This window comes from Lagopus muta, unplaced genomic scaffold, assembly GCF_023343835.1.
Source record: "Lagopus muta isolate bLagMut1 unplaced genomic scaffold, bLagMut1 primary scaffold_151, whole genome shotgun sequence".
Classification (NCBI taxonomy): Eukaryota; Metazoa; Chordata; class Aves; order Galliformes; family Phasianidae; genus Lagopus; species Lagopus muta.
Window position 1 is genome coordinate 1 of NW_026040202.1, and position 55,061 is coordinate 55,061.

Consider the following 55,061-nt stretch of genomic DNA (forward strand, 5'->3'; position numbering starts at 1 on the left):
GGTTTATGGGGTCACACATATGGGGTTTATGGGGTCACACACACATATGGGGTTTATTGGGGTCACACACACATATGGGGTTTATGGGGTCACACACACATATGGGGTTTATGGGGTCACACAGTGGGGTTTATGGGGTCACACAGTGGGGTTTATGGGGTCACACAATGGGGTTTATGGGGTCACACAATGGGGGTTTATGGGGTTTATGGGGTTTATGGGGTTTATGGGGTTTATGGGGTTTTTGGGGTCCCCTCCCCTCCCCCCCCCCAGGGTCGCCCCCCCCCCCCCAAATTTTGGGGCTCTTTTTGGGGTCACAGTGGGGGGGGGGGGGGGGGGGGCGCCGCTATGGCTTCCATGCGGGGTCTCAGCGCCTGTGGGAAAAGGGGGGGGGGGGGGTCAGTGCTCCCAGTATGGACCAGTATGAACCAGTATGGCATCCCAGCACCCCAGTATGGCCCCCTGCCCCCACCAGTGCCTCCCAGTATGGACCAGTGCCCCCAGTATGGCCCAGTGCCCCCCCAGTATCTCCCAGTATGGCCCAGTTCCCCCCAGTACCTCCCAGTATGGCCCAGTATGGACCAGTGCCCCCCAGTGGCTCCCAGTATGGCCCAGTGCCTCCCAGTATGGCCCAGTGGCCCCCAGTATGGCCCAGTGCCTCCCCAGTACCCACCAGTGCCCCCAGTATGGCCTCCCAGTATGGCCCAGTATGGCCCCCCCCAGTACCTCCCAGTATGGCCCAGTGCCTCCCAGTATGGCCCAGTGCCCCCCAGTCCCCACCAGTGCCCCCAGTATGGCCTCCCAGTATGGCCCAGTATGGCCCCCCCCAGTACCTCCCAGTATGGCCCAGTGCCCTCCCAGTTCCCCCCAGTATCTCCCAGTATGGCCCAGTGCTCCCCCAGTGCCCCCCAGTATGGCCCAGTGCCCCCCCAGTCCCCCCCCAGTACCTCCCAGTATGGCCCAGTGCCTCCCAGTATGACCCAGTGCCCCCCCAGTTCCTTCCCAGTATGGCCCAGTGCCCCCCCCAGTTTCCTCCCAGTGCCTCCCAGTATGGCCCAGTGCTCCCTCCCTGTGCCCCCCAGTATAGCCCAGTACCCCCCCTTCTCCTCCCAGTGCCCCCAGTATGGCCCAGTGCACCCCCAGTTTCCCCCAGTGCCTCCCAGTATGGCCCCCCAGTATGGCCCAGTGCTCCCCCAGTGCCCCCCAGTATGGCCCAGTGCCCCCCCAGTCCCCACCAGTGCCCCCAGTATGGCCTCCCAGTATGGCCCAGTATGGCCCCCCCCAGTACCTCCCAGTATGGCCCAGTGCCTCCCAGTATGGCCCAGTGCCCCTCAGTGGCCCCCAGTGTGGCCCAGTACCCCCCCCAGTCCCCACCAGTGCCCCCAGTATGGCCCCCCAGTATGGCCCAGTGCCTCCCAGTATGGCCCCCCAGTATGGCCCAGTGTCTCCCAGTATGGCCCAGTGTCCCCAGTATGCCACAGTGCCACCCCATCCCTCCCAGTATGGCCCAGTGCCTCCCAGTATGGCCCCCAGTATGACCCAGTGGCTCCCAGTATGGCCCAGTGCCCCCCCAGTGCCCCCCAGTACCTCCCAGTATGGCCCAGTGCCTCCCAGTATGACCCAGTGGCTCCCAGTATGGTCCCCCAGTACGGCCCAGTGCCTCCCAGTATGGCATCCCAGTATGGCCCTGTGCCCCCCAGTATGGCCCAGTACCCCCCCTTCTCCTCCCCAGTGCCCCCAGTATGGCCCAGTGCCCCCCCAGTCCCCACCAGTGCCCCCAGTATGGCCTCCCAGTATGGCCCAGTGCCCCCTTAGTACCTCCCAGTATGGCCCAGTGCCTCCCAGTATGGCCCCCCCGTATGGCCCAGTGTCTCCCAGTATGGCCCTGTTCCCCCCCAGTGCCTCCCAGTATGGCCCAGTTTCTCCCAGTATGGCCCAGTGCCCCCCAGTGCCTCCCAGTATGGCCCAGTGCCCCCCTCCAGCGCCTCCCAGTATGGCCCAGTACCCCCCCTTCTCTCCCCCAGTAACCCATTATGGCCCCCCAGTCTGGCCCAGTGCCCCCCCCAGCCCCCGCCCCACTCCCCACCCAGTACAAACCAGTGCTCCCAGTATGGCCCAGTGCTCCCAGTATGGCCCAGTGCCCCCCCAGGGCCTCCCAGTATGGCCCAATACCCCCCCAGTGCCCCCTAGTATGGCCCAGTTCCTCCCAGTATGGCCCAGTGCCCCCCAGTGCCAACCAGTATGGCCCAGTGCCCCCCCAGTGCCCCCCAGTACCTCCCAGTATGGCCCAGTGCCCCCCAGTGGGCCCAGTATTGCCCAGTGCCCCCCCAGTGCCCCCCAGGGCCTCCCAGTATGGCCCAGTACCCCCCCTTCTCCCCCCCAGTACCTCCCAGTATGGCCCCCCAGTATGGCCCAGTGCCCCCCCGGTGCCTCCCAGTATGGCCCAGTGCCCCCCCAGTGCCTCCCAGTATGGCCCAGTGCCCCCCCCAGTATCTCCCAGTATGGCCCAGTGCCTCCCAGTATGGCCCAGTGCCCCCCCAGTGCCCCATTATGGCCCCCCAGTCTGGCCCAGTGCCCCCCCCCAGTGCCCCCCAGTACAAACCAGTGCTCCCAGTATGGCTCAGTGATTTTCCCCCCCGACGCCTTTTTCCCGCGCCGTCGCTTTGGGCAGCGCCAGAGCTTTCTCCTGTGGGGTCACCAAGGGGTCACGGGGTCACCAAGGGGTCACCAAGGGGTCACCAAGGGGTCACAGAGTGTAGGGTCATGGTAAGGTCACGGGGTCATGGTGGGGTCACTGTGGGGTCATTGCAAGGTCATGGGGTCAATGTGGGGTCACGGGGTCATTGTGGGGTCACGTTGGGTCATTGTAAGGTCACAGGGTCATCATGGGGTCACTGCAAGGTCACAGTGGGGTCATTGTGGGGTCACAGAGTGTAAGGTCATGGTAAGGTCACAGGGTCACCGTGGGGTCACGGTGGGGTCATTGCAAGGTCATGGGTCACCAGGGGGTCACGGTGGGGTCAGAGAGTGTAAGGTCACGGTAAGGTCACGGGGTCATTGTGGGGTCACGGTGGGGTCATTGGAAGGTCATGGGGTCATTGTGGGGTCACAGTGGGGTCATTGTAAGGTTACAGGGTCATCATGGGGTCACTGCAGGGTCACAGTGGGGTCATTGTGGGGTCAGAGAGTGTAGGGTCATGGTAAGGTCACGGGGTAATTGTGGGGTCACCGTGGGGTCATTGGAAGGTCATGGGTCATCAGGGGGTCACGGTGGGGTCATTGCGGGGTCACAGAGTGTAGGGTCACGGTAAGGTCACGGGGTCATTGTGGGGTCACTGTGGGGTCATTGGAAGGTCATGGGGTCAATGTGGGGTCACAGTGGGGTCATTGTAAGGTCACAGGGTCATCATGGGGTCACTGCAAGGTCACAGTGGGGTCATTGTGGGGTCAGAAAGTGTAGGGACACGGTAAGGTCACGGGGTCACACTGGGGTCATGGTGGGGTCATTGGAAGGTCATTGGAAGGTCATGGGTCATCAGGGGGTCACGGTGGGGTCATTGTGGGGTCACAGAGTGTAGGGACACGGTAAGGTCATGGGGTCACAGTGGGGTCACAGTGGGGTCATTGGAAGGTCACGGGGTCATCTCAGGGTCACGGGTCATGGTGGGGTCACGGGGTCATTGTGAGGTCATGGGGTAACCCCAGGGTCACAGTGGGGTCATTGGAAGGTCACGGGGTCATCGCAGGGTCACGGGGTCACGGGGTCACAGTGGGGTCATTGCAAGGTCACAGGGTCACCAAGGGGTCACAGGGAGGTTCATGGTAAGGTCACGGGGTCATTGGGTTTCTATGGGAGGATATGGGGTCCCTATGGGGTCTCTATGGGGTCCTTTTGGTTTCTATGGGGTTTCTATGGCATCCCTATGGGGTTTCGATAGGATCTCTATGGGGTCTCTGTGGGGTTTCTATGGGGTTTCTTTGGGGTCCCTATGGGGTTTCTATAGGATCTCTATGGGGTCCCTATGGGGTTGCTATAGGATCCCTATGGTGTCTCTATAGGATCTCTATGGGGTCTCTATGGGGTCTGTATGGAGTTTCTATGGGGTCCCTATGGGGTCTCCATGGGGTCTCTATGGGGTTTCTTTGGGATCTCTATAGGATCTCTACGGGGTTTCTATGGGGTTTCTATGGGGTCTCTTTGGGGTCCCTATGGGGTCTCTATGGGGTTTCTATGGGGTCCTTTTGGTCTCTATGGGGTTTCTATGGGATCTCTATGGGGTCTCTATGGGGTTTCTATAGGATCTCTATGGGGTCCCTATGGGGTCTCTATGGGGTTTCTATGGGGTCCTTTTGGTTTCTAAGGGGTTTCTATGGCATCGCTATGGGGTTTCTATGGCATCTCTATAGGATCTCTATGGGGTTTCTATAGGATCCCTATGGGGACTCTTTGGGGTCCCTATGGGGTCCCTATGGGGTCTATACGGGGTCCCTATGGGGTCCCTATGGGGTTTCTATAGGATCCCTATGGTGTCTCTATAGGATCTCTATGGGGTCTCTATGGTGTCTCTATGGGATCTCTATAGGATCTCTATGGGGTTTCTATAGGATCTCTATGGGGTCTCTGTAGGATCTCTATTGGGTCCCTATGAGGTTTCTATAGGATCTCTATGGGGTTTCTATGGGGTTTCTATAGGATCAATATGGGGTTTCTATAGGATCTCTATGGGGTCCCTATAGGGGTCTCTATGGGGTTTCTATAGGATCCCTATGGGGTCTCTATGGGATCCCTATGGCATCTCTACAGGATCTCTATGGGGTCTCTATGGGGTTTCTATGGAATCCCTATAGGGTCTCTATGGGGTCTCTGTAGGATCTCTTTGGGGTTCCTATGGGGTCTCTATAGGGTCTCTATAGGATCCCTATGGTGTCTCTATAGGATCTCTATGGGATCTCTATGGGGTCTGTTTGGGGTCCCTATGGGGTCCCAATGGGGTTTCTTTGGGGTCCCTATGGGATCTCTATGGGGTCTCTATGGGGTTTCTATAGGATCCCTATGGTGTCTCTATAGGATCTCTATGGGGTCTCTATGGGGTCCCTATGGGGTTTCTATGGGAAGTCAATAGGATCTCTATGGGGTCTCTATGGGGTCTCTATGGTGTCTCTATAGGATCTCTATGGGATCCCTATGGCATCTCTATGGGGTTCCTATGGGATCCCTATGGGGTCTCTATAGGATCTCTATGGGGTTTCTATAGGATCTCTTTGGGGTCCCTATGGGGTCTCTATGGGGTTTCTATGGGGTCCTTTTGGTTTCTAAGGGGTTTCTACGGCATCTCTATAGGATCTCCATGGGGTTTCTATAGGATCCCTATGGGGTCTCTATAGGGTTTCTATGGCATCTCTACGGGGTCCCTATGGGGTCTCTTTGGGGTCCCTATGGGGTGGCTGTGGGGCTGCTGACCTCGACCAGGACGTGCCACTGCTCGATGGGGGTCCGTGGGTTGGCCAGCATCTCGGCCCAGTGCTCGCGGCCGGGGCCCTCAGCGTCGCTGCCCCACGCGGCACAGCCCGATCACCCTCGTTGTGTCCTATGCTGCCCCATAGCGAGACCCATAGCGGGACCCATAGCGCCCCATAGCGCCCCATAGCGGGACCCATAGCGGGACCCACATCCCACACACAGCCCGATCACCTCGTTGTGTCCTATGCTGCCCCATAGCGAGACCCATAGCGGGACCCATAGCGCCCCATAGCGCCCCATAGCGGGACCATAGCGGGACCCACATCCCACACACAGCCCGATCACCTCGTTGTGTCCTATGCTGCCCCATAGCGAGACCCATAGCGCCCCATAGCGGGACCCATAGCGGGACCCATAGCGGGACCCACATCCCACACACAGCCCGATCACCTCGTTGTGTCCTATGCTGCCCCATAGCGAGACCCATAGCGCCCCATAGCGGGACCCATAGCGGGACCCATAGCACCCCATTGCGGGACCCACAGAGCCCCATAGCGCCCCATAGCGGGACCCACATCCCACACACAGCCCGATCACCTCGTTGTGTCCTATGCTGCCCCATAGCGGGACCCATAGCGGGACCCATAGCGGGACCCACAGCGCCCCATAGCGGGACCCACATCCCACACACAGCCCGATCACCTCGTTGTGTCCTATGCTGCCCCATAGCGAGACCCATAGCGGGGACCCATAGCGGGACCCATAGCGCCCCATTGCGGGACCCACAGAGCCCCATAGCGCCCCATAGCGGGACCCATAGCGGGACCCATAGCAGGACCCACATCCCACACACAGCCCGATCACCTCGTTGTGTCCTATGCTGCCCCATAGCGAGACCCATAGCGGGACCCATAGCGCCCCATAGCGCCCCATAGCGGGACCCATAGCGGGACCCACATCCCACACACAGCCCGATCACCTCGTTGTGTCCTATGCTGCCCCATAGCGAGACCCATAGCGCCCCATAGCGGGACCCATAGCGGGACCCATAGCGGGACCCACATCCCACACACAGCCCGATCACCTCGTTGTGTCCTATGCTGCCCCATAGCGAGACCCATAGCGCCCCATAGCGGGACCCACATCCCACACAAACCCCACGCCATACCACCCCATATCCACCCCATACCCCCCCATATTCCTATAACCACCCCATATCACCCCATAGCGCCCCATATCACCCCATACCCAACCCACATCACCCCATAGCGCCCCACATCCATCCCATAATAGTCACCCACCAGTTGTAGTCCGTGACGGCGATGGTGATGCTGAGGTGCTGCACATCCCATAGCCACCCCATATCCACCCCATACCCCCCCATATCCCCATAGCACCCCATAGCACCCCATACCCACCCATATCCACCCCATAGCCACCCCATACCCACCCCATATCCCTATAACCACCCCATATCCCCATACCCACCCCATAGCGCCCCATAGCGCCCCACATCCATCCCATATCCACTCCATACCCACCCCATACCCACCCCATATCTGCCCCATACCACCCCATATGACCCCATAGCCACCCCATATCCACCCCATATCCACCCCATACCCACCCCATAGCCACCCCATATCCACCCCATATCCACCCCATATCACCCCATACCACCCCATATCCACCCCATATCCACCCCATATCCACCCCATATCCCCATATCACCCCATACCCACCCCATAGCCACCCCATATCCACCCCATACCCCCCCATATCCCCACATCACCCCATATCACCCCATACCCCATCCCATAATACCCACCAATCATAGTCCATGACGGCGATGGTGATGCTGAGGTGCTGCACGTCCCATAGCCACCCCATATCCACCCCATATCCACCCCATATCCCCCCATATCCACCCCATATCCACCCCATATCCACCCCATAGCACCCCATACCCACTCCATATCCCCACAGCGCCCCATAGCGCCCCATATCCATCCCATAATAGTCACCCACCAGTCGTAGTCCATGACGGCGATGGTGATGCTGAGGTGCTGCACGTCCCATAGCCACCCCATATCCACCCCATATCCACCCCATATCCACCCCATATCCCCATACCCACCCCACATCACCCCATAGCGCCCCACATCCATCCCATATCCACCCCATACCCCCCCATATCACCCATACCCCCCCATACCCACACCATATCCACCCCATATCCCCATACCCACCCCATAGCGCCCCATATCCACCCCATAGCCCCCCATATCCACCCCATACCCACCCCATACCCACCCCATATCCCTATAACCACCCCACAGCACCCCATAGAGCCCCATATCCATCCCATACCTGCCCCATACCCCCCCATATCCACCCCATAGCACCCCATATCCACCCCACACCCACCCATATCCACCCCATAGCACCCCATACCCACCCCATACCCCCCCATATCCCCATATCCCCCCACATCACCCCATATCACCCCACCTCCATCCCATAATAGTCACCCACCAATCATAGTCCATGACGGCGATGGTGATGCTGAGGTGCTGCACGTCTCATAGCCACCCCATAGCCACCCCATAGCCCCCCATATCCCCATAGCGCCCCATAGCGCCCCATATCACCCCATATCCATCCCATAATACCCACCAATCATAGTCCATGACGGCGATGGTGATGCTGAGGTGCTGCACGTCCCATAGCCACCCCATATCCACCCCATATCCACCCCATAGCCACCCCATACCCCCCCCATAGCACCCCATAGAGCCCCATATCCACCCCATATCCACCCCATACCCACCCCATATCCCCCATATCCACCCCATAGCACCCCATATCCACCCCATATCCACCCCATAGCACCCCATAGCACCCCATAGTGCCCCATATCCATCCCATACCCACCCCATATCTGCCCCATACCCACCCCATATGACCCCATAGCCACCCCATATCCACCCCATATCCACCCCATAGCACCCCATACCCACCCCATATCCCCATAGCACCCCATAGCGCCCCATATCCCTATATCCACCCCATATCACCCCATAGCGCCCCATATCCACCCCATAGCCACCCCATATCCCCTTACCCACCCCATATCCACCCCATATCCACCCCATACCCACCCCATATCACCCCATACCACCCCATATCCACCCCATACCCACCCCATATCACCCCATACCACCCCATACCCACCCATATCCACCCCCATATCCACCCCATATCCACCCCATATCCACCCCATACCCACCCCATATCACCCCATACCACCCATACCCACCCCATATCACCCCATACCACCCCATATCCACCCCATATCCACCCCATATCCACCCCATACCCACCCCATAGCACCCCGTATCCCCATAGCCCCCCATACCACCCCATACCACCCATACCCCCCCATAGCCACCCCATATGCACCCCATATCCACCCCATATCCCCATATCCCCCTATATCCCCCCATATCACCCCACATCCATCCCATAATACTCACCAGTCATAGTCCATGACGGCGATGGTGATGCTGAGGTGCTGCACGCTGTCGTGCGGGACGTCGAAGACGAGCGCCTCGTTGTAGCTGGGGTTCAAGGTGTTTTTCTTGATGGACGTCTTGCGCTTCTTCAGCCGCCGCCCCTCCGCCATCAGCGACGCCTTCACGTATGGGTCTGACCCACAGCGCCGCGTCAGGGCCCATAGGGGGACGGCCTGCCCCATAGAGCCCATAGGGGGACAGCAGGGCCCATAGGGGGACAGCAGGGCCCATAGAACCCATAGGGGGACAGCAGGGCCCATAGAACCCATAGGGGGACAACAGGCCCCATAGAACCCATAGGGGGACAGCAGGGCCCATAGAACCCATAGGGGGACAGCAGGCCCCATAGAACCCATAGGGGGACAGCAGGCCCCATAGGGGGATATCAGACCCCATAGAACCCATAGGGGGACAGCAGGCCCCATAGGGGGATATCAGACCCCATAGAACCCATAGGGGGACAGCAGGCCCCATAGGGGGATATCAGACCCCATAGAACCCATAGGGGGACAGCAGGCCCCATAGGGGGACAACAGGCCCCATAGAGCCCATAGGGGGACAGCAGGCCCCATAGAGTGACATCAGACCCCATAGAACCCATAGAGTGACATCAGACCCCATAGAGCCCATAGGGGGACAGCAGGGCCCATAGAACTCATAGGGGGACGTCAGACCCCATAGAGCCCATAGGGGGACAGCAGGCCCCATAGAACCCATAGGGGGACAGCAGACCCTATAGGGGGACAGCAGGCCCCATAGAGCCCATGGGGGGACAGCAGGGCCCATAGAACCCATAGGGGGACATCAGACCCCATAAGGGGACAGCAGGGCCCATAGGGGGATGCCAGACCCCATAGAACCCATAGGGGGACAGCGGGCCCCATAGGGGGACAGCAGGCCCCATAGAGCCCATAGGGGGAGAGCAGGGCCCATAGAACCCATAGGGGGACAGCAGGCCCCATAGAGCCCATAGGGGGACAGCAGGCCCCATAGGGGGACAGCAGGCCCCATAGAGTGACATCAGACCCCATAGAACCCATAGGGGGACAGCAGGCCCCATAGAGCCCATAGGGGGACAGCAGGGCCCATAGAACCCATAGGGGGACAGCAGGCCCCATAGAGCCCATAGGGGGACAGCAGGCCCCATAGGGGGACAGCAGGCCCCATAGAGCCCATAGGGGGACAGCAGACCCCATAGAACCCATAGGGGGACAGCAGGGCCCATAGAGCCCATAGGGGGAGAGCAGGGCCCATAGAACCCATAGGGGGACAACAGGCCCCATAGGGGGACAGCAGGCCCCATAGAACCCATAAGGGGACAGCAGGCCCCATAGAGCCCATAGGGGGACAGCAGACCCCATAGAACCCATAAGGGGACAGCAGGCCCCATAGAGCCCATAGGGGGGACATCAGGGCCCATAAGGGGACAGCAGGGCCCATAGGGGGACATCAGACCCCATAGGGGGTCAGCAGGCCCCATAGGGGGACATCAGACCCCATAGGGGGACAGCAGGCCCCATAGAGCCCATAGGGGGACATCAGACCCCATAACGGGACATCAGATCCCATAGGAGGACATCAGGGCCCATAGGGGGACAGCAGGCCCCATAAGGGGATGTCAGACCCCATAGAGCCCATAGGGGGACAACAGACCCCATAGAGCCCATAGGGGGACAGCAGGGCCCATAGAACCCATAGGGGGACAGCAGGGCCCATAGAGCCCATAGGGGGACATCAGACCCCATTGAACCCATAGGGGGACAGCAGGCCCCATAGAGTGACATCAGACCCCATAGAGCCCATAGGGGGACAGCGGGCCCCATAGGGGGACAGCAGGCCCCATAGAGCCCATAGGGGGACAGCAGGGCCCATAGGGGGACAGCAGGGCCCATAGGGGGACATCAGGCCCCATAGGGGGATGCCAGACCCCATAGAGCCCATAGAGGGACAGCAGGCCCCACAGCGCCACATCAGGGCCCATAGGGACCACAGGGGGACAGCAGGCCCCATAGAGCCCACAGGGGGGCATCAGACCCCATAGAACCCATAGGGGACAGCAGGGCCCATTGCCCCCATTGCCCCCAATGCCCCCATTGCCCCCAATGCCCCCAATGCCCCCAATGCCCCCAATGCCCCCATTGCCCCCAATGCCCCCATTGCCCCCATTGCCCCCAATGCCCCCATTGCCCCCAATGCCCCCATTGCCCCCATTGCCCCCAATGCCCCCATTGCCCCCATTGCCCCCAATGCCCCCATTGCCCCCAATGCCCCCATTGCCCCCATTCCCCCCATTGCCCCCAATGCCCCCAATGCCCCCATTGCCCCCATTGCCCCCAATGCCCCCATTGCCCCCATTGCCCCCATTGCCCCCATTGCCCCCAATGCCCCCATTGCCCCCAATGTCCCCCCCATCCCCCCATACCTGAGTACCCAGTGAGGTCCATGGCCCTGAGGTTGGCTGCGCGGATCACAGTGACGGTGAGGCGGCCGGCGGTGGGGAGGTAACACAGCGAGAAGTTCACCTCCCCCAGCTCCGCCTTCTCCTGGGGGTCAAAGGTCACAGGTCACCGGAGGGGTCACCGGGGGTCACGGGGTCAGCCCCCATCCCTGTGCCCCCACAGTGTCCATATAGCATCCCCGCAAAGACCCCCCTGCCTGCAGTGTCCCCACGTCCCCCTGCTCCCAATGGGGTCCCAATGGGGTCACCAGGGGTCAGAGGGGGTCACCAAGGGGTCACCAAGGGGTCACCGGGGGTCATGGGGTCACAGGGGGGTCCTCATGTCCCCGCAGTGTCCCCACTGAGTCCCCATAGAGACCCCCTGCCCCCTGTGTCCCTCTGTTCCCAATGAGGTCATGTGGGGTCAAGGGGGGGTCACCTGGGGTCACCAAGGGGTCATGGGGTCAGCGGGGGTCATGAGGTCACCAGGGGGGTCCCCCCTGTCCCCTCAGTGTCCCCACTGAGTCCCCACAGAGACCCCCTGCCCTCAGTGTCCCCATAGTGTCCCTGCTCCCAATGGGGTCCCAATGGGGTCACAGGGGGTCACCAAGGGGTCACGGGGTCATGGGGTCACCAAGGGTCACAGCGGGGCCCACCAACCCCCCCTCCCCTGGCACAAGTGACCCCCTCCCCTTGTCCCACTCTGGTCACTAAGGGGTCACCGGAGTCACCAAGGGGTCACAGGGTCACCAAGGGGTCACTGAGGTCACCAAGGGGTCACAGGGTCACCAAGGGGTCACCGGGGTCACCAAGGGGTCACGGGGTCACCAAGGGTCACAGTGAGGCCTCCCCTCGCACCAACACCCCCCCCCCCCTCACACAAGAGACCCCCTTTCCCCGTCCCCCCCCCCTCCCCTTACACAAGTAGCCCCCTCCCCTTGCACCAAGCCCCCCCCCCCCCTCCAAGTGTCCCCCTCCCCTTGCCCTATGCCCCCTCCCCTTGAACCAACCCCCCTCCCATTACACAACAGATCCCCTCCCCTCACAACACCCCCCTCCCCTTGTCCCACGCCCCTCCCCTCACACCACCCTCCCCTCCCATTACACAAGTGACCCCCTCCTCACACACCAACACCCCCCACCCCTCACACAAGCGCCCCCCCTCCCCTTGTCCCACCCCCCTCCCCTTCTACCAAACCCCCTCCCCTTGCACAAGTGCCCCCCTCCCATTACACAAGCGCCCCCCTCCCCTTGCACAAGTGACCCCCTTTCCTTGTCCCACCCCCCCCTCCCCTTGCCCTATGCCCCCTCCCCTTGCACCAACCCCCCCCTCTTACAAGCACCCCCCTCCCCTCGTCCCCCCCCCCCTCCCCTGGCACCAACACCCCCTCACCCCCTTCAACCCCCCTCCCATTACACAACAGACCCCCTCCCCTGGCACCAACACCCCCCACCCCTCACACAAGTGACCCCATCCCTCTCCTTGTCCCACCCCCCCTCCTCTTGCCCTATGCCCCCTCCCCTGGCACCAACCCCCCCTCTTACAAGCACCCCCCTCCCCTTGTCCCACCCCCCTCCCCTCACACCATCCTCCCCTCCCATTACACAAGTGACCCCCTCCCCTTGTCCCACCCCCCTCCCCTTCTACCAACCCCCCTCCCATTACACAAGCGCCCCCCTCCCCTGGCACCAACACCCCCCTCCCCTCGCACAACTGACACCCTTTCCTTGTCCCACCCCCCCTCCCCTTGTCCCACCCCCCTCCCCTCACACCATCCTCCCCTCCCCCCTCACACAAGTGCCCCCCCTCCCCTTGTTCCACCCCCCTCCCCTCCTACCAACCCCCCTCCCCTTGCACCAACCCCCCCCTACACAAGTGACCCCCCTGCCCCTGTCCCACCCCCCTCCCATTACACAAGTGACCCCCTCCCCTCGTCCCACCCCCCTCCCCTTGCCCTATGCCCCCTCCCCTTGCACCAACCCCCCTCCCATTACACAAGCGCCCCCCTCCCCTGGCACCAACACCCCCCACCCCTCACTCAAGCGCCCCCCTCCCCTTGTCCCACCCCCTCCCCTTCTACCAACCCCCCTCCCCTGGCACCAACACCCCCCTCCCCTTGCACAACTGACCCCATCCCTCCCCTTGTCCCTCCCCCCCCTCCTCTTGCCCTATGCCCCCTCCCCTGGCACCAACCCCCCCTCTTACAAGCGCCCCCCTCCCCTTGTTCCACCCCCCTCCCCTCCTACCAACCCCCCTCCCATTACACAAGCGCCCCCCTCCCCTGGCACCAACACCCCCCCTCCCCTCGCACAACTGACACCCTTTCCTTGTCCCATCCCCCTCCCCTTCTCCCACCCCCCTCCTCTCACACCATCCTCCCCTCCCCCCTTGCACAAGTGTCCCCCTCCCCTTGTATCACCCCCCTCCCCTTCTACCAACCCCCCTCCCCTTGCACAAGTGACCCCATCCCTCCCCTTGTCCCACCTCCCCTCCCCTTGCCCTGCGCCCCCTCCCCTTGCACCAACCCCCCCTCATACAAGTGTCCCCCTCCCCTTGTCCCACCCTGGTCACTAAGGGGTCACCGGGGTCACCAAGGGGTCACGGGGTCACCAAGGGTCACAGTGGGGCCTCCCCTCGCACCAGCACCCCCCACCCCTCGCACAACTGACCCCCTCCCCTTGTCCCACCCCCCTCCCCTTCCATCAACCCCCCCCTCGTACAAGCGCCCCCCTCCCCTTGTCCCACCCCCCTCCCCCTTCTCCACTCCCATCCCATTACACAAGAGACCCCCTCCCCTCACACCAACCCCCCCCACCCCTCACACAAGTGACCCCCTTTCACTGTCCCCCCCCCTCCCCTTGTCCCACCCCCCTCCCCTCACACCACCCTCCCCTCCCATTACACAAGTGACCCCCTCCTCACACACCAACACCCCCCACCCCTCACACAAGCGCCCCCCCTCCCCTTGTCCCACCCCCTCCCCCTTCTACCAAACCCCCTCCCCTTGCACAAGTGCCCCCCTCCCATTACACAAGCGCCCCCCTCCCCTTGCACAAGTGCCCCCCTCCCCTTGCACAAGTGACCCCATCCCTCCCCTTGTCCCTCCCCCCCCCTCCTCTTGCCCTATGCCCCCTCCCCTGGCACCAACCCCCCCCTCTTACAAGCGCCCCCCTCCCCTTGTTCCACCCCCCTCCCCTTGCACCAACCCCCCTCCCATTACACAAGCGCCCCCCTCCCCTCGCACCAACACCCCCCTCCCCTCGCACAACTGACACCCTTTCCTTGTCCCATCCCCCTCCCCTTCTCCCACCCCCCTCCTCTCACACCATCCTCCCCTCCCCCCTCACACAAGTGCCCCCCTCCCCTTGTTCCACCCCCCTCCCCTCCTACCAACCCCCTCCCCTTGCACCAACACCCCCCTCACACAAGTGACCCCCCTGCCCCTGTCCCACCCCCCTCCCATTACACAAGTGACCCCCTCCCCTCGTCCCACCCCCCCTCCCCTTGCCCTATGCCCCCTCCCCTTGCACCAACCCCCCTCCCATTACACAACAGACCCCCTCCCCTCGCACCAACACCCCCCCACCCCCTTCAACCCCCCTCCCATTACACAAGTGACCCCCTCCTCACACACCAACACCCCCCACCCCTCACTCAAGCACCCCCCTCCCCTTGTCCCACCCCCTCCCCCTTCTACCAAACCCCCTCCCCTTGCACAAGTGCCCCCCTCCCATTACACAAGCGCCCCCCTCCCCTTGCACAAGTGACCCCCTTTCCTTGTCCCACCCCCCCTCCTCTTGCCCTATGCCCCCTCCCCTGGCACCAACCCCCCCTCTTACAAGCACCCCCCTCCCCTTGTCCCACCCCCTCCCCTTCTACCAACCCCCCTCCCCTGGCACCAACACCCCCCACCCCTCGCACAAGTCACCCCATGCCTCCCCTTGTCCCACCCCCCCTCCCCTTGCCCTATGCCCCCTCCCCTGGCACCAACCCCCCTCCCATTACACAAGCGCCCCCCTCCCCTCGCACCAACACCCCCCTCCCCTCGCACAACTGACACCCTTTTCCTTGTCCCACCCCCCTCCCCTTGTCCCACCCCCCTCCTCTCACACCATCCTCCCCTCCCCCCTTGCACAAGTGTCCCCCTCCCCTTGTCCCACCCCCCTCCCCTTCTACCAACCCCCCTCCCCTTGCACAAGTGACCCCATCCCTCCCCTTGTCCCACCTCCCCTCCCCTTGCCCTGCGCCCCCTCCCCTTGCACCAACCCCCCCTCATACAAGTGTCCCCCTCCCCTTGTCCCACCCTGGTCACTAAGGGGTCACTGGGGTCACCAAGGGGTCATGGGGTCACCAAGGGTCACAGTGGGGCCTCCCCTCACACCAACACCCCCCACCCCTCACACAAGTGACCCCCTCCCCTTGTTCCACCCTCCTCCCCTGGCACCAACCCCCCCACCCCCTTGCACAACTGACCCCCCTCCTCTCACACCATCCTCCCCTCCCCCCTCACACAAGTGCCCCCCTCCCCTTGTCCCACCCCCCTCCCCCTTCTACCAACCCCCCTCCCCTCACACCAACACCCCCCACCCCTTGCACAAGTGACCCCATCCCTCCCCTTGTCCCACCCCCCCTCCCCTTGCCCCGCGCCCCCTCCCCTGGCACCAACACCCCCCCCACCCCCTTCAACCCCCCCCCCCCTCACACAAGTAACCCCCTCCCTTCCCCTCGCACCAACACCCCCCACCCCACACACAAGTGACCCCCTTTCCCTGTCCCCCCCCCTCCCCTTGCACCAAGACCCCCCCTCGCACAAGCGCCCCCCTCCCCTTCTACCAACCCCCCTCCCCTGGCACCAACACCCCCCACCCCTTGCACAAGTGACCCCATCCCTCTCCTTGTCCCACCCCCCCTCCCCTTGCCCTATGCCCCCTCCCCTGGCACCAACCCCCCCTCTTACAAGCGCCCCCCTCCCCTTGTCCCACCCCCCTCCTCTCACACCATCCTCCCCTCCCCCCTCACACAAGTGCCCCCCTCCCCTTGTCCCACCCCCCTCCCCTTGCACCAACCCCCCTCCCCTCGCACAAGCGCCCCCCTCCCCTTGCACCAACCCCCCCACACACAAGTGACCCCCCTGCCCCTGTCCCACCCCCCTCCCCTTCTACCAATCCCCCTCCCCTTGCACAAGCGCCCCCCTTCCCTTGCACCAACCCCCCCCCACACAAGTGACCCCCCTCCCCTTGTTCCACCCCCTGCCCCTCCTACCAACCCCCCTCCCCTTGCACAAGCGCCCCCCTCCCCTTGCACCAACCCCCCCCCTTCACCCAATCGCCCCCCGCTCCCCGTACCGCGGCCCCCTGCACGATGTCCCTCCAGATGGGCCTCTCGGTGCCCCTCTCGGCAGCCTCCAGCAGGTTGTCCAGCACCACCTGCCCGATGAGGCCGTGCCTGGAGAAACGCTCGAAGTCGTAGACGCTGAAATGCAGCCGGCGGGACGGCAGCTCCGCAAACGGCACCGCGAAGCTGAACGTCTCCTCAAAGTCCGGGTTCTGCGTCCGCCGGCGCACCTGGGGGGCAGCAATGTGTCAAGGGGGGGGCGTGGGATCCGCTGCAGACATCAATGGGGGGTGTGGGATCCAGCACAGCCATCAATGGGGGGCGTGGGAACCAACGTGGCCATCAATGGGGGCGTGGGAATCACCACAGGCATCAATGGGGGGCGTGGGAACCACTGCAGACATCAATGGGGGGAGTGGGATCCACTGCAGACATCAATGGGGGGCGTGGGAATCAGCACAGGCATCAATGGGGGGTGTGGGAACCACAACAGGTATCAATGGGGGATGTGGGATCCACTGCAGACACCAATGGGGGGCGTGGGAACCACTACAAACATGAATGGGGGCGTGGGAACCACCACAGCCAGCAATGGGGGGCGTGGGATTCACTGCAGACATCAGTGGGGGGCGTGGGAATCACCACAGGCATCAATGGGGGGCGTGGGAACCAACGCAGCCATCAATGGAGGGCATGGGAGTCACCACAGCCATCAATGGGGGGTGTGGGAACCAACGTGGCCATCAATGGGGGCGTGGGAATCACCACAGGCATCAATGTGGGGCATGGGATCCACTGCAGACATCAATGGGGGGCGTGGGAATCAGCACAGGCATCAATGGGGGGTGTGGGAACCACAACAGGCATCAATGGGGGGCATGGAATCCACTGCAGACATCAATGGGGGGTGTGGGAAAAAATGCAGACATCAATGGAGGGCATGGGAGTCACCACAGCCATCAATGGGGGGCGTGGGAGCCAAAGTGGCCATCAATGGGGAGTGTGGGAACCACCACAGCCATCAATGGGGGCATGGGAACCAATGCAGCCATCAATGGGGGCGTGGGAACCAACGCGGCCATCAATGGGGAGCGTGGGATCCACCACAGGCATCAATGGGGAGCGTGGGAACCAAAGTGGCCATCAATGGGGGGCGTGGGAAACAATGCGGAGGTCAATGGGGAGCGTGGGAATCAACGCAGCCATCAATGGGTTGTGTGGGAAACAACACAACGTCAATGGGGGGGCGTGGGAAACATTGCGGCCATCAATGGGAGCCCTGGGAAACAACGCAGCCATCAATGGGGAGCGTGGGAACCAAGCTTCCAGCAGCGCCCATTCACCACAGTGGCCGCCAATGGCCCCATTGATACAAATCCCATTCATCCCAAAGTGCCCCATTGACCCCAATGTCCCCATTGACCCCAAAGTCCCCACTGACCCCAAAGTCCCCATTGACCCCATTGACCCCAATGTCCCCATTCACCCCAATGTCCCCATTCACCCCATTGATCCCACTGGACCCACCGACCCCATTCACCCCAAAGTCCCCAGTGACCCCAATGACCCCAATGTCCCCACTGACCCCAAAGTCCCCACTGACCCCAATGTCCCCACTGACCCCATTGACCCCATTGACCCCATTGACCCCAATGTCCCCATTGACCCCATTGATCCCACTGGACCCACTGACCCCATTCACCCCAAAGTCCCCAGTGACCCCAATGACCCCAATGTCCCCATTCACCTCACTGTCCCCACACTGACCCCAATGTCCCCACTGACCCCATTACCCCCAAAGACCCCATTGACCCCAATGTCCCCATTGACCCCAATGTCCCCATTCACCCCATTGATCCCACTGGACCCACCGACCCCATTCACCCCAAAGTCCCCAGTGACCCCAATGTCCCCATTCACCCCACTGTCCCCACACTGACCCCAATGTCCCCATTGACCCCATTACCCCCAAAGACCCCATTGACCCCAACGTTCCCAATGTTGACCCCATCGCTCCCAAGGACCCCGCTGACCCCAAAGCCCCCAATGTCCCCACTGACCCCCAAGTCTTCATTCACCTCAATGTCCCCCACTGACCCCAATGTCCCCCACTGACCCCAATGTCCCCATTCACCCCAATGTCCCCCACTGACCCCAATGTCCCCATTCACCCCAATGCCCCCCACTGACCCCACTGACCCCAATGTCCCCCCACTGACCCCTATGTCCCCCACTGACCCCAATGTCCCCCCACTGACCCCTATGTCCCCCACTGACCCCAATGTCCCCCCACTGACCCCATTCACCCCAATGTCCCCCACTGACCCCAAAGTCCCCATTCACCTCAATGTCCCCCTACTGACCCCAATGTCCCCACTGACCCCTATGGGGCTGGTGGGGTTCCTATGGGGCTGATGGGGTTTCTATGGGGCAGAGCGGATTTCTATAGGACACAGTGGGTATCTATGGGGCTGATGGGGTTCCTATGGGGCTGATGGGGTTCCTATGGGGCTGATGGGGTTCCTATAGGACACAGTGAGTATCTATGGGGCTGATGGGGTTCCTATGGGGCTGATGGGGTTCCTATAGGACACAGTGAGTATCTATGGGGCTGATGGGGTTCCTATGGGGCAGAGGACGTATCTATGGGGCAGAGGACGTATCTATGGGGCAGAGGTTTATCTATGGGGCCGCACCTTGGTCTGGAACTTCTTCTTGCGGTCGGGCAGCAGGTAGGTCTTGATGTATGGGGCTGATGGGGTTCCTATGGGGCTGATGGGGTTTCTATGGGGCTGATGAGGTTTCTATGGGGCAGAGGCATATCTATGGGGCTGATGGGGTTTCTATGGGGCAGAGCAGATTTCTATAGGACACAGTGGGTATCTATGGGGCTGATGGGGTTCCTATGGGGCTGATGGGGTTTCTATAGCACACAGTGAGTATCTATGGGGCTGATGGGGTTCCTATGGGGCAGAGAACGTATCTATGGGGCAGAGGTTTATCTATGGGGCCGCACCTTGGTCTGGAACTTCTTCTTGCGGTTGGGCAGCAGGAAGGTCTTGATGTATGGGGCTGATGGGGTTTCTATGGGGCTGATGGAGTTTCTATAGCACACAGTGAGTATCTATGGGGCTGATGGGGTTTCTATGGGGCAGAGCAGATTTCTATAGGACATAGTGGGTATCTATGGGGCTGATGGGGTTCCTATGGGGCTGATGGGGTTTCCATAGCACACAGTGAGTATCTATGGGGCTGATGGGGTTTCTATGGGGCAGAGGACGTATCTATGGGGCTGATGGGGTTTCTATGGGGCCGATGGGGTTCCTATGGGGCTGATGGAGTTTCTATAGCACACAGTGAGTATCTATGGGGCTGATGGGGTTCCTATGGGGCAGAGCAGATTTCTATAGGACACAGTGAGTATCTATGGAGCTGATGGGGTTCCTATGGGGCTGATGGGGTTTCTATGGGGCAGAGGACGTATCTATGGGGCAGAGGACATATCTATGGGGCAGAGGTTTATCTATGGGGCCGCACCTTGGTCTGGAACTTCTTGCGGTCGGGCAGCAGGTAGGTCTTGATGTATGGGGCTGATGGGGTTCCTATGGGGCTGATGGGGTTTCTATGGGGCTGATGGGGTTTCTATGGGGCAGAGGACATATCTATGGGGCAGAGGAGTTTCTATGGGGCAGAGCAGATTTCTATAGGACACAGGGGGCTTCTATGGGGCTGGTTGGGTTTCTATGGTTCGGATGAGATTTCTATAGGACTCAGTGAGTATCTATGGGGCTGATGGGGTTCCTATGGGGCAGAGGACTTATCCATGGGGCAGAGGCGTATCTATGGGGCTGATGGGGTTTCTATGGGTCGGATGGAGTTTCTATGGGTCGGATGGAGTTTCTATAGGACACAGTGAGTATCTATGGAGCTGATGGGGTTCCTATGGGGCAGAGGACGTATCTATGGGGCAGAGGACGTATCTATGGGGCAGAGGGGCTGGTATGGGGCCGCACCTTGGTCTGGAACTTCTTCTTGCGGTCAGGCAGCAGGTAGGTCTTGACGTAGGGGTCGCTGAGCCCCCCGTCGGGGTCCCTGTGGGGCAGGTCGCGGGCCCGCAGCACGCGCACCAGCAGCTGCTCGCTGCCGTAGGAGTAGCGCAGCGCCACGCTCAGGCGGCCGCAGGAAGCGCCGCCGGGGGGGGGGGGGCTGCCGGGGGTCCGTCATCGTCGTCACCCCCCCCCCCCCCGGGGCCTCCGGCGCCCCCTGCGCCCCCCCCCCCCCGGGGGGTACAACTCCGGCTGGATTTGACCCAAGGACGTCGCCGGCTCCGAACGTTCATCTGTCGGCGGGGGGGGGGTTGTGGGGGGGGTCCGGGCTGCTCGAAGGGAGGGGTCTGGGGGGGGGAGAAACCCCATAAGAGCCCATAATGCTCCGTAAAGACAGCGGGAGACCCCATAAAGCTCAGTAAGACCCCACAAGAGCCCATAAAGCCCCACAAACCCCACAAAACCCCACAAAACCCCATAACAACCCCATAGAACCCCACAAAGTCCCCATAGAACCCCACAGAACCCCATAGGACCCCACAGGACCCCAGAAGATGTCATAAGACACCATAAAACCCCAAAAAACCCCATAAGACACCATAAGACCCCACAAGACCCCACAAACCCCACAAAACCCCATAACAACCCCATAGAACCCCACAAAGACCCCATAGAACCCCACAGAACCCCATAGAACCCCACAGGACCCCATAGGACCCCACAGGACCCCATAAAACCCCACAAACCCCACAAAACCCCAAAACAACCCCATAACAACCCCATAAAACCCCACAGAACCCCATAGGACCCCACAGGACCCCAGAAGATGTCATAAGACACCATAAGACCCCATAAGACACCATAAGACTCCATAAAGACTCCATGAGACCCCATAAAACTCCGTAAGACCCCACAAGAGCCCATAAAACCCCACAAACCCCACAAAACCCCACAAAACCCCATAACAACCCCATAGAACCCCACAAAGACCCCATAGAACCCCACAGAACCCCATAGGACCCCACAGGACCCCAGAAGATGTCATAAGACACCATAAAACCCCATAAAACCCCATAAAGCACCATAAGACCCCAAAAAAACCCCATAAGACACCATAAGACCCCCAAAAAACCCATAAAGCACCATAAGACCCCACAAGACCCCACAAACCCCACAAAACCCCATAACAACCCCATAAGACACCATAAGACCCCACAAACCCCACAAAACCCCAAAACAACCCCATAACAACCCCATAAAACCCCACAGAACCCCATAGGACCCCACAGGACCCCAGAAGATGTCATAAGACACCATAAGACCCCAAAAAACCCCATAAGACACCATAAGACCCCAAAAAAACCCATAAAGCACCATAAGACCCCACAAGACCCCACAAACCCCACAAAACCCCATAACAACCCCATAGAACCCCACAAAGACCCCATAGAACCCCACAGAACCCCATAGGACCCCACAGGACCCCAGAAGATGTCATAAGACACCATAAAACCCCATAAGACACCATAAGACACCATAAGACCCCAAAAAACCCCATAAAGCACCATAAGACCCCACAAGACGCCACAAACCCCACAAAACCCCATAACAACCCCATAGAACCCCACAAAGACTCCATAGAACCCCACAGAACCCCATAGGACCCCACAGGACCCCAGAAGATGTCATAAGACACCATAAGACCCCAAAAAACCCCATAAAGCACCATAAGACCCCACAAGACCCCACAAACCCCACAAAATCCCACAAAACCCCATAACAACCCCATAGAACCCCACAAAACCCCATAGGGCCCCACAGGACCCCAGAAGATGTCATAAGACACCATAAAACCCCATAAAACCCCATAAGACACCATAAGACCCCAAAAAACCCCATAAAGCACCATAAGACCCCACAAGACCCCACAAACCCCACAAAACCCCATAACAACCCCATAGAACCCCACAAAGACTCCATAGAACCCCACAGAACCCCATAGGACCCTACAGGACCCCATAAAACCCCACAAACCCCACAAAACCCCAAAACAACCCCATAACAACCCCATAGGACCCCACAGAACCCCATAGGACCCCACAGGACCCCAGAAGATGTCATAAGACACCATAAGACCCCATAAGACACCATAAGACCCCCAAAAAACCCATAAAGCACCATAAGACCCCACAAGAGCCCATAAAACCCCACAAAACCCCATAACAACCCCATAGAACCCCACAAAGACCCCATAGAACCCCACAGGACCCCACAGGACCCCAGAAGATGTCATAAGACCCCATAAGACACCATAAGACCCCATAAGACACCATAAGACACCATAAGACCCCATAAAGACTCCATGAGACCCCATAAAACTCAGTAAGACCCCACAAGAGCCCATAAAGCCCCACAAACCCCACAAAGCCCCATAACAATCCCATAGAACCCCATAGAACCCCACAAAGACCCCATAGAACCACACAGACCCCATAGGACCCCACAGGACCCCAGAAGATGTCATAAGACACCATAAGACCCCAAAAAACCCCATAAGACACCATAAGACCCCAAAAAAACCCATAAAGCACCATAAGACCCCACAAGACCCCACAAACCCCACAAAACCCCATAACAACCCCATAGAACCCCACAAAGACCCCATAGAACCACACAGACCCCATAGGACCCCACAGGACCCCAGAAGATGTCATAAGACACCATAAGACCCGAAAAAAAACCCATAAGACACCATAAGACCCCAAAAAAACCCATAAAGCACCATAAGACCCCACAAGACCCCACAAACCCCACAAAATCCCACAAAACCCCATAACAACCCCATAGAACCCCACAAAGACCCCATAGAACCCCACAGAACCCCATAGGACCCCACAGGACCCCAGAAGATGTCATAAGACACCATAAAACCCCATAAAACCCCATAAGACCCCATAAAACCACATAACAACCCCATAGGACACCACAGAACCCCATAGAACCCCACAGGACCCCAGAAGATGTCATAAGACACCATAAGACCCCATAAGACACCATAAGACTCCATAAAGACTCCATGAGACCCCATAAAACTCCGTAAGACCCCACAAGAGCCCATAAAACCCCACAAACCCCACAAAACCCCACAAAACCCCATAACAACCCCATAGAAACCCATAGGACCCCACAGGACCCCAGAAGATGTCATAAGACACCATAAGACCCCATAACAACCCCATAGGACCCCACAGAACCCCATAGAACCCCACAGGACCCCAGAAGATGTCATAAGACACCATAAGACACCATAAAGACTCCATGAGACCCCATAAAACTCAGTAAGACCCCACAAGAGCCCATAAAGCCCCACAAACCCCACAAAGCCCCATAACAATCCCATAGAACCCCATAGAACCCCACAAAGTCCCCATAGAACCCCACAGAACCCCATAGGACCCCACAGGACCCCAGAAGATGTCGTAAGACACCATAAAACCCCATAAAACCCCATAAGACACCATAAGACCCCATAAAATCCCATAACAACCCCATAGAACCCCACGAAGCCCCATAGAACTCCACAGGACCCCAGAAGATGTCATAAGACACCATAAGACCCCAAAAAACCCCATAAAGCACCATAAGACCCCACAAGAGCCCACAAAACCCCATAGGACCCCAGAAGATGTCATAAGACCCCACAAAACCCCATAAAAACCCCACAAAGCCCCACATGGCCCGCAGGGCCTCACTAGGCCCCACTAGGCCTCACTAGCCCACACAAGGCCCACAAGGCCCCACTAGGATCCACAAGGCCCCACTAGGATCCACAAGGCTCCACTAGACCCCACAAGGCCCCACAAGGCCCCACAAGGCTCCACTAGGCCACACTATGCCCCACTAGGATCCACAAGGCCCCACAAGGCCCCACTAGGCCACACTAGGCCCCACAAGGATCCACAAGGCTCCACTAGACCCCACAAGGCCCCCAAGGCCCCACAAGGCTCCACTAGACCCCACAAGGCCCCACAAGGCCCCACTAGGCCACACTAGGCCCCACTAGGATCCACAAGGCCCCACAAGGCCCCACTATGCCCCACTAGGCTGCACTAGGCCCTAAAAGGCCCCACAAGGCCCACAAGGTCCCACAAGGCCCCACAAGGCACCACTAGGCCGCACTAGGCCCCACTAGGATCCACAAGGCCCACAGGGCCCCACAAGGCCTCACAAGGCACCACTAGGTTCCACTAGGCCCCACTAGGCCCCACTAGGCCGCACTTGACCTCACAAGGCACCACTAGGTTCCACTAGGCCCCACTAGGCCCCACTAGGCCGCACTTGACCTCACTAGGCCGCACTAGGCCCCACAAGGCCACACAAGGCCACACAAGGCCCACTAGACCGCACAAGGCCCCACATGGCCCCACAAGGCTCCACTAGGCCCCACAAGGCCTCACTGGGCCCCACTAGGCCGCACTAGGCCCCACAATGCCCACAAGGCCCCACAAGGCCCCATATGACCCCATAAAACTCCATAAATGGCACCTGATGGCACTGTTGGCCGCGGGCCTCAGAACAACCCCACAAAACCCCACAGAAACCCCCCACAAACCCCATAAAGCCCCATAGAACCCCACACAAACCCCATAGAACCCATAGAACCCCACACAAACCCCATAAAGCCCCATAGAACCCCATAGAACCCCCCACAAACCCCCCACAAACCCCATAGGACCCCCCACAAACCCCATAGAATCCCATAGAACACCCCACAAACCCCCTAAAACCCCACACAAACCCCATAAAACCCCATAGAACCCTACACAAACCCCCCACAATCCCCATAGAACCCCATAGAACCCCACACAAATCCCATAAAACCCCATAGAACCCCACACAAACCCCATAGAATCCCATAGAACCCCCCACAATCCCCATATAACACCCCACAAACCCCATAGAACCCCACAGAACCCCCCACAAACCCCATAAAACCCCATAGAACCCCACACAAAGCCCATAAAACCCCATAAAACCCCCCACAAACCCCATAAAACCCCATAGAACCCCACACAAACCCCCCACAATCCCCATAGAACCCCCCACAATCCCCATATAACACCCCACAAACCCCATAGAAACCCCACAGAACCCCCCACAAACCCCATAAAAACCCATAGAACACCCCACAAACCCCATAGAACCCCACAGAACCCCCCACAAACCCCATAGAATCCCATAGAACACCTCACAAACCCCCTAAAACCCCACACAAACCCCATAAAACCCCATAGAACCCCACATGAAACCCCATAGAACCCCACACAAACTCCATAAAACCCCAAAGAACCCTACACAAACCCCCCACAATCCCCATAGAACCCCATAGAAACCCACACAAACCCCATAAAGCCCCATAGAACCCCACACAAACCCCCTCACAAACCCCATAGAACCCCATTACAACCCCATGAAACCCCATAGAACCCCACACAAACCCAATAGAACCCCATAGAACACCCCACAAACCCCATAGAACCCCACACAAACCCCATACAACCCCATAGAACCCCCCACAAACCCCCCACAATCCCCATATAACACCACACAAACCCCATAGAAACCCCACAGAACCCCCCACAAACCCCAGAAAACCCCATAAAACCCCCCACAAACCCCATAGAACCCCACAGAACCCCCCACAAACCCCATAGAACCCCACACAAACCCCATAGAACCCCATAGAACCCCACACAAACCCCATAGAATCCCATAGAACCCCCCACAATCCCCATATAACACCCCACAAACCCCATAGAACCCCATAGAACCCCCCACAAACCCCATAGAACCCCATAAAACCCCACACAAACCCCATAAAACCCCATAGAACCCCACACAAACCCCACAAACCCCATAAAACCCCCCACAACCCCATAAAACCCCATAGAACCCCATAGAACCCCCCACAAACCCCATAGAACCCCATAGAACCCCACACAAACCCCATAAAACCCCATAGAACCCCACACAAACCCCATAGAATCCCATAGAACCCCCCACAATCCCCATATAACACCCCACAAACCCCATAGAACCCCACAGAACCCCCCACAAACCCCATAAAACCCCATAGAACACCCCACAAACCCCATAGAACCCCATAGAACCCTACACAAACCCCATAGAACCCCATAGAACACCCCACAAACCCCATAGAACCCCACACAAACCCCATAAAACCCCATAGAACCCCCCACAAACCCCATAAAACTCCATAGAACCCTACACAAACCCCCCACAATCCCCATAGAACCCCATAGAACCCCACAAAAACCCCATAAAGCCGCATAGAACCCCCCACAAACCCCATAGAACCCCATAGAACCCCCCACAAACCCCATAAAGCCCCATAGAACCCCATAGAACCCCCCACAAACCCCATAAAACCCCATAGAACCCCCCACAATCCCCATAGAACCCCATAGAACCCCACAAAAACCCCATAAAGCCGCATAGAACCCCACACAAACCCCACAAACCCCATAGAACCCCACACAAACCCCATAGAACCCCACACAAACCCCATAGAACCCCATAGAACCCCACACAAACCCCATGAAACCCCATAGAACCCCACACAAACCCCATGAAACCCCATAGAACCCCCCACAATCCCCATATAACACCCCACAAACCCCATAGAACCCCACAGAACCCCCCACAAACCCCATAAAACCCCATAGAACCCCACACAAACCCCATAGAATCCCATAGAACACCCCACAAACCCCATAGAACCCCACAGAACCCCCCACAAACCCCATAAAACCCCATAGAACACCCCACAAACCCCATAGAACCCCACACAAACCCCATAGAACCCCATCACAACCCCATAAAAGCCCATAGAACCCCACACAAACCCAATAAAACCCCATAGAACACCCCACAAACCCCATAAAACCCCATAGAACCCCCCACAAACCCCATAGAATCCCATAGAACACCCCACAATCCCCATATAACACCCCACAAACCCCATAGAACCCCACAGAACCCCCCACAAACCCCATAAAACCCCATAGAACACTCCACAAACCCCATAGAACCCCACACAAAGCCCATAAAACCCCATAGAACCCCCCACAAACCCCATAGAACCCCCTATAATCCCCATAGAACCCCATAGAACCCCCTACAATCCCCATAGAACCCCATAGTAGCCCCCACAATCCCCATAGAACCCCCCACAAACCCCATAGAACCCCCCACAAACCCCCCACAAACCCCATAGAACCTCACAGAAACCCCATAGAACCCCACGCAAACCCCATAGAACCCCCCACAAACCCAATAAAATCCCATAGAACACCCCACAAACCCCATAAAACCCCCCACAAACCCCATAGAACCCCACACAAACCCCCCACAATCCCCATAGAACCCCACACAAACCCCATAGAACCCCATAGAACCCCCCACAAACCCCATAGAACCCCATAGAACCCCATAGAACACCCCACAAACCCCATAGAACCCCACACAAACCCCATAAGACCCCATAGAACCCCCCACAAACCCCATAGAACCCCATAGAACCCCACACAAACCCCATGAAACCCCATAGAACCCCACACAAATCCCATAGAACCCCATAGAACCCCACACAAACCCCATAGAACCCCATAGAACCCCACACAAACCCCATAGAATCCCATAGAACCCCCCACAATCCCCATATAACACCCCACAAACCCCATAGAACCCCACAGAACCCCCCACAAACCCCATAAAACCCCATAGAACCCCCCACAAACCCCATAGAACCCCATAGAACCCCCCACAAACCCCATAGAACCCCACACAAAGCCCATAAAACCCCATAAAACCCCCCACAAACCCCATAAAACCCCATAGAACCCCACACAAACCCCCCACAATCCCCATAGAACCCCCCACAAACCCCATAGAACACCCCACAAACCCCATAGAATCCCATAGAACCCCACACAAACCCCATAGAAACCCCACAAACCCCATAGAACCCCATAGAACCCTACACAAACCCCCCACAATCCCCATAGAACCCCATAGAACCCCCCACAAACCCCATAAAGCCCCATAGAACCCCACACAAACCCCATAGAACCCCCCACAAACCCCATAAAGCCCCATAGAACCCCACACAAACCCCATAGAACCCCATAGAACCCCCCACAAACCCCATAGAACCCCCTAGAACCCTACACAAACCCCATAGAATCCATAGAACCCCACACAAACCCCCCACAAACCCCATAGGACCCCACACAAACCCCATAGAACACCCCACAAACCCCATAGAATCCCATAGAACCCCCCACAAACCCCTAGAACCCTACACAAACCCCCCACAATCCCCATAGAACCCCATAGAACCCCATAGAACCCCACAAACCCCATAGAACCCCATAAAACCCCCCACAAACCCCATAGAACCCCCCACAAACCCCATTAAACCCCATAGAACCCCCCACAAACCCCATAGAACCTGCCACAAACCCCATAAAACCCTATATAACCCCCCACAAACCCCATAGAACCCCACACAAACCCCATAAAACCCCATAGAACCCCCCACAAACCCCATAGAACCCCATAGGAGCCCCCAGCGCCCCGGCACCTGGCCCCGTCGCGCTCCACAGGCAGCTCTGGCGCGGTGTGGCTGGGCCTGACGCCGCCGTCGGCCGCGGGCCCCAGGTCCATGTAGGATCTCTCGTGCGGCGGTTCGGGCCCCGCTTCCCCCCTTTCCGGCTCCCCGTGTTGGAGCCCCGCAGGCCTGGGTTCCTTGCGGCCTCCGCCGCCGCCGCCGCCGCCTTTGTGCCGCCATGGCAGCCAGCAGAGCTTCCATGAGACGAAGAGCGAAACGCCCAGCAGCACCAGGCCGCAGAACGTCACGATCACCGACAGCAGGCTGACCGAGATCTCTAAGGGCAGAGACCCCATAAGGACCCCATACGGACCCCATAGGGACCCCATAAGGACCCCATAAGGACCCTACAACTCCATAAGGATCCTATAAGGACCCTACAACCCCATAAGGATCCTATAAGGACCCTACAACCCCATAAGGAACCCATAAGGACCCCATAAGGACCCTACAACCCCATAAGGACCCCATAAGGACCCTATAAGGACCCCATAAGGACCCCATAAGGACCCTACAACCCCATAAGGACCCCATAAGGACCCCATAAGGACCCTACAACCCCATAAGGACCCCATAAGGACCCTATAAGGACCCTATAAGTACCACATAAGGACCCCATAAGGACCCTACAACCCCATAAGGACCCTATAAGGACCCCATAAGGACCCCATAAGGATCCTATAAGGACCCCATAAGGACCCTACAACCCCATAAGGACCCCATAAGGACCCCATAAGGACCCTACATCCCCATAAGGACCCCATAAGGACCCTATAAGGAACCTACAACCCCATAAGGACCCTATAAGGACCCCACAGGGACCCCATAAGGATCCTATAAGGACCCCATAAGGACCCTACAACCCCATAAGGACCCCATAAGGACCCCATAAGGACCCTACAACCCCATAAGGACCCCATAAGGATCCTATAGGGTCACGTCACCCCATCACCCATCCCATATGGGCCCCATAACCCCATAGGGATCCCACAACCCCATAAAGATCCCATAAACCTACAACGACCCCTTTAATCCCATAGGGACCCCATCACCCATCATCCCATATGGGCCCCATGACAGCAGGCTGACCGAGATCTCTGGGGGCAAAGACCCCATAAGGACCCTATACGGACCCCATAAGGACCCTATAAGGACCCTACAACCCCATAAGGACCCCATAAGGATCCTATAAGGACCCTACAACCCCATAAGGACCCCATAAGGACCCCACAGGGACCCCATAAGGATCCTATAAGGACCCCATAAGGACCCCATAAGGACCCCATAAGGACCCTACAACCCCATAAGGATCCTATAAGGCTCCTACAACCCCATAAGGACCCCATAAGGATCCTATAGGGTCACGTCACCCCATCACCCATCCCATATGGGCCCCATAACAGCAGGCTGACCGAGATCTCTGCGGGCAAAGACCCCATAAGGACCCCATACGGACCCCATAAGGACCCTATAAGGACCCTACAACCCCATAAGGACCCCATAAGGATCCTATAAGGACCCTACAACCCCATAAGGACCCCATAAGGATCCTATAAGGAACCTACAACCCCATAAGGACCCCATAAGGACCCCATAAGGACCCCACAGGGACCCCATAAGGACCCTATAAGGACCCCATAAGGACCCCATAAGGACCCCATAAGGCTCCTACAACCCCATAAGGATCCTATAGGGTCACATCACTCCATAGGGACCCCAAAAGCCATCCCTTATGGGCCCCATAACAGCAGGCTGACCGAGATCTCTGCGGGGTGCAAAGATCCCGTAAGGACCCCATAAGGACCCCATAAGGACCCCATAAGGACCCTACAACCCCATAAGGATCCTATAAGGCTCCTACAACCCCATAAGGATCCTATAGGGTCACATCACCCCATCTCCCATCCCATATGGGCCCCATAACCCCATAGGGGCCCCATGACCCCATAGGGATCCCACAACCCCATAAAGATCCCATAACCCCATAACGACCCCATTAATCCCATAGGGACCCCATAACCCATCATCCCATATGGGCCCCATAGCAGCAGGGTGACCGAGATCTCTGGGGGCAAAGACCCCACAGGGACCCCATAAGGACCCCATAAGGACCCTATAAGGGTCCTACAACCCCGTAAGGATCCTATAGGGTCACGTCACCCCATAGGGACCCCATCACCCATCCCATATGCGCCCCATCACCCCAAAGGGAACCCATAACCCCATAGGGACTGAAGAAGGACCCTATAAGGACCCCATAAGGACCCCACAAGGACCCTATAAGGATCCTGTAAGGCTCCTACAACCCCATAAGGATCCTATAGGGTCACATCACCCCATAGGGACCCCAAAAGCCGTCCCATATGGGCCCCCATTGACCCCATAGGGACCCCATAACCCCATGTGGATCCTATTGACCCCATAGGGATTCTAATGACCCCATAAGGTTCCTACTGACCCCATAGGGATCCTATTGACCCCATAAGTTTCCTATTGACCCCATAAGGTTCCTATTGACCCCATAGTGATCCCATTGACCCCATAGGGATCCCATTGACACCATAAGGTTCCTATTGACATCATATGTATCCCATTGACCACATAAGGTTTCTCTTGACCCCATAGGGATCCTATTGACCCCATAAGGTTCCCATTGACCCCATAGGGATTCTATTGACAACATAGGGATCCTATTGACCCCATAAGGTTCCTATTAACCCCATAGGGATCCTATTGACCCCATAGGGATCCTATTGACCCCATAAGGTTCCTATTAACCCCATAGGGATCCTATTGACCCCATAGGGATCCCATTGACCCCATAAGGTTCCTATTGACCCCATTGGAATCCTACTGACCCCATAAGGTTCCTATTGACCCCATAGGGATTCTATTGAACCCATAAGGTTCCTATTGACCCCATAGGGATTCTATTGAACCCATAGGGATCCTATTGAACCCATGGGGATCCTATTGAACCCATAGGGATCCTATAGACCACACTGGGATCCTATTGACCCCATAAGGTTCCTGTTGGCCCCAAAGAGATCCCATTGACCCCATAAGGTTCTCATTGACCTCATAGGGATCCCATTGACCCCATAAGGTTCCTATTTAAACCATAAGGTTCCCACTTGATCCCATAGGGATCCTATTGACCCCATAAGGTTCCTATTGACCCCATAGGCATCCTATAGGGATCCCATAGGCATCCTATAGGGATCCCATAGGGTTCCTATTGACCTCATAAGGATTTTCTAACCCCATAAAGTTCCTATTGATCCCATACGGATCCTATTGACCCCATAGGAATCCCACTGACCCCATAGGAATCCCACTGACCCCATAGGGATCCTATTGACCCCATAGGGATCCCATTGACCCCATAGGCATCCCACTGACCCCATAGGTATCCTAGTGACCCCATAAGGTTCTCATTGACCCCATAAGGTTCCTATTGACCCCATAGGGATCCTATTGACCCCATAGGTTTCCCGCTGACCCTATAGCGCCCCCCCCTCCCCTTTGGGGCTGTTTATGGGGCTGTTTCTGGGGTGCTTTGTGGGGTTTGGGGCCGTACCGCTGTTGGAGTGCCTGGGGTGGCCGCGGTGGCGCAGGAGTTCCTATGGACCCCATAGGGATCCTATGGACCCTAAAGGGATCCTATTGACCCCATAGGGACCCTATTGACCCCAAAGGGATCCCATTGACCCCATAGGGATCCTATTGACCCCATAGGGATCCTACTGACCCCATAAGGTTCCTGTTGACCCCATAGAGATCCCATTGACCCCATAAGGTTCCTATTTAACCCATAAGGTTCCCACTGACCCCATAAGGTTCCTATTGACCCCATAGGGATCCTATTGACCCCATAAGGTTCCTATTGACCCCATAGGGATCCTATTGACCCCATAAGGTTCCTATTGACCCCATAGGGATCCTATTGACCCCATAGGGATCTTGTTGACCCCATAAGGTTCCTAATGACCCCATATAGATCCCATTGACCCCATAAGGTTCCTATTGACCCCATAAGGTAGCTATTGACCCCATAGGGATCCCATTGACCCCATAGGTATCCCATTGACCCCATAAGGTTCCTATTGACCACATAGGGATCCCATTGACCCCATAAGGTTCCTATTGACCCCATACAGATCCTATTGACCCCATAGGGATCCTATTGACCCCATAAGGTTCCTATTGACCCCATAAGGTTCCTATTGACCCCATAAGGTTCTCATTGACCCCATAGGCATCCTATTGACCCCACTGGGATCCTATTGACCCCATAAGGTTCCTGTTGACCCCATAGAGATCCCATTGACCCTATAGGGATCCTATTGACCCCTTGGGGTCCTATTGACCCCATAGGGATCCTATTGACCCCATAAGGTTCCTATTGACCCCATAGGGATCCTATTGACCCCATAAGGTTCCTATTGACCCCATAGGGATCCTATTGACCCCATAGGGATCTTGTTGACCCCATAAGGTTCCTAATGACCCCATATAGATCCCATTGACCCCATAAGGTTCCTATTGACCCCATAAGGTAGCTATTGACCCCATAGGGATCCCATTGACCCCATAGGTATCCCATTGACCCCATAAGGTTCCTATTGACCACATAGGGATCCCATTGACCCCATAAGGTTCCTATTGACCCCATACAGATCCTATTGACCCCATAGGGATCCTATTGACCCCATAAGGTTCCTATTGACCCCATAAGGTTCCTATTGACCCCATAAGGTTCTCATTGACCCCATAGGCATCCTATTGACCCCACTGGGATCCTATTGACCCCATAAGGTTCCTGTTGACCCCATAGAGATCCCATTGACCCTATAGGGATCCTATTGACCCCTTGGGGTCCTATTGACCCCATAGGGATCCTATTGACCCCATAAGGTTCCTATTGACCCCATAGGGATCCTATTGACCCCATAAGGTTCCTATTGACCCCATAGGGATCCTATTGACCCCATAGGGATCTTGTTGACCCCATAAGGTTCCTAATGACCCCATATAGATCCCATTGACCCCATAAGGTTCCTATTGACCCCATAAGGTAGCTATTGACCCCATAGGGATCCCATTGACCCCATAGGTATCCCATTGACCCCATAAGGTTCCTATTGACCACATAGGGATCCCATTGACCCCATAAGGTTCCTATTGACCCCATACAGATCCTATTGACCCCATAGGGATCCTATTGACCCCATAAGGTTCCTATTGACCCCATAAGGTTCCTATTGACCCCATAAGGTTCTCATTGACCCCATAGGCATCCTATTGACCCCACTGGGATCCTATTGACCCCATAAGGTTCCTGTTGACCCCATAGAGATCCCATTGACCCTATAGGGATCCTATTGACCCCTTGGGGTCCTATTGACCCCATAGGGATCCTATTGACCCCATAAGGTTCCTATTGACCCCATAGGGATCCTATTGACCCCATAAGGTTCCTATTGACCCCATAGGGATCCTATTGACCCCATAGGGATCTTGTTGACCCCATAAGGTTCCTAATGACCCCATATAGATCCCATTGACCCCATAAGGTTCCTATTGACCCCATAAGGTAGCTATTGACCCCATAGGGATCCCATTGACCCCATAGGTATCCCATTGACCCCATAAGGTTCCTATTGACCACATAGGGATCCCATTGACCCCATAAGGTTCCTATTGACCCCATACAGATCCTATTGACCCCATAGGGATCCTATTGACCCCATAAGGTTCCTATTGACCCCATAAGGTTCCTATTGACCCCATAAGGTTCTCATTGACCCCATAGGCATCCTATTGACCCCACTGGGATCCTATTGACCCCATAAGGTTCCTGTTGACCCCATAGAGATCCCATTGACCCTATAGGGATCCTATTGACCCCTTGGGGTCCTATTGACCCCCATAGGGATCCTATTGACCCCATAAGGTTCCTTTTGACCCCATAGGGATCCTATTGACCCCATAAGGTTCCTATTGACCCCATAGGGATCCTATTGACCCCATAGGGATCTTGTTGACCCCATAAGGTTCCTAATGACCCCATATAGATCCCATTGACCCCATAAGGTTCCTATTGACCATATAGGGATCCTATTGACCCCATAAGGTTCCCATTGACCCCATAGGGATCCTAATGACCCCATAAGGTTCCTATTGACCCCAAAGGGATCCCATTGAGCCCATAGGGATCCTATTGACCCCATAAGGTTCCTATTGACCCCATAAGGTTCCTATTGACCCCATAGGGATCCTATTGACCCCATAGGGATCCCATTGACCCCATAGGGATCCCATTGTCCCTATAGGCATCCTATTGACCCCATAAGGTTCCCATTGACCCCATAGGGATCCTATTGACCCCATAGAGATCCCATTGACCCTATAGGGATCCTATTGACCCCTTGGGGTCCTATTGACCCCATAGGGATCCTATTGACCCCATAAGGTTCCTTTTGACCCCATAGGGATCCTATTGACCCCATAAGGTTGCCTAATGACCCATAGGGATCCTATTGACCCCATAGGGATCTTGTTGACCCCATAAGGTTCCTAATGACCCCATATAGATCCCATTGACCCCATAAGGTTCCTATTGACCATATAGGGATCCTATTGACCCCATAAGGTTCCTATTGAATCCATAGGGATCCTACTCACCCCATAAGGTTCTTATTGACCCCCATAGGGATCCCACTGACCCCATAAGGTTCCTGTTAGACCCCGTAGCGCCCCCCCCTCCCCTTTGGGGCTGTTTATGGGCTGTTTCTGGGGGTGCTTTGTGGGGTTTGGGGCCGTACCGCTGTCGGAGGTGCCTGGGTGTGGCCGCGGTGGCGCAGGAGTTCCTATGGACCCCAAAGGGATCCTATTGACCCCATAGGGATCCTATTGACCCCATAGGGATCCCATTGACCCCATAGGGATCCCATTGACCCCATAGGGATCCTATTGACCCCCATTGGATCCTATTGACTCCATAGGGATCGTATTGACCATATGGGCATCCTATTGACCCCATAGGCATCCTATTCACCTCATAGGGATCCTGTTGAACCCATAGAGATCCCATTGACCCCATAAGGTTCCTATTGACCCCATAGGGATTCTATTGACCCCACTGGGATCCTACTGACCCCATAAGGCTCCTATTGACCCATAGGGATCCTATTGACCTCACTGGGATCCTATTGACCCCATAAGGTTCCTGTTGACCCCATAGGGAATCCTATTGACCCCATAGGCATCCTCTTGACCCCCATAAGGTTCCTCTTGACCCCATAGGGCATGCCTACTTGACCCCGCTGGGATCCTATTGACCCCATAAGGTTCCTGTTGACCCCATAGAGATCCCATTGACCCCATAGGGATCCTATTGACCCCATAGGGATCCTACTGACCCCATAAGGTTCTTATTGACCCCATAGGGATCCTATTGACCCCATAAGGTTTCCTGTTGACCCCGTAGCGCCCCCCCCTTCCCTTTGGGGCTGTTTATGGGCTGTTTATGGGGTGCTTTGTGGGGGTTTGGGGCCGTACCGCTGTCGGAGTGCCTGGGGTGGCCGCGGTGGCGACAGGAGTTCCTATGGACCCCATAGGATCCTGTTGACCCCATAGGGATGCTGTTGACCCCATAGGGATCCTGTTGACCCCATAAGGTTCCTATTGACCCCATAGGCAATTCTATTGACCCCACTGGGATCCTATTGACCCCATAAGGTTCCCATTGACCCCAGTAGTGATCCCATTGACCCCATAGGGATCCTATTGACCCCAAAGGGATCCCATTGACCCCATAGGCATCCTATTGACCCCATAAGGTTCCTATTGACCCCATAGGCATCCTATTGACCCCACTGGGATCCTATTGACCCCATAAGGTTACTGTTGACCCCATAGTGATCCCATTGACCCCATAGGGATCCTATTGACCCCTTGGGGTCCTATATGACCCCATAGGGATCCTATTGACCCCATAAGGTTCCTATTGACCCCATAAGGATCCTACTGACCCCATAGGTTTTCCCACTGACCCTATAGCGCCCCCCCCCTCCCCTTTGGGGCTGTTTATGGGGCTGTTTATCGGGGTGCTTTGTGGGGTTTGGGGGCCGTACCGCTGTCGGAGAGTGCCTGGGGTGGGCCGCGGGTGGCGCAGGAGTTCCTATGGACCCCATAGGGATCCTATGGACCCCATAGGGATCCTATTGACCCCATAGGGATCCCATTGACCCCATAGGGATCCTATTGACCCCCATAGGGATCCTATTGACCCCATAGGGATCCTGTTGACCCCATAGGGATCCTATTGACCCCATAGGGATCCCATTGACCCCACAGGGATCCCATTGACCCCACAGGGATCCTATTGACCCCACAGGGATCCTATTGACCCCATAGGCATCCTATTCACCTCATAGGGATCCTGTTGAACCCATAGAGATCCCATTGACCCCATAAGGTTCCTATTGACCCCATAGGGATCCTATTGACCTCACTGGGATCCTATTGACCCCATAAGGTTCCTGTTGACCCCATAGAGATCCCATTGACCCCATAGGGATCCTATTGACCCCTTGGGGTCCTATTGACTCCATAAGGATCCTATTGACCCCATAAGGTTCCTATTGACCCCATAGGCATCTCCTATTGACCCCACTGGGATCCTATTGACCCCATAAGGTTCCTGTTGAACCCATAGTGATCCCATTGACCCCCATAGGGATCCTAGTTGGACCCCATAAGGTTCCTATTGACCCCACTGGGATCCTATTGACCCCACCTGGGATCCTATTGACCCCATAAGGTTCCTGTTGACCCCATAGAGATCCCATTGACCCCATAGGGATCCTACTGACCCCATAAGGTTCCTGTTGACCCCCGTAGCGCCCCCCCCCCTCCCCTTTGGGGCTGTTTTATGGGCTGTTTATGGGGTGGCTTTGTGGGGTTTGGGGCCGTACCGCTGTCGGAGTGCCTGGGGTGGCCGCGGTGGCACAGGAGTTCCTATTGACCCCATAGGGATCCTGTGTTGACCCCATAGGGATCCTGTTGACCCCATAAGGTTCCTATTGACCCCATAGGGATCCTATTGACCCCATAGGGAATCCTATTCACCTCGTAGGGATCCTGTTGACCCCATAGGGATCCTATTGACCCCATAGGGATCCGCATTGACCCCATAGGCATCCTATTGACCCCATAAGGTTCCTATTGACCCCATAGGCATCCTATTGACCCCACTGGGATCCTATTGACCCCATAAGGTTCCTGTTGACCCCATAGAGATCCCATTGACCCCATAGGGATCCTATTGACCCCATAGGGATCCTATTGACATCATATGTATCCCATTGACCCCATAAGGTTCCTATTGACCCCATAAGGTTTCCTATTGACCCCATAGGGATCCTATTGACCCCATAAGGTTCCTATTGACCCCATAGGGATTCTGCTTTGTGGGGTTTGGGGCCGGTACCGCTGTCGGAGTGCCTGGGGTGGCCGCGGTGGCGCAGGGAGGGTCGCTGAACTCGAGGCACTGCTGGTGCTGCGCGCGGGTGGCGCGACGTGAAGCAGAGCTCCTGCACCAGCAGCAGCGCGCGGCGGCAAACGTCCTCCTCGTAGTCACCTGACATCGCCTGCCTGCGGGGCGTGCAAGGCGAGTGTGCAACGGGGGGGGGGAGCGGGGGGAGAGAGCGTGAAGGCGAGTGTGCAAGGGGGGTGGGAGCAGGGGGGATGTGATGGGGGAGAGAGCGTGAAGGTGAGTGTGCAAGGGGGAGTGTGCAAGGTGAGTGTGCAATGGGGGGGGGGAGTGTGAGCAGGGAGAGAGCGTGAAGGTGAGTGTGCAACGGGGGGGGGGAGGGGGGGAGGAGAGCGTGAAGGCGAGTGTGCAACGGGGGGGGAGCGGGGGGGTGTGAGAAGGGGGGTGCGAGGGGGGGAGTGTATGAATGTGAGTGTGCAAGGTGAGTGTGTGAGGGGGAGAGTGTGAGGGGGAGTGTGAGCGGGGGGGAGTGTGAGGGTGAGTGTGTGAGGAGGAGGGGTTAGAGGGGGGGAGTGTGTGAGGGGGAGTGTGAGCAGGGGGGAGTGTGGAGGGTGAGTGTGCAAGGGGGGAGTGTGAGCAGGGGGGATGTGATGGGGAGAGTGTGTGAAGGTGAGTGTGCAAGGGGGAGTGTGAACAGAAGGGGGTGTGAGCAGGGGGAGTGTGAGGGTGAGTGTGTGAGGAGGGGGAAGTGTGCGAGGGGTGAGTGTGCAAGGGGGGAGTGTGAGCAGGGGGGAGTGTGAGGGGGAGAGTGCGTGAAGGTGAGTGTGCAAGGGGGGGAGCAGGTGGGGTGTGAGAAGGGGGAGTGTGAGGAAGGGGGAGTGTGGGGGAGGGGGGAGTGTGCAAGGGGGGAGTGTGCAAGGTGAGTGTGAGAGGGGAGTGTGCAAGGGGGAGTGTGAACAGAAGAGGGGTGTGAGCAGGGGGAGTGTGAGGAGGGGGGGAGGTTGCGATGGTGAGTGTGCAAGGGGGGAGTGTGAGCACAGGGAAGTGTGCAAAGAGGGGTGAGTGTGAGGGTGAGTGTGTGAGGGTGAGTGTGCAAGGGGGGAGTGCAAGGTGAGTGTGAAGGGGAGTGTGCAAGGGTGGGCAGTGTGAACAGAAGGGAGTTGTGAGGAGGGTGATGCGGATGGGGGGGAGTGTGTGAGGTGAGTGTGCGAGGGGGGAGTGTGAGCAGGGGGGAGTGTGAGGAGGTGGGAGGTGTGTGAGGGTGAGTGTGTGGGGAGGGGGGGTGCGAGAGGGGGGAGTGTGCGAGGGTGAGTGTGCAAGGTGAGTGTGAAGGGGAGTGTGCAAGGGGAGTTGTGAGGAGGGGGGATATGAGGGGGGGGTGTGAGAAGTGAGTGGGTGCAAGGGGGGAGTGTGTGGAGGTGAGTGTGCGAGGGGGGGAGTGTGAGCAGGGGGGGGTGTGTGCAAAGAGAGGGAGAGCGTGAGAGGGTGAGTGTGCAAGGGGGGGAGTGTGAACAGAAGGGAGTGTGAGGAGGGGGGAGTGTGTGAGGTGGGGAGGTGCAAGGGGGGGGAGTGTGTGAGGTGAGTGTGAAGGGGAGTGTGCAAGGGGGGCAGTGTGAACAGAAGGGAGTGTGAGGAGGGTGATGCGATTGGGGGGAGTGTGCGAGGTGAGTGTGCGAGGGGGGGAGTGTGAGCAGGGGGGGAGTGTGCAAAGAGGGGTGAGTGTGAGGGTGAGTGTGTGGGGAGGGGGGGTGCGAGAGGGGGGGAGTGTGCGAGGGTGAGTGTGCAAGGGGAGTGTGAAGGGGAGTGTGCAAGGAGGAGTGTGAACAGAAGGCAGTGTGAGGAGGGGGGGAGTGTGGGGAGGGGGGAGTGTGGGGAGGGGGGAGTGTGCGAGAGTGTGCAAGGGGGAGTGTGAGGAGGGGGGGTATGAGGGGGGGAGTGTGAGAAGTGAGTGTGCAAGGGGGGGAGTGTGCGAGGTGAGGTGTGCGAGGGGGGAGTGTGAGCAGGGGGTGTGCAAAGAGAGGGAGAGCGTGAAGGGTGAGTGTGCAAGGGGGGAGTGTGAACAGAAGGGAGTGTTAGGAGGGGGAGTGTTGTGAGGTGGGGAGGTGCAAGGGGGGGGAGTGTGTGAGGTGAGTGTGCAAGGGGGGAGTGTGAGCAGGGGGGAGTGTGGGGGTGAGTGCGTGAGGAGGGGGAGCAGTGTGCGAGGGTGAGTGTGCAAGGTGTGTGAGGCGGAGAGTGCAAGAGGGATTGTGAGCAGGGGGGAGTGTGAGGAGGGGGAAGTGTGTGAGGGTGAGTGTGCAAGGGGAGAGTGTGCAAGGGGGGCAGAGTGCAAGGTGAGTGTGAAGGGGAGTGTGCAAGGGGGGAGTGTGAACAGAAGGGAGTGTGAGGGGTGGGAGTGTGAGGGTGAGTGTGAGGGGGAGAGTGCGTGAAGGTGAGTGTGCAAGGTGAGTGTGAGGGAGGGGGGTGTGAGGGGGAGAGTGTGAGAAGTGAGTGTGCAAGGGGGGAGTGTGAGCAGGGGGGAGTGTGAGGAGGGGGGGAGCATGAGGGTGAGTGTGTGGGGAGGGTGGGCAGTGTGCGAGGTGAGTGTGTGAGGGTGAGTGTGCAAGGGGGGGAGTGTGAGTGTGTGGGGGGGGTGCGAGGGGGGGGAGTGTGCAAGGTGTGTGTGCGAGGGGGGAATGTGAGGAGGGGGGAGTGTGAGAAGTGAGTGTGCAAGGAGGGTGGTGCGGAGAAGGATGAGTGTGCAAGGGGTGAAGTGTGCAAGGCTGAGATCCTTGTGCAAACCAAGCTCCCTCGTGCAAGGGATGAGATCCTTCTGTAAACCCAGGCTCTTCGTGCAAGGCCTGAGATCCTCGTGCAAACCCAGGTCCGTGTTATGAAAGGTCTGAGAGCCACGTGCAAACCCTGACCCCTCGTGCAAGGCCTGAGATCCTCATGCAAGCCCTGGTCCCTCGTGCAAGGCCTGAGGTCCTCGTGCAAACCCAGGTTCCTTGTGCAAAGCCTGAGATCCTCGTGCAAATCAAGCCTGCTCGTGCAGGAAGGCCTGAGATCGTCATGCAAACCCAGGTCCGTTGTGAAAGGTCTGAGATCCACGTGCAAACCCTGACGCCTCGTGTAAACCAAGCCCCCCCGTGCAAGGCCTGAGATCCTCGTGCAAACCCAGGTCCCTCGTGCAAGGGTAGAGACCCTCGTGCAAACCCAGGCCCCTCATGTAAGGGTTGAGATCCTTGTGCAAACCCTGATGGCCTCGTGGCAAGGCCTGAGGTCCTTGTGCAAACCCAGGTTCCTTGTGCAAAGCCTGAGGTCCTCGTGCAAATCAAGCCTGCTCGTGCAAGGCCTGAGATCCTCATTTAAACCCAGGCTCCTCGTGCAAGGCTGAGACCCTCGTGGAAACCCAGGTCCCTTGTGCAAGGCCTGAGGTCCTCATGCAAACCCAGGCTCCTCGTGCAAGGCCTGAGACCCTCGTGCAAAGCGATCCCTGCCGTGCAAAGCCTGAGAGCCTCGTGCAAACCGTGGCCCCTCGTGCAAGACTTGAGATCCTCGTGCAAACCAAGCCCCCTCGTGCAACGGCTGAGATCCTCATGCACACCCCAGCCCCTCGTGCAAGGCCCCAAATCCTTGTGCAAGGCCCTGATCCTCGTGCAAGGCCTCACCTATAGGGTGGCTGTGGGGCGCTTGGGGCAGCGCTGGGGGCTGGCACTGGGGGGCGGGCAGCCATGGGGGGGAGGGGGGCAAATTCCTATGGGGCAGAAATGGGGTTGTGGGGCACGAGGACACCCCCAGCCCCATAAGTGAATCCTCCAACCCCATAAGTGACCACTCCAGCCCTACAAGTGACTCTTGGGCCCCAATAAGTGACCCCTCAGCCCCATAAGTGAGCCCCTCTGCCCCATAAGTGAACGCTCCAGCCCCATAAGTGACTCTTGGCCCCATAAGTGGCCTCCCTAACCCATAAGTGACATCTCTGCCCCATAAGTGCCCCCTCAGCCCCATAAGTGACACCTATGCCCATAAGTTACTCCTCTGCCCCATAAGTGAAGCCTCTGCCTCATAAGTGAAGCCTCTGCCCCACAAGTAACCCCCAGCCCCATAAGTGACCCCTCAGCCCTATAAGAGCCCCTTTCAACCCCATAAGTGACCCCCAGCCCCATAACTGCACCCCCAGCCCCATAAGTGAACCCTCTGCCCCATAAGTGACCCCGTACCCCCCATATCCCATTCGCTCACCCCATAGCCCCCACATCACCCCACATCGCCCCATAGCATCCCGCACAACCCCACATCGCCCCACATCCCCCCCCCAACCTTCAATACCCCCGCCGTTCCCCCCCATATCCCCCAAATCCCCCCACATCCCGTTCCTCACCCCACATCCCCCATATCCCCCCATTCCCTCACCCCACATCCCCCTCGTCCCCCCCCGTCCGTCCCCCACATCCATCCTACACCCCAAATCCCCCCATATCTCCATATCCGCCCCATAATCCACCCCACATCCCCCCATACCCATTCCTTCACCCCATAACCCCCCCATATCTCTCCTACACCCCCCAGTATCCCCCCCATATCCCCATGTCCCCCCCCATACCCCCCATATCACCCCACATCCCCTCACATCGCCCCATATCCCACCCCACACCCCCCCCCAAATCCCCCCATCCCCCATTCTCTCACCCCATATCCCCCCACACCCCTCCCATGCCCCCTATTCCCCCCATAGACCCCAATTCCCCCATATCCCCCCCCACATCCCCCCCACACCCCCCAAATCCCCTCTACATCCCCCCATATCCCCCAAATCCCCCATCATTCACCCCATATCCCCACCTCCTCCCCCTACATCCCCCCTCATCCCCCAGCCCCGCATTCCTTCACCCCATATCCCTCCCATGCCCCCCATATCCCCCCCCAGATCTCTCCCCATATCCCCCAAATCCCCCCCACATTCACCCCATATCCCCCAAATCCCCTCACATCACCCCATATCCCCCCCAGCGCCCTCACAAATCCCCCCACACCCCCCCACATTCACCCCATAACCCTCGCCATATTGCCCCACATCCCCCCCCCATCTCCACCCCAAATCCCCCCACATCCCCCCCACTCCCCACACCCCCATTCATTCCCCCCTAATCCCCCCACATCCCCCCCAAATTCCCCCTCACCCCCCATATCTCCATCATTCATCCCCCAAATCCCCCCCCCCCACCCTCCCATATCCCCCAAACCCCCCCACATCCCCCCAAATCCCCCCCCATATCCCCCCAAATCCCCCCACATCCCGCCCCACCCCCCATATTCCCATTCATTCTCCCCCAAATCCCCTCCTCCCCCCCCCCCCCCCATTCATTCACCCCCATCTGTTGCGATTCCCACGGTCCGGTCCGAGCTCACCTGCGGCACCGGAACCGAACCGGGCCGGAAAGAGCCGAACGGAACCGAACCGGGCTCGAAAAGGCCGAACCGGGACAGAATTGGACCGAAAAAGAGCCGAACCGGAATGAATGGAGCCGAACCGGGGCCGGAAAGAGCCGAATCGGAACGAGCGGAGCCGAACCGAGCCGTACGGAACCGAACCGGGGCCGAAAAGAACCGAATAGAAACGAGCGGAGCCGAACCGAGCCGAACAGAACCGAACCGGGGGCCGGGAAAGAGCCGAACCGGAGCGACTGGAGCCGAAGGGATCCGAACGGTTCCGAACGGTTCCGAAAGGGAGATGAGCACAGCCGAAAGGACCCGAACGGTTCCGAACGGTTCCGAATGGAGACAGCCGCAGCCGAAGGGAGCCGAGCGGTTCCGAATGGGTCCGAGCGGGGGGATGGGCGCTGCCGAAGGGGAGCCGAGCGGTTTCCGAATGGTTCCGAATGAGCCCGAACTGTTCCAAAGCGGCTCGAAGCGGCAGAGGGGGCGGGGGCTAAAAGGAGGGGGCGGAGCCTGTGGGGCCCTATAGAGCATCTATAGGACGCGTATAGGGGCACTTATGGGGTATCTGTATGGGGGGAAACCTATTGGGGGGCAGCTATGGGGTATTTATATGGGGGGGAACCTATAGGGGCAGCTATGGGGGAATCTGTATGGGGGGGGACAATTATAGGGGCACTTATGGGGTATTTATAAGGGGGGGAACCTATAGGGGCAGTTATAGGGTGTTTATATGGGGGGGGAACCTATAGGGGCAGCTATGGGGGAAGCTGTATGGGGGGCGCTATATGGGGGCAGCTATGGGGTGTTAATATAGGGGAACCTATAAGGGCACTTATGGGGTATTTTCTATGGGAGGGAACCTATAGGGGGCGCTTATGGGGGGAACTCTATGGGAAGGAATCTATAGGAGCATCTATGGGGTATTTGTACGGGGGGGGGAACCTATAGGGGCATTTATGGGGTATTTATATGGGGGGGGGAGCTATAGGGGGGGAGCTATGGGGGAATCTATATGGGAAAGAACCTATAGGGGGCACTTATGGGGTATTTATATGGGGGGGAACCTATAGGGGCACTTATGGGGTATTTATGTGTATTTATGTGGGGGAGGAGCTGTGGCGGGCAGTGAACCTCGGCCCCATAAGTGAACCTCGGCCCCATAAGTGAACCTTAGCCCCACAGCTGCCCCACAAGTGAACTCACAGCTTCAGTGCCACGCCCACAAGAGCACCTCAGCCCTGATGGGATCTATGGGGCACCTGGGGGTCCCTATGGGGTCCTATGGGGCGTATTGGGAATCTATGGGGCACATGGGGTCCTATGGGGTCCTATGGGGCACTTAGGGTTCTTTAGGGTCCTATGGGGCCTCTATGGGTTTCTATGGGTTCCTATCTGCTATAGCGCTGCGCGTGGCCACGCCCCCTCCGCTCCAGCCACGCCCCCATCCACTCCAAGCCACGCCCTCCACCGCTTCAGGCCACGCCCCCCTCCGCTGCGCTCAGCGTCGGAGCCAAACGGAGCCGAACGGGGACGAATTCGACCGAGGGCGGATCCGAACGGAACCGAAAGGAGCCGCACAGAACCGAAGGGGGTCGAAGAAAACCGAGCGCGGCCGAAGAGATCCGAACGGATCCGAACGCGGCCGAATGGAACCGAGCGGGGCCGAATAGAATCGAACGGATCCGAATGGGGACGAATGGAACCAAGCGGGGCCGAATAGAATCGAACGGATCCGAACGCGGGCCGAATGGAACCGAGCGGGGCCGAATAGAACCGAACGGATCCGAACGCGGCCGAGAGCGGAACCGAACGGAACCGAACGGAGCCGAGAGCAGAACCGAACGGAACCGAACGGGGACAAACGGGGACGGAACCGAACGGAACCGAACGGGGGCCGAATAGAACCGAGAGCGGAACCGAACGGAACCGAACGGGAACAAACGGGGGTCGGAACCGAACGGATCCGAACGGCGCCGAATCGAACCCAGAGCGGAACCGAACGGAACCGAACGGCGCCGAGAGCGGAACCGAACGCGGCCGAAGGGGCCCGAATAGAGCCGAACCCGAACGGATCCGGACCCCGAACGTCCCCGAACCGGAACGGAACCGAACGGATCGGGGACCGAACCCGAACAGATCCGGACTCGAACGGATCGGGACCGAACCCGAACGGATCCGGACTCGAACCGAACCCGAACGAATTCGGAGCCGAACGAACCCGAACGCATTCGGAACCGAACCGAGGCGAACCGAACCCGAAGGGATTCGGAGCCGAATCAGAGCGGATCGGAAATCGGAGCGCGATGCTGCGGCCCGGCCCGGTGAGTGCGGGGGGGGGGGGGGGGGGGGGGGGAACCGGGATACCCAGTATGGACCAGTATGGACCAGTATGGACCAGTATGGACCAGCATGGACCAGTATGGACCGGGACCGGTCCTCCCAGTGTGGACCAGTAAGCCCAGTATGGATCAGTAAGGCCAGGATGGACTGGGCCAATCCGCCCAGTATGGACCAGTATGGACCAGTATGGACTGGGACCGGTCCTCCTGGTATTGAACAGTAGTCCCAGTATGGACCAGTAAGGCCAGGATGGACTGGGTCCAATCCACCCAGTATGGACCCAGTATGGAGCAGGGCATCCCCATAGGGACTGGGACTCCCAGTATGGACCAGTATGGACCAGTAAGTCAGTATGGACCAGGAACCAGTCCCTCCCAGTATGGACCAGTATGGAGCAGGGCTTCCCCATAGTGACCTGGGACTCCCAGTATGGCCCAGTATGGAGCCCGGCATCCCCAGTATGACCCAGTATGGACCAGTATGGAGCAGGGCATCCCCATAGGGACTGGGACTCCCAGTATGGACCAGTATGAACCAATATGGACACAGTATGAGTCCTGAGTATGGACTGGGACCGGTTTCTCCCAGTATGGACCAGTATGGCCAGGATGGACCAGGTCCAATCTGCCCAGTATGGACCAGTATGGACCAGTATGGACTGGGACTGGTCCTCCTGGTATGCATCAGTGCTCCCAGTATGGACCAGTATGGCCCAGTATGGAGCAGGGCATCCCCATAGGGACTGGGACTCCCAGTATGGACCAGTGTGAGTCCTGAGTATGGACTGGGACCAGTCCTCCCAGTATATACCAGTATGGCCCAGTATGGAGCAAGGGCATCCCCATAGGGACTGGGGACTCCCAGTATGGACCAGTATGGACCAGTAAGTCAGTATGGACCAGGAACCAGTCCTCCCAGTATGGACCAGTATGGAGCAGGGCTTCCCCATAGCGACTGGGACTCCCAGTATGGAGCAGTAAGGGACCAGTATGGACCAGTATGTCCACTATGGAGCAGGGCATCCCCATAGGGAGTGGGACTCCCAGTATGGACCAGTATGAACCAGTATGGACCAGTATGGACTGGAACCGGTCCTCCTGGTATGGATCAGTGCTCCCAGTATGGACCAGTATGGCCCAGTATGGAGCAGGCCTTCCCCATAGCGACTGGGACTCCCCAGTATGGCCCAGTATGGCCCAGTATGGACTGGGTCCAGTCCTCCTGGTATGGATCAGTGCTCCCAGTAAGGACCAGTATGGCCCAGTATGCAGCAGGGCATCCCCATAGCGACAGGGACTCCCAGTATGGACCAGTATGGACCAGTAAGCCCAGTATGGACCAGGATCGGTCCTCCCAGTATGGCCCAGTAAGTCCAGTATGGACCAGAACTCCAGTATGGCCCAGTAAGTCCAGTATGGAGTGGGACCCGGTCCTCCCAGTATGGACCAGTATGTCCAGTATGGAACAGGGCATCCCCATAGGGACTGGGACTCCCAGTATGGAACAGTATGGACCAGTAAGTCAGTATGGACCAGGAACCAGTCTTCCCAGTATGGACCAGTATGGAGCAGGGCTTCCCCATAGCGACTGGGACTCCCAGTATGGACCAGTAAGGACCAGTATGGACCAGTATGTCCACTATGGAGCAGGGCATCCCCCCATCATTGGAGTGGGACACCCAGTATGGACCAGTATGGACCAGTATGGAGCAGGGCATCCCCATAGGGACCTCGGTTCTCCCAGTATAGCCCAGTATGGACCAGTATGGTCTGGGACTGGTCCTCCCAGTATGGACTTCCCCATAGGGGACTGGGACTCCCAGTAAGGACCAGTAAGGACCAGTATGGCCCAGTATGGACTGGGACCGGTCCTCCCAGTATGGACCAGTATGGAGCAGGGCATCCCCATAGGGACTGGGACTCCCAGTATGGACCAGTATGAACCAATATGGACCAGTATGAGTCCTGAGTATGGACTGGGAGCAGTCCTCCCAGTATGGACTGGGTCCAATCCACCCAGTAATGGACCAGTATGGACCAGTATGGACTGGGTCTGGTCCTCCCAGTATGGATCAGTGCTCCCAGTATGGACCAGTATGGACCGGTATGGAGCAGGGCATCCCCATAGGGACTGGGACTCCCCAGTATGGACCAGTATGGACCAGTATGGACCAGTATGAGTCCTGAGTATGGACTGGGACCAGTCCACCCAGTATGGACCAGTAATTGGCCAGGATGGACCAGGTCCAATCTGCCCAGTATGGACCAGTATGGACCAGTATGGACTGGGACCGGTCCTCCTGGTATGCATCAGTGCTCCCAGTATGGACCAGTATGGAGCAGGGCATCCCCATAGGGACTGGGACTCCCAGTATGGACCAGTATGGACCAGTATGAGTCCTGAGTATGGACTGGGACCGGTTCTCCCAGTATGGACCAGTATGGACCAGTATGGACTGGGTCTGGTCCTCCCGGTATGGATCAGTGCTCCCAGTATGGACCAGTATGGACCAGTATGGAGCAGGGCATCCCCATAGAGAGTGGGACTCCCAGTAAGGACCAGTATGGACCAGTATGGAGCAGGGCATCCCCAGTATGGACCAGTATGGACCAGGGCATCCCCATTAGGGACTGGGACTCCCAGTATGGACCAGTATGAACCAATATGGACCAGTATGAGTCCTGAGTATGGACTGGGACCAGTCCTCCCAGTATGGACCAGTATGGCCAGGATGGACCAGGTCCAATCTGCCCAGTATGGACCAGTATGGACCAGTATGGACTGGGTCTGGTCCTCCCAGTATGGATCAGTGCTCCCAGTATGGACCAGTATGGACCGGTATGGAGCAGGGCATCCCCATAGGGACTGGGACTCCCAGTAAGGACCAGTATGGGACCAGTATGGAGCAGGGCATCCCCAGTATGGACCAGTATGGCCCAGTATGGAGCAGGGCATCCCCAGTATGGACCAGTATGGCCCAGTATGGAGCAGGGCATCCCCAGTATGACCCAGTATGGCCCAGTATGGGAGCAGGGCATCCCCAGTATGACCCAGTATGGACCAGTCCTCCCAGTATGGCCCAGTAAGCCCAGTATGGATCAAAGAACCCCCAGTATGGACCAGTAGCCTCCCAGTACATCCCAGTATGGACCAGTAAGCCCGGTATGGACCAGTTCCACTCTCCCAGTATATCCCATTATGGACCAGTCCTCCCAGTATGGCCCAGTAAGCCCAGTATGGAGCAGGGCATCCCCAGTATGGACCAGTAGCCTCCCAGTATATCCCAGTATGGACCAGTAAACCCAGTATGGACCAGTTCCACTCTCCCAGTATTATCCCAGTATGGACCAGTGAGCCCAATATGGAGCAGGGCATCCCCAGTATGGACCAGTAGCCTCCCATTATATCCCAGTATGGACCAGTAAGTGCTCCTGCCCCCCCCCAGTATAAACCAGTATAAACCAGTATCCCCTTTATTCCCCCAGTATGGCCCGGTATGGACCAGTGCACCCTCCAGATTCTCCCAGTATAAACCAGTACCTTCTCCAGCATTCCCAGTATGGACCAGTACCCCCCCAGGCCCTCCCAGTATATCCCAGTATATCCCAGTATATCCCAGTATATCCCAGTCCATCCCAGTCCCTCCCAGTCCCTCCCAGTCCCTCCCAGTCTCTCCCAGTAACCCACCAGTCCATCCCAGTCGCATCCCAGTCCATCCCAGTCCCTCCCAGTTCCCCCCAGTCCCTCCCAGTCCATCCCAGTCCCTCCCAGTTCCCCCCAGTCCCTCCCAGTCCATACCAGTCCCTCCCAGTACACCCGAGTCCATCCCAGTATATCCCAGTACCCCCCCCAGTCCCTCCCAATCCCCCCCAGACCCTCCCAGTATATCCCAGTATATCCCAGTCCATCCCAGTCCTTCCCAGTCCATCCCAATACCTCCCAGTCCCTCCCAGTCCCTCCCAGTCCATCCCAGTATATCCCAGTATATCCCAGTCCATCCCAGTCCCTCCCAGTACCCCCCCCCCAGTCCCTCCCAGTCCCTCCCAGTCCCTCCCAGTCCATCCCAGTACCCCCCCCAGACCCTCCCGGTATATCCCAGTATATCCCAGTCTATACCAGTCCATCCCAGTATATCTCAGTCTATACCAGTCCATCCCAGTCCCTCCCAGTCCATCCCAGTATATCCCAGTACACCCCAGTCCATCCCAGTATATCCCAGTACCCCCCCCAGTCCCTCCCAGTCCCCCCCAGACCCTCCCAGTCCATCCCAGTATATCCCAGTCCATCCCAGTCCTTCCCAGTCCATCCCAATCCCTCCCAGTCCCTCCCAGTCCCTCCCAGTCCATCCCAGTATATTCCCAGTATATCCCAGTCCATCCCAGTACCCCCCCCAAGTCCCCCCCAGTACATCCCATTCCCTCCCATTCCCTCCCAGTCCATCCCAGTTCATCCCAGTTCATCCCAGTCCATCCCAGTCCTTCCCAGTACCCCCCTCATTCCCTCCCAGTACCCCCCCCAGTCCCTCCCAGTCCCTCCCAGCATCCCTCTCAGTCCATCCCAGTCCATCCCAGTCTCTCCCAGTACCCCCCCAGACCCCTCCCAGTATATCCCAGTCCATCCCAGTATATCCAGTCCACCCCAGTCCCTCCCAGTCCCTCCCAGTCCATCCCAGTCCATCCCAGTCCATCCAGTTCATCCCAGTCCATCCAGTACCCCCCCAGTCCCCCCCCAGACCCTCCCAGTATATCCCAGTCCATCCCAGTCCATCCCAGTCCCTCCCAGTCCATCCCACTCCCTCCCAGTCCATCCCAGTATAGCCTAGTCTATACCAGTCCATCCCAGTACCCCCCCCAGTCCCTCCCAGTCCATCCCAGTTCATCCCAGTGCCTCCCAGTCCATCCCAGTTCCACTCAGTCCATCCCAGTCCCTCCCAGTCCATCCCAGTACCCCCCCAGTCTTTCCCAGTCCATCCTAGTCCCTTCCAGTCCATCCCAGTCCATCCCAGTCCCTCCCAGTCCATCCCAGTCCATCCCAGTACATCCCAGTATATCCCAGTACCCCCCAGGCCCTCCCAGTACATCCCAGTATATCCCAATCTATACCAGTCCCTCCCAGTCCATCCCAGTTCATCCCAGTCCATCCCAGTCCATCCCAGTACCCCCCTCATTCCCTCCCAGTACCCCCCCAGTCCATTCCAGTATAACCCAGTACCCCCCCACTCCCTCCCAGTTCCCCCCAGTCCATCCCAGTCCATCCCACTACCCCCCAGTCCATCCCAATCCCTCCCAGTCCATCCCAGTATATCCCAGTCTATACCAGTCCATCCCAGTCCATCCCAGTACCCCCCCAGTCCCTCCCAGTCCATCCCAGTATATCCCAGTACCCCCCCAGTCCCATCCCAGTTCCTCCCAGTCCCATCCCAGTTCCTCCCAGTTCCATCCCAGTCCACCCCAGTCCATCCCAGTTCATCCCAGTCCCTCCCAGTCCCTCCCAGTTCCATCCCAGTCCATCCCAGTTCATCCCAGTCCATCCCAGTCCCTCCCAGTACCCCCTCATTCCCTCCCAGTACCCCCCCATTCCCTCCCAGTCCCTCCCAGTTCCCCCCCATTCCCTCCCAGTACCCCCCCAGTCCATTCCAGTATAACCCAGTACCTCCCCAGTCCATCCCAATCCCTCCCAGTCCATCCCAGTCCATCCCAGTTCCCCTCAGTCCATCCCAGTATATCCCAGTCCCTCCCAGTATATCCCAGTCCATCCCAGTACCCCCCCAGACCCTCCCAGTATATCCAGTATATCCCAATCTATACCAGTCCCCTCCCAGTCCCTCCCAGTATCCCTCCCAGTACCCCCCCATTCCCTCCCATTCCCTCCCAGTACCCCCCCAGTCCATCCCAGTCTCTCCCAGTATATTCCAGTCCATCCCAGTCCACGCCAGTCCCTCCCAGTCCATCCCAGTCCATCCCAGTCCCTCCCAGTCCACCCCAGTCCATCCCAATCCCTCCCAGTCCATCCCAGTATATCCCAGTCCCTCCCAGTCCATCCCAGTCTCTCCCAGTACCCCCCCAGACCCTCCCAGTCCATCCCAGTATATCCCAGTCCCTCCCAGTCTCTCCCAGTACCCCCCCATTCCCCCCCAGTCCCTCCCAGTCCATCCCAGTCCCTCCCAGTCCCTCCCAGTTCCCCCCCATTCCCTCCCAGTATATCCCAGTATATCCCAGTATATCCCAGTCCCTCCCAGTCCATCCCAGGTATATCCCCAGTCCATCCCAGTCCATCCCAGTCCATCCCAGTCCCCCCCATTCCCCCCCAGACCCTCCCAGTATATCCCAGTCCATCCCAATCCCTCCCAGTACCCCCCCAGTCCCTCCCAGTTCCTCCCAGTACCCCCCCAGTCCCTCCCAGTATCCCTCCCAGTCCATCCCAGTCCATCCCAGTCCATCCCACTCCCTCCCAGTACCCCCCCCATTCCCTCCCAGTATATCCCAGTCCATCCCAGTCCATCCCAGTATATCCCAGTATATCCCAGTACATCCCAGTCCCCTCCCAGTTCCCCCCCTCGCGGTTCCTATGGCGCTGGGGGGGGGCGGCAGCGGCCGGCGCTGCTCGTTGCCATGCCGACGGGTCGCCAAGGTGACGGTTGCCATGGCGACGGTTGCCGCGGCGATCTGGAAGGGGAGGGGGGGAGGGAGGGGGATGCGGTGAGGCCCCGGCTGCCCATCCCCCAACCCCGGCCCTATAGGGGATATAGGGGAACCTGTGACCCTATAGGGGAACCCCTGGCCCTATAGGGGATATAGGGACATCCCTGACTCTATAGGGGAACCCTTGATCCTATAGGGTATATAGGGACAACCCCTGACCCTATAGGGGCAACCCCTGACCCTATAGGGGATACAGGGACACACCTGACCCTGTAGGGGATATAGGGACATCCCCAGCCCTATAGGGGATATAGGGGCACCCCCTGACCCTATAGGGGATATAGGGGCACCCCCCGGCCCTATAGGGGATATAGGGGTACCCCCTGACCTTATAGGGGAACCCTTGACCCTATAGGGGACTTAGGGACACCACTGACCCTATAGGGGAACCCCTGACCCTATGGGGGATATAGGGACAGCCCTGGCCCTATAGGGGGTATAGGGGCACCCCCTGACCCTATAGGGGATATAGGGACAGCCCTGGCCCTATAGGGGAACCCCTGACCCTATGGGGGATATAGGGACACCCCCTGACCCTATAGGGGATATAGGGACACCCCCGGCCCTATAGGGGGTATAGGGACACCCCTGACCCTATAGGGGAACCCCTGACCCTATGAGGGATATAGGGACACCCCTGACACTATGGGGGATATAGGGACAACCCCTGACCCTATAGGGGATATAGGGACACCCCTGGCCCTATAGGAGATATAGGGGGCACCCCTGACCCTATAGGGGATATAGGGACACCCCTGATGCTATGGGGGATATTAGGGGCACCCCTGACCTTATAGGGGAACCCTTGACCCCTATAGGGGATATAGGGACATCCTTGACCCTATAGGGGCACCCCTGACCCTATAGGGGGATATAGGGGACAACACCTGAACCTATAGGGGATATAGGGGACACCCCTGACCCTATAGGGGAACCCCTGACCCTATAGGGGATATAGGGGACACACCTGACCCTGTAGGGGATATAGGGACATCCCCAGCCCTATAGGGGATATAGGGGCACCCCTGACCCTATAGGGGGATATAGGGGCACCCCCCGGCCCTATAGGGGATGTAGGGGCACCCCTGACCCTATAGGGGATATAGGGACACCCCCCGACCCTATAGGGGATATAGGGACACCCCTGACCCTATAGGAGATATAGGGGCACCCCTGGCCCTATAGGGGATATAGGGACACCCCTGATGCTATGGGGGGATATAGGGGCACCCCTGACCTTATAGGGGAACCCTTGACCCTATAGGGGATATAGGGACATCCTTGACCCTATAGGGGCACCCCTGACCCTATAGGGGATATAGGGACACACCTGACCCTATAAGGGGATATAGGGGTGCCCCTGACCCTATAGGGGATATAGGGACAACCCCTGACCCTATAGGAGATATAGGGGCACCCCTGCCCCTATAGGGGATATAGGGACACCCCCGGCGCTATAGGGGATATAGGGGCACCCCTGACCTTATAGGGGAACCCTTGATCCTATAGGGTATATAGGGACAGCCCAGGCCCTATAGGGGAACCCCTGACCATAAA

At 58.1% G+C, this 55,061-nt stretch overlaps 1 protein-coding gene across 1 annotated transcript; it reads right to left on the reverse strand.

Annotated features, from left to right (window-relative positions):
- Nucleotides 1-330: 330 nt before the first annotated feature.
- SYT3 (synaptotagmin 3) lies at nucleotides 331-42,731 on the reverse strand. Its single transcript, XM_048932937.1, has 11 exons — nucleotides 42,693-42,731; nucleotides 39,043-39,206; nucleotides 29,520-29,823; nucleotides 20,822-21,014; nucleotides 16,820-17,038; nucleotides 11,459-11,579; nucleotides 8,998-9,169; nucleotides 6,520-6,561; nucleotides 5,462-5,549; nucleotides 2,603-2,686; nucleotides 331-374 (listed from the first exon to the last, which is right to left on the reverse strand). The coding sequence occupies exons 2-10, from the start codon at nucleotides 39,197-39,199 to the stop codon at nucleotides 2,621-2,623; spliced, it is 1,362 nt and encodes a 453-aa protein (XP_048788894.1). The 5' UTR covers nucleotides 39,200-39,206; nucleotides 42,693-42,731; the 3' UTR covers nucleotides 331-374; nucleotides 2,603-2,620.
- Nucleotides 42,732-55,061: the final 12,330 nt, after the last annotated feature.

Coding starts and splice junctions, on each gene's coding strand:
- SYT3 (XM_048932937.1), bottom strand. CDS start 39,199: ATGTCAGGTGACTACGAGGAGGACGTTTGCCGCCGCGCGCTGCTGCTG. Junction 11,580..16,819: donor ACATCGTGCAGGGGGCCGCG/GTACGGGGAGCG, acceptor TTTGACCCCCAG/GAGAAGGCGGAGCTGGGGGA. Junction 2,687..5,461: donor AGTGGCACGTCCTGGTCGAG/GTCAGCAGCCCC, acceptor GTGACCCCACAG/GAGAAAGCTCTGGCGCTGCC.